This window comes from Taudactylus pleione, unplaced genomic scaffold (genome assembly GCF_031769625.1).
Source record: "Taudactylus pleione unplaced genomic scaffold, aTauple2 ptg000065l, whole genome shotgun sequence".
In the NCBI taxonomy this organism is placed as follows: domain Eukaryota; kingdom Metazoa; phylum Chordata; class Amphibia; order Anura; family Myobatrachidae; genus Taudactylus; species Taudactylus pleione.
In genome coordinates, this window is record NW_028284467.1 from 10,384,578 (window position 1) to 10,456,666 (window position 72,089).

The 72,089-nt window shown below is 46.9% G+C and overlaps 1 protein-coding gene across 2 annotated transcripts; it reads right to left on the reverse strand.

The window, feature by feature from the left end:
• Positions 1 to 11,431: 11,431 nt before the first annotated feature.
• SMAGP (small cell adhesion glycoprotein) lies at positions 11,432 to 58,893 on the reverse strand. Of its 2 annotated transcripts, none has more exons than XM_088466297.1 (4): positions 58,817 to 58,893; positions 25,448 to 25,528; positions 15,035 to 15,112; positions 11,432 to 11,990 (listed from the first exon to the last, which is right to left on the reverse strand). In XM_088466297.1, exons 2-4 carry the CDS (start codon positions 25,470 to 25,472, stop codon positions 11,815 to 11,817), a joined length of 279 nt encoding a protein of 92 aa, XP_088322423.1. In that variant the 5' UTR covers positions 25,473 to 25,528; positions 58,817 to 58,893; the 3' UTR covers positions 11,432 to 11,814. The 2 variants fall into 2 exon arrangements, with proteins under 2 accessions (XP_088322423.1, XP_088322414.1); XM_088466288.1 differs by lacking the exon at positions 58,817 to 58,893 and adding an exon at positions 36,823 to 36,915.
• Positions 58,894 to 72,089: the final 13,196 nt, after the last annotated feature.

Genomic DNA, 72,089 nt, shown 5'->3' on the forward strand with positions numbered 1-72,089 from the left:
GATCCGGACCGAAGAGAACTTCTCCGGTAAACGGCAACGCTTCCAGACCTTTCTTGGATCTGCGTCCGCCTTCCAGGATCGCAGCCACAAGGTGCGACGAGCAGCTACCGCTGCTGAAGAAATTCTAGACACCAGAGTACTAATGTCTAGAGCCGCCTCGTTGATGTAGGTGGCCGAATCACGGAGATTGCCAATCAACTCCGCCTGTTCGGCCGGACAGTCGGATTCAAAAGAAGCCTCTAATGAATCCGCCCAGCGCTCCATCGCTCTGGCAACCCAGCAAATGGCCATAGCCGGCCGTGCTGCCCCCCCTGCAAGGGAATAAGCGGACTTCAGGCAGATTTCTACCTTGCGGTCCGTAGCATCCTTAAGGGAGGACATGGATGGCATCGGCAATGTGGCACTACGGACAAGACGGGTCACGTGAGAATCCACCTGTGGAGGGGATTCCCACTTAGCAAAATAATTATCCGCGAACGGATAAGCCACCGCCAGGCGTCTCTGCGGCTGGTATCTTTTGCCAGGTTGTTTCCACGCCTCCTCTAAATGGTCCACCAACTGACCCGAAAGAGGAAAGACTGTGGCATCGCCCTTCACATCTTTGAAAAAGGCATACTTACATTTAGCCGCTGGGGGAACTTCGTCCTCAATCACCAAGGCTGTGCGGACCGCCCGAATAAGTTCAGGAATATATACTTTGGAATTAGCATCAGCGTCCTTAGTATGGAAAGGTTCCTGATCGTAAGGATCCAGAATCTCCCCATCATCAGACGTCCCTTCGTCATCCTCATAAGGAGCGGACAGAGACGCCACCGGCCTTTTATGAGGCCGCATCACAGACTCCCCTTGCAACACATCCGACAAGTGCTGTACAGAACTCGTCAGGGAGTTAACCCACGCTGGCTCCTGAGAACCCGGGAGCGGGGAAATAGGGAGACTGTGGGGTACCACCAATTGTCGTGGGAACCCCTGCATGGGTGACGACACCACAGACTGCTGGGACAAACCCATCGGAGTAAACGCGGGCTGCGGAGCTAACTGGCCCACTAAAGCTGTTAACGCCTGAGCGAAACAAGCCCAGGGCGGCTCCTGTACCGGTGCTGTAACCGTAATAGGCCGCGCCATGGACAAACACTGCCGGCAAAGGCCCTCCGCGCTACCCTCCCCCTCCGCTAACGGTACTTTGCACGTGGTACACTGTAGCCGGAGGGGAAAATCACTTTCAGACATGATGGCACCACGTATGTGACCTCTCTCACCAATTAAGTATTAAATAGGCGAGAGACCACCCTGCAGCACCGCACCGCAAGGGCTTTAGCAGAAAGAACAGGGACAGTAATAAAGCTGACAGTTTAGAGAAGAAAAGTTACAGGCAGCGCTAGCACAGCCACATACAATGCAGAGAAATAACAATTCCTGCACTAACCGCGCTGATCACTCAACTACACAGACACAGGGCCTGGTAGGACACAGCGCTGCATACACAGACCTGAGCCACAGCGGAGGAGAGGTATGCGGGGGGACCCAGACCACGATGCTTCCTTCCAGACTTCCAGCAGCGTTCACCATGCGTTGCAGAGAAGATGGCCGCCGAGGAGCAGAGAGAAGCTGGCCTGGGGGAGGAGCGCTGACACAGGACCAGTCAGCACAGTGCAGAGAGGGCTGTGTGCAGCGGGGGAGGCGCCGGCTGTGAGACAGGGAAGGCGCGCTCCCCTGGCATGCATTTAACCCCTAGGACGCCGCAGCGCTACCGCTCTGCTGCGGTCCGCTGTCCCAGGGGGTAGTGGAAGCGCAGGTTGGTCGCCTGGCTCCACGCTGCAGCCAGTCCCCAGGGAGCCCCCTGCCTGGGGACTTAGGACCATGTGATCAGCGGGGACCCACCGCGGGACCCCGCTGCTTACCTCTGTCCCCTTTGAATCCGGCCATGGTCCGGAGCATCTGGGGTCACCGCTAGCTGTGACCCCAGACGCCCACCAGCATCCCCGGATCAGTACCGGCGTTCTGGTACCGGCGGGGTGTAGGGAAGACAGCATGGACGTCAGGACTGACTGTCCATGCTGTTCATCCAGATGTGCAGCCACAGCTGCATGAAGAAAAAGCTTCAGGGGCTCTTCTAGCCCCCACTCCAACAGGTGCACCCGACTCCGGCCGGGCACCAAACTAAACTGAGGTGCCTTGGCCCGGGGGCGGGGTATAGGAGGGGGACCTAGTGCATCCTGGGAGGCTGAAAGCTTAACTCTTTGGTGCCCTGCGACTGACGTCACACCTATACCCCAAGGTATCCTGTGGATACCCTATGGACCCTGAAGTAGAAAAAGAGTATATCAAGAGTTAAAAACTTTAGTTATCTTCATATCGGCATTTGTTGGAATGATGGCCTCATTATTAAGTAGCATTTTTAACTTTTGATATACTTCTTTTTTTTCAAGAAGTTTTGTGCTGGTCTCTGGTATCTGCACTGGAATATATATATATATATATATATATATATGTCCAGCAAGACCCGGCAGTCACCAGTCCGTGAAAGTAACTGGGCTCCGGTGCCCTCCTGGAGGATATTGCTTCCCCACAAATAGTCCACAATCCACAGAGGCGGCACTCAAGAGACTTCAGTATATGGTGAACAAAAGACCCACTGCGGGGTAACATTTAATGTAACATACAGGTCAACGTTTCGAGGACCGTATCCCCTTTCTCAAGACAGCATGATGAAGTCTCTGAGTGCCGCCTCTGTGGATTGTGGTATATATATTATATTTTTAAAAAAAAATCACATATGTGGACCATCTCCCAACCTTGCAAATCCTGCATTTGTCCCTGGTTATATACTTAATTTAGCAAGCTAAGGCACATCTGAAGTATAGAAGAAACACTATAACTGTAGTTTCAGCTGCATTTGGACTTCAACCCATACTCAGCATCTTAAAAAAAAAAACGTGGCTAAAACATCAGGTTGGGTATATGGTGCCAACATTCATGTTGACTTTGATAAATTGTCAACATGATTAGAATGTCAACAAAACAGTGTATCCTGGTGCAGCGGTTACCTACATGGTAGTGGATGCCGAGCGGCGTCTTCTAGGTCCAACAGTCATGTGTTTGTGACTTATGGAAGTAATCCAGCGGTTCTGGTGGTGAATAACGCCAACCCCTAACCCTCGCCCTTTTGCCTAAATGTTGTAATTTCAACAATGTTAACATAACTGTTGACATGAGGACTGCATTACTATATGCTGTTATACATGAGATCAGTTGCGGAATGCATTGCATCCAAAATTCGATGCTTGATCCATCCCACCCTGCATTCCAAAACATCTGCTTCTCCTTCTCTGCCCTGCACTACATGGGGAAAATATTGAGTGGGAAGGAACAGTTGATCCAACTATCCCACTACTTAAGCAGAAAATAGAACCCATACAGTCAATTTGTGTGCATAGCTTTCATTTTCCGTGTTCCCAGTATATTCTGTACCTTGTTTACCATTTCTACTAATGGGTCTGAGCAGTCTCTATATTGCTGCCTCTACGCTCTTCCTCCCCAACCCACTTACCTCACTGCCTGCTGCACCACCTCTTCATTCTCCCTTATCCATTTCTTCTTAGTCCCCCCTTTCTACCCCTCATGTACCAATTATCTACATATGTTCTATCCGCCCCCACACTTCACATATGGTCCATATCAACCTGCTCCCCTCCCTGACCCGCATTCTCTTGTCACAATACACCCTTTATCTATAAGTCTTACCTCACTTCTATTGCAGTTTATCACAGATATTTCTTCCAAAGCCTGGGGCCCACTCTATATCTACTTTCCACTCCTAAATGTACCCCCACCTGCATAGCTGCAACATATCAGCCTTATCCACATCTCCCACTCTATCTTGCATTCTCTGGCATGCAATATGTCTGCACCAGACTAGCTGCCATTCACATGCATTGCTCCTCCTCTCACAGCTTCCTTTGCAGCTCTCTTCTATGGAGGACCCTTTTTTTCCTCACATGACCTAGCAGACAAGACGATGGTTGGTCATCCAATTGTCTCCCTGTTGTACCTTCTGGGTCATTTACCATATACCTGCCCAAGTGATCTCAATATCACTATTGATTACTCTGCCAACGTGAGCTTCTTACTATTTTCCTATTTTGGACTCTACTACGTAGTGTAATAGTCATTCCTTTGACTTGGTTTTCTCCTACCTCCTTTTTGTTTCAATTCACCCTTTACAGCCAAAAAACAACCAATTTTTTGAAGCTCTTGACCATGTCCTCTAGTCATTACTCCTATCACTAATGTCAACTTCTAATGACTACACTCTCACTTCAGCCTTAGACATGACAGCTTTGCATCCGCTCACAGCCTCCATTGCTCTAGACAATAGGTTCTCAAACTCAGGGCCTGATTCAGAGCCGGACGCTATTTGCGCTCGCTCGTTCAGAAAAAGGTGCCGGCTATTTAAATTGAGCGCTCGCTCTTTGCGGTCTGTTGACGCCTCTATGTCTGAGCGAGCGAGCGAAGGAAACATGCGCTTGCTATTTTGTAAAGACGCCCCATGGCCGTTCGCATCATACGTCATCTCCGCCATTTATTAGATTAATCGAGTACATCGAAAGGCTTCTGAACTGCTCGCAGTGCTTGTGGTAGGATTTTCCTGCCGCAATCATGCGAACAGTTCAGGCTAAGAGACAACCAAGTGACGTGGCCGATGACGCTGCTTTGTTAATTATGCACACCCTTAAAACGCCCGTTTTGACCGTTTGGCACACACCTGCGTTCGGATCTCCACTCTCCGTTTTCAAGCACCTTTCCCTGTTACCACCCACAAACGCCTCATCCTGTCACTCAAATTAGCAGGCACTCGCTATTTTGCGAACACACGATTTCCGACCGCAATGACTGGTTGGCGCATGCGCATTACAACCCATACGCATATGTGCGAACATCGCTCGGGGCGAACGAGCGGCTCTGAATCAGGCCCTCAGTCCTCAGAACCCCAAACAGTGCAGGTTTTTCAGGTCTCCTAAAAAAAATAAAAAAATCTCAAGTGAAATAATTAGCTCTGCCTATGGATCTTTTAAAATGTATCAGCGAGTTATGACAACACCTGTGCATGTGCTCAGTGACCTGGAAAATGAGGTCCATGAATTGAGGACCACTGCCCTAAACCTCAGCCGGGGTACTGCAAGCTGACCCATTATCTGCACAACTTCTCCCGTACTGAGTGCTACAGGAGGAAATGTCACTGTAGAGTGGAATTCCTACACTTTTGTTTAAATACTTTGGCATGCAGCTCTATACTCTCACCAAACAGATATTAAGTTAGTTATTTTCACTTACTTGTCCAAACCATTGGCTCTGTCGATCTTAACAGCCTTCAACTTTGCCACCCACTTTAGCACAAAAGTAGTCACTATCTGGCAGGACGGATTGAGTATGAGTGTTCGACAATCAAAATGTCGACACACACAGAACTGGGACAGTGTCAGGTTGAAGACATAATGAGCACTTTAACAGTGGCAGCTTTACAACTTCAAGCATGATGCTAAAGCATCAGGTTTGAAGTTGTAAAACACACTTAAAATACACATTTGTAACAGGTCAACATTGTGGGCTCAACATGACACTGTGCCCATACTGAGTGTCAACATTTTGATTGTCAAAATCAGAAGTGCATGTCTGTCAGTCTATCTTCTGCCAGGTCCTGCTTTAATCACATTTCCCCCTCCCTATTTAAGTGGCTTATTTCTAACAGTCACACAAGCTTTGTCTTCTTACTCACTCCCTGACCCAGAACAGGTTTTCATTCCCTTCACTCCAGCAAGACTACCCTCTCCCAAAGTACCCAAAAATCTTCTATTTGCTATATCTATGAGTTACTACTTCTCTCTCTACCCCCAACTTCACCTCCCATGATATACACTGGTTTCTTCTTAGGGATCCACAGGGATACCATGGGGGATATTATAGTTGGAAGACCAGGCACCAAACAGTTAAAGCTTTGGCTCCCAGAATGCCCCGGATCCTCCTCCATATATACCCCGCCCCTAGCCATAGGACTTCAGTTTGTTGTTTGGTGCGGCAGGATTCAGACACACTTTTGTAAGCATTTATTTTAAGTTTTTTTAGTTGGCAGTATCAAGTGCCTGTATTAAGACACATGAACTGCGACTCCATCTACCTCAGCCGGGCCACAACATCAGTATTTGTGCTGGTAATTTTGGCAGGTCGTGGCTGAGTTTAGCTAGCAGCGATGCTGGGACCTGAACTGCACCGGATGCTCGGACATGTCAGGTAAGGCGATTCTTCGCTTACGGGGAATTGCGTACAGCAGGCCTTGCTTCTGGTGTCAGAGACGCACCAGAAGATGCAGCAGTCAGGGCCCGGGATTGTCCGCATCCTTACACCAGCCGGGGCCCTATCGTCTGACGCTGGGGATCGGCAGCAGACGCTACCTGCTGCCACAAGGCCAGTGTACCCGGTTGGTTAAAGCAGCTTAGGGGAGGTAGGCACTCCACCAGCAGCCCCTCTCCTGACCCAATCCCTACGAACGCTTTTACACATCTAAGTTGCTCCACCTACCCTCCACGTGTATGAGACGCTCAGAGTCCACGCAGTGCACCCGGTAGCTGTTGGTCTCAGGAGGATCTGGGTCAGTCTCCCTGTATACCGCTCCCTTGGTTAAGGTATACGGTGCTCTATATCCTACCATTCCTTTGCGTTGCTGTAGTTGATTTAGAGCGGATTGTAATTATATTACAAATGCATTGTATGTGACTGTTTGCTAGCTGCTGTATTGGCATGGTCTTTAATTTCTGTCTGCCAGTTATAACTATCACTCTTTTCTCTCCATCCTCTTGGGGTGGGAGTTTCTTTATAAATACGCCACATTCATGAAGATATTTGTGAGGGTAGTCACTTTGCATTGTTAGCATATATACTGTACGTATAAAGGTAAGTATAAAGGGAAACAGGAGTTCAGGTTTTATTTATCACTGCTATTGCTGCAGTTGACCCTCAACTACCAGGATGGTAGGGGTTAAATTGTACTTCACATTTACTTGTGAAGACTGAGCTGCCGACCCGCTCTCTCCTAATAAGTTGAAGACGCTCAGCTGCAATTGATCATGGAAATGTCTGTTGAGGGGAGATTTGGGCTCTGAGTATACCTTTCTCCTAGGACCAAGGTATATAGCACTGAAATCCTACCAACTTTAGTGTTTGTATAAGGCAGGGTTAGACAATGGTGTCTGCCTGGCCACTTTGAGAGTGCAGGTTTCTGCACGGTCAGTCTGGTAGATTGCTTCATTACCAGATGTCAGAATTTTTTTCCAAGGACTTCTGCGAGTTCAGCCTCCTTTTGTTCCACCGGTAGCACCGTAGGATTTGTCTTTGGTTCTTAAGGGGTTGCAAGCTTCCCCATTTGAACCTTTAGACTCTGTAGATTTGAAGTGATTGACAGGAAAGACATTTTCTTCTTGCTAGCTCTTCTGCTCACAGAGTCTCTGATTCGGTAGTGCTCTTTTGTCGCTCCCCATTTTTGAGTCTTCACCAGGACAAAGCTGTTCTTCGTACAAGGGAGGGTTACCTTTCTAAAGGTAGTGTCCAGTTTTCATATAAATGAAGAAATTGTTGTTCCAGCTTTTCAGGCGCCAGACCTTTCTGTAGGTGAAGCATCCCTGGATGTAGTTCGTGCTCTCCGTATTTATGTGGAGCGTACAAACTGTAAAGGTGCGTACACACGGAGTGCTAAAACTGAACGATAACAATATGGTTCATTTTTATATACTTACCAACCTATCAACGACCAACGATGCGTGTTCCCGCATGGACGATAAAAGATATTTTATCGTTCATGCATGCAGGCCAACTTGGACGAGATCATCAACTTTGCCTGTTCAGAGATGTGGCAGGATGACTTCACTGAAAGAGATCTTTCAAGTTGTTGGTGTTACAGATCGTACTGTGTGTATGCACCATTTGAAAATCAGATTCTTTTTGCATTATATGGTTTTCACAAACAAGGATGGCAAGCTAATAAGCAGACTCTGGTGAGATGGCTACGCATGACTCTCAGGTGTACACACAGCCCGATATTCCCGTCCCATGCACGGTGACAGCACATTCTACTCTGTCTGTAGGGCCATCGTGGGCATTCAGTCGTGGTGCCTCTGCTGAACAATTGTGCAAGGCTGCCATGTGGTCTTCTGTCCACACTTTTCTTAGGTTTTATGCAGATACTTCTACCTCCCAGGATGCTTCCTTTGGGCGACAATTCTCCTTTCTGTTCAATTGCATCCCCCACCCTAGGGGAACTGCTTGAGGACATCCCCGTAAATCCCTCTGGACACCGAAGTAACAGAGTTATGGTAGACTTCCCTAGATAACTCCTTTTCTTCAAGGTCCATAGGGTCCACAGGGTACCTATCCTGACGCACCTGGCTTAATTGGGTGATTTTCTTTTGGTCACAGATTCCCTCATCTTCTGTAAGAGTTTTTCTGGTGTACAATTGCTCTTCCTTCTCCTCCCTTTAGGCCTAGTTAACTAAACTGAAGTCCTATAGCTAGGTGTGGGGTATATATGGAGGAGGACCCAGGGCATACTGGGAGCGAAAGCTTTAACTGTTTGGTGCCTGGTCTTCCAACCATAATATCCCCCATGGTATCCCTGTGGACCTCAAAGAAAAGGAGTTATCTAGGCAAGTCTACCATAATGGTGCGTACACACTACACGATATGCTCCCTGAGCGATATAGTGTAGTGTGTCCCCGGCAGGCTGTGCTCAATGTCGTTCATGACATTGAGCACGGCCGCTGAACGATATCATTAACGATATCGTTCAGCGCCGGGCTCTCTCCCCCATTCCCCAACATGCAGCAACCTGACGAGGTCATCAGATTGTCGGAAACGACCAGCGGGAGTGCGCATCGCTGGTCGTTTCCGACATAAAAGTGCACGATCTGTGCACGATTACTTAGCGATTGCACGATTACGATGTCGTAATCGTGCAGTCGCTCAGTAATATCGCCCAGTGTGTACCCACCATAACTCTGTCTCACAAAGCGTTGTCTTCAGTCATCTGCTTTTCTCATTCTACACCACCTGCTTTAGAGAAAAAAAAATTCTACACCTTCAGTCTCCAGTACCACGAATACACCAACCTCTACACTTCTCTCATGCATTTTGTGTCCAGTCACCTGAGATATTCTTTTGTATGTTCCTGTCACAACACGATCTAAAAGCATGTTATTCTCAACACCAAACTTATCTTTCCTCCTTCTACACTCTCCAGCCCACCCCACATCTCTCATTGAGGACACCACCACTTTGTTCCTCTTGCCTCAACCCTCATTTCCTTCCCATATGCATTGTCTTACAGACTTGCCATTACCACCTTCAAAATAAGTCTCAACTGGACTACTGTAACCTCCTACTGTCTGGCCTCCCTCTCATCAGTCTCTATCCAATTCAATTCACCCTCCATGGTGCAATGAGACTGATATTAATCTCTTGCTGCTCCCTTTCTACCTCTTCCTTCTGTCACTAGATCCTTCGAGAATATAATTCAATTGCCTCAGCCCACCTACATCTCGGACATCATCTCTCTTAGGGCGAGATGCACTAAATGGAACATGCGATAAAAAAAAACTAGTTTCCAGAGTTCTACAGCATTTTTCCATATGCACTAATGCATGGCCGCTGGGAGTTCCAAAAGCTAGCATTACCCTATAGAAGCCTATGGGCTTCTACCGCATGGCACTGGTATGAGGGATCCGATCGGATCACTCCCAGAATGCCCCGCGGCCGTCCGAGTCACTCTGCACAGATGGACTCCCGGGTCATAAACCCGGACGTCCACAGGGCTGCGAGGATTGCAAAGGACAGCACTTATCGGAAGCGCTGTCCTTTGTGCTAATGATCGCATAGGTTAGTGCATATGCGATCAGTAGGGATACGGTATGTGGTGTAAGTACTGCACTATGTTAGTGCATCCTGCCCTTAATGCTATGCATCTCTCTCTCTGCCACGGACCAGACCCTCAACTTCACGGACAATAGCCTCCGCCTCTGCCGCCTCCCCCCCCCTCACTCACCACAAAGAAAATTGACTAGAAATTCCAGTCTCACACACAGGCCCAGAGTGAGATTGTAAACTCACAAGCCCTCTTGTTATCCGCACCAACCTCATGTAATTCTTGATACTATTAGTATCTGTACCTTGCCTATTTTGGCTTATGCATAATTTTTTTTGCATTTATACTTGTAGGTCTAACAAGTCAAATCTAGACCTAGAAGTTTTATGTTTTTTATTATTTTTTTTAAGTCTGTACCAGCTATGAGAATCTGAAGGTGCATACATACTAGAAATGCTTTCAGGCAGGGGGAATGTAGCCTGGTCAGATATTTCTTAGAAATCATGGCTCTTTATGTACAACTCATTATCATTACATGCAGGTGTACACACCTTTATGGGGTTTGAAAGGCTCTCTTTTGTCTGCTGTAATTTTCCAGAGCTACTAGTCTGGCTAAACAATAACATTAGACCTGCCCCTTATTAGGATTAGCAAACAAATAGGCTCAGTATGCACATTAGCTTTTGTAAATCATGCAAGTGCAAGGCTAAGAGGCCTATCAAATAATATTTGCAGGATATTCCCCGAAAACACCCATTTTTTGGGGGGATACCTAACAAATATTAAGTAACTCAAATGTACCATGGAAGGCCCACAGCAGATCTCCATGTCTCCCCTGGCCCCCTCCATTCCCGACAGCAGCCCCATCATAGGTTAGGAGCTGCAAAGCTGTCAGATTTACCAAGCTCCGGAACATGAAGTTGGCATTGTAGCCTATTCACTACATTTTGCAAACCATACCTGAAGAGGGTTCCTCCAGAACTTCCCTAGCAATGGCCACCGCACATGTGCAGGAGCCCCAAAAGAGGAGTAAAGAGAGTCCCTGAATTGTATAGCAATACATTTTGGTGGTATATAATTTCTTATAGCCACAAATAGCGTCGATAACAAATTACAACTATCTGGTCCAAAACCAGATAATTGACAAATATGCCAGTCACCACAGCCTAGATCGCACATATGATCAAAGCCAAGACCATCTCTGGGGCAAATGTTATTTAGTCACATGAGTAACTGCATAAGGGATATGCAATGCATGCTGGATTAGATTTGTGATGCACTCTGGATATACATATGTGCGGGATACATACACAAGTCATCAGTTTGCAACATTATTCTGCAAGATCATTAACATTAGTTCTCAGGAAACTGAGTAAACACCACTAAGTGAAATATTTGCAAGTACAGAGTAATTTAAGGGTATGATTTAGCAAAGAATGCTGCTGCATGGGCAATACCAATTGTGCTTGCACAGATTTTAGGTTTTATAGCATGATGTTTTCATATGAAAACAAAAACCATTAAAAAAACACAACAAAAATAAGTTTATTAGATAGAAAAGGCATTACAAACATGGCATTTTTTACACTAATTGATTTAGCTTGGAGACAGTACTAGATCATAAGTTTAACCATAATATATAAAAAGCCAACATGGAGAATATAAACAGTGAAATTTAACTGGTTAAAAAACAAACAAACAAACAAAAAAAAAAAAAAAAAAACACCTTTTGTTACTGTAGTATACATTCAGTTTTTTTAATATAAGGCAGTCAGAGGTATCCACATTTTCTGAACCACCACAATTCTCCCTGGCTCTTTAACAGGTCTCAAAACACATCATACCAAATAAATAGAAGGTCTTAAGGTACAGTGCACTACTTTGTAACAGTCAGCATCTGGTGCAGGTCACATGAAGTACTCCTGCTTTTCTTCACAGGTCTCACTCTGCATCTGTAAAGACTGCTTCGCCTCCCCCTCGTCTTCCGTCTCATGGGTACGGTAGCTGCCTTTGTGTTTGTACAAGTAAACTGCAACCAGCGCCAACACAATCAGCAGTGTTATGAAAACAGCAGCTATTACACCTATACGGGCGAGGAGGAAGAATAAAACTGTAAGGTTATAATATTTTTTTTTTAGTATTAAGCACACAAGATCCTAGCTGGTTTAATCTATACTGTATTATAGTGCGTTATATTTTCTCTTTTCTTCAGGGTCCATAGGGATACCATGGGGTAATGTGGTTGGAGAGATCCAGGCACCAAACAGTTAAAGCTTTCAGCTCCCAGGATGCACTGGGTCCTCCTCCACAGTGTTCTCCTCAGGCTGTTTTCTGCGGGCGCATTGCCCGGCAGAAACAGCTTGCCGCCCGGCACTTTTCCCCGCCGGCCCCTGCTGTGGAACGTTGGCCTCTGAAGTGACCGGAGGCTAAAGAAGCCTCCAATCGCTTCAGAGGCCAGCGTTTCCAGTAAAGCACTGCGCGGGTGACGTCACCCGCGATGTGAGGAGCCTGTCCCGCACGCCTGCTGGATCTAGTTAGATCCAGTCAGCGCGAGCGGCCAGCAAGTAAAGGTAAGGGCTGGGGCCAGGACCAGCCTGGGGGCACTATTTAAGTCTGGGGGCACTGCATAAGGAACACTATTTAAGCCTGGGGGCACTGCATAAGGGGCCAGTCTGGGGGCACTACTTCAGCCAGGGGGCAATGCATAAAGGCAAAGTTAAACTACAGGGGGCAATGCATAAAGGGGAAAACTACAGGGGACACTGTATAATGGGCACTTTTGACTGAGCCAGTGGAGTAGCAGCCTGAGACCTGTCGGGTTGAATTGGTAAGGGAGATACCCCTTTTACCGGCGCGCGCATAATTGCGAAGGCCCCCACCCAGCTACTTTTGGATGCCACCCGGCTGGAAAAAAAATTCTGGGGAGAACACTGCTCCATATATACTCCGCCCCTAGCCACAGGAATTCCGTTGTAAGTTTGGTGTGGCAGGATCAAGGCGCACCTTTTTGTAACAGGGGACTGCTCATGCAATCCTTAGCTTTTAATTTTATTTCTTATGTTTGAGCCAGCAGTACTTAGCATCTGTATTAATACGCAGATAATGCGACTCCATCTACTTCCGCCGGGCCAAAACATCAGTAATTGTGCTGGTGATTTCGGCAGGTCTTGGCTTAGCTTGTTAGCAGCAACGCTGGGACATGGACTGCAACCGAACGCACGGAGATACCAGGATAGGAGATTCCTCGCTTACGTGGAATCAGACGCGGCAGTCCTTGCTTCTGGTGTCAGACACTCCAGAAGCCGCTGCAGTCAGGGCCTGGGATTGTCCTCGTTCTCGCTAGACCACTGGGGCCTCATCGTCTGATGCCAGGGATCTGCAGCAGACGCATATCTGCTGAATATACAGTCAGGTGCATAAATATTGGGACATTGACAGAATTTTCATATTTTGGCCTCTATTCACCACCACAATGGCTTTGAAATGAAACAAACAAGATGTGCTTTAACTGCAGACTTTCAGATTTAATTTCAGGGTAATTACATCCAAATGAGGTGAACGGTGTAGGAATTACAACGGTTTCTATATGTGCCTCCTACTTTTTAAGGGGCCAAAAGTAATGGGACAAACAAAACAATCCTAAATCTAACTTTCACTTTTTAATACTTTGTTGCAAATCCTTTGCAGGCAATTACAGCCTGAAGTCTGGAACACATAGACATCACCAGACGCTGTGTTTCATCCCTGGTGATGCTCTGCTTGGCCTCTACTGCAAATGTCTTCAGTTCCTGCTTGTTCTTGGGGCATTTTCCCTTCAGTTTTGTCTTCATCAAGTGAAATGCATGCTCAATCAGATTCAGGTCAGGGGATTGACTTGGCCATTGCATAACATTCCACTTTTTAGCCTTAAAAAAACTCTTTGGTTGCTTTTGCAGTATGCTTCGGGTCATTGTCCATCTGCACTGTGAAGCGCTGTCCAATGAGTTCTGAAGCATTTGACTGAATATGAGCATATATTGCCCAAAACACTTCAGAATTCATTCTGCTGCTTTTGTCAGCAGTCACATAATCAATAAATACAAGGGAACCAGTTCCATTGGCAGCCATACATGCCCATGCCATGACACTACCACCACCATGCTTCACTGATGAGGTGGTATGTTTTGGATCATGAGCAGTTCCTTTCCTTCTCCATGCTCTTCTCTTCCCATCACTCTGGTACAAGTTGATCTTTGTCTCATCTGTCCATAGGATGTTGTTCCAGAACTGTAATGGCTTTTTTAGATGTTTGGCAAACTCTAATCTGGCCTGTTTTTGTGGCTCACCAATGGTTTACATCTTGTGGTGAACCCTCTATATTCACTCTTTGTGAAGTCTTCTCTTGATTGTTGACTTTGACACATATACACTTACCTCCTGGAGAGTGTTCTTGATTTGGCCAACTGTTGTGAAGGGGTTTTTCTTCACCAGGGAAATAATTCTTCTGTCATCCACCACAGTTGTTTTCCGTGGTCTTCCGGTGTTGCTGAGCTCTCCAGTGCGTTCTTTCTTTTTAAGAATGTTCCAAACAGTTGATTTGGCCACACCTAATGTTTTTGCTATCTCTCTGATGGGTTTGTTTTGATTTTTCAGCCTAATGATAGCTTGCTTCACTGATAGTGACAGCTCTTTGGATCTCATATTGAGAGTCGACAGCAACTGATTCCAAATGCAAATGTCACACTTAGAATCAACTCCAGACCTTTTACCTGCTTAATTGATAATGAAATAACGAGGGAATAGCCCACACCTGTCCATGAAATAGCTTTTGAGTTGATAGTCCCATTACTTTTGGCCCCTTAAAAAGTGGGAGGCACATATAGAAATCGTAATTCCTACACCGTTCACCTGATTTGGATGTAATTACCCTCAAATTAAAACAAAGTCTGCAGTTAAAGCACATCTTGTTTGTTTCATTTCAAAGCCATTGTGGTGGTGAATAGAGGTCAAAATATGAAAATTCTGTCAATGTCCCAATATTTATGCACCTGACTGTATATCTATCTATATATCAATATGCTAAAGTCTACAAGCATCATTCTATCCTCAAGAATATAATAAATTACCAGGCCCCCTTCAATTGATTACCTGCAATGACAGCTATATCAAAACCTTCCACATCAGAAGAGGAGCTTGTAGTGGGATTCACAGCTGGTGGTGATAATTCTATTAAAAATTAGACAAAGTTTGTTTGTACATTGGAAGAGTAGTCTACACCATCAGCATCAACATGGAACAATTATCACTTTCAAGACTTGTTAGATTGTACTCCAGTGCCAGACCTAGTTTCCTCACTTCAGTGAAGGATTTCTGCACATGACATTAGAGCATGTACCGTATACTTATGCATGAACTTCAGTAGTTGTCCACCTTCATGTAACAGGCTATAGCCAAGGCTAACATGCCCAGATAACACTACCACACATTACATTCACATACTTACTTTTTTCTCTGATACTACAAGGTCTTCACTGTATCCACTGCCTAGCTGCTTACCCAGCATGAGAGCACATCTGCCTATTGGACTTCGCACTGGCCAAGTTAATGCAGAGGTAACAGAATGAATTATCCTAAAGCCGCCCACACTTTCACCATGTTTTAAGCACATTACATCAATAAGCCTCAAGACTGCCATATTAAAATACAGACTCTTCGGTGGCGATTCAATTGTGGAGCACGCCCCCCGCTGGCTGTCTATAGTAATGGATGACTATCCGATCAATTCAATTGCTTCTCCGATAGACGCCCATTAGCCGCGGCAGTGACATTTTTCTCGCAGCCTTCGGAGGTGTCTATAGTCCCGTTTTTGGGGCACAACGGTGGTTTAGGCGCCCTAACCTCCCCTTTAGACTGATTTAGCAGCTTTGCGGGGCTAAACCCGATGCTTGTGGGCACAGTAAGTACTAATGGGTGCCTGAATGAAGAAACAATTGCTATTCGCATAGACGCCCAGAAGAGGGAGCTCGCCACAATTGAATCACCCCATTACAGCCATGTTGTTCTACAGGACTAATCACAAAGGGGGAGATGTACTAAGCCTTGAAGAGATAAAGTACCAACCAATCAGCTCTTAACTGTCATTTTCCAAACTCAGCTTGGAAGAGAAGAGCCGAATGGTTGGTACTTTGGGCAGGATGCATCAAGCGTCGCATTTGGATGCAACGCATCCCACCAATGATTGCATGCGTACTGAAATTTAGTAACACCATATGCATGAAGATTTAAGCAAAGGACAGCTCTCCCAATAAGAGCTGTCCTTCATGGTGTCCTTCTGCGCATACGCGGCGGCAGGCCAGCACATGCGTGAGCCGCAGAGGACCCTGGGAGGGATCTTACTGGATCCCTCTCAGGGAAAACGCTCATAAGAAGCCCATAGTCTAACAGGAAACAAGTTTGTGCATACTGCGATTATGGTCAAATCTCTGAAAACTGCATTTTCATAGGTTTGACCACATTTTTAGCGTGGACGTATTCCAACCTTCTCTCTACAAGGCTTAGTACATCTCTCCGTTTGATGATGCTGCTGCTGCTCAGCCTGAAAGTGGGCACCTCACCGCTCACTGCACAGTGGAGAACAAAGAAAAGGCTGAAATTGGCAAATGCAAGATCATTGGCAGGAATATGCAAGAGCGGCTGCAACCACAGCTGCAGCAACCATCTCTGAATCAGAGTCCCAGTCCTCCTAGCATTGAAATATTTTCCAACATAATCTCTGTCATTTAGATCACAATCCCCTCAATGTACAGGACTAGTTAACAAGAAGATTTTGGTACTTACCGATAAATCCCTTTCTCCGATTCCACAGCAGACACTGGCGTCTCAGTACCGGGAGCTGGCACTTTAATAAATTTGAATAGTAGCTAGCTCCTCCCGCTCTATACCCCCATACAGGTCAGTCTTAAGAAACTGTGCCCGAGGAGAGCTGGAAAATAGAATAGAGAAGGTAGAACATAATTGAACAAACAAGCAAATATGCAAACAAATCAAGCAGACCTTGAGCAAAAATGGATTGTCCAAACCAGGAAGAATAATAAACAACGCCGGTGGAACAGCGCTGGGTGGGCGTCCAGTGTCCCCTGTGGAATCGAAGAAAGGGATTTATCGGTAAGTACCAAAATCCTGTTTTCTCCTTCATCCTCTAGGGGGGACACTGGAGTCTCAGTACAGTGGGGACGTCCCAGAGGTCACATTCCGGGCGGGAGAGCGTAGAGAACCCTGCAAAACAGCACGGCCATACTGTGAAGCAGATGCCGCAAACGGGTCAAAATGGTAAGAAACTGAAAAAACTTTGCAAAAGTATGCCGGCCTGACCAAGTGGCACCCCCGATAAAGCTGGGTCAGGGAAACACCGCGGGCAGCCGCCCATGAGGGACCCACCGAGCGCTTAGAATGCACTGTGACAATCAGACAGGCCTATCTGGATACATCAAAACAACCTCCTACTTCAATTAGACTAATCCATCTAGAAATAGTTGCCTTAGAAGCTGGCCGGCCAGGACATGCCATATCATATCGAACAAACAGCGTATAAGACTTCCGGAGGGATGCAGTTCTATCAACATAAATCCGAAGAACCCGGACAACGTCTAGGGATCTGGAAACCGAAGAATTTTCTTTAAACACCGGAACCACAATCGGTTGGTTGATGTGAAATGCAGACACTACTTTAAGCAAAAAAGATAACTGCGTACGTAGCTCAGCCCTATCCTCATGAAAGATGAGGTAAGGCAGAAGACAAGAAAGTGCCCCTAGCTCCGACACGCCTAGCAGAGGCGAGCGCCAAAAGGAGAACCACTTTCCATGATAAAAAGTTTAATTCCACAGTCTGCAAAGGTTCAAATAGGGAAGACTGGAGACAAGAGGACCAAATCCAAATTCCATGGGGCCGTTGGAGGTACAAACACAGGCCCTGATTCAGAGACCCGGACGCTCTGACAGAGCGCTCGCTCTGAATCAGGGCCGTCCCTCCTAGTTTTAGGAGCGGCCTCCTGGCCGCTCGCATAGCTGTGGGTGACCACCCACAGCTATAGCGAACGGCCAAAATGATGGTCGCGATGGTCAAGACCATCACGACCATCGGGCTTGCGACGAGACCCTTGTGGTAGGGTCTCTCTGCCGCAAGCCCTGGAGTGCTTTTGGCTCTATCAGAGCCAAAAGCACTCCCACTGACATCACTAGTGATGTCAGTGGGGCCGGCCCCAGCCTCCGTCTGGGCAGCTATGCCCCCGGCACGCCCACCATAGGGGGCGTGCTGTAAATCACCATCGACAGCACGCTGCCTTTGGTGCGAGACCCATAACGACGGTTTGGCAGTTATTCGGGTCTCGTGCATGCGCACGACGGAGCCGCCTCCGTCGTGCGCATGCACAGTTGGGCAACATCGACTGAGCGCTCGCAAGCGGGTCTGAATTAGGCCCAGAGGCTGTAACCAGACAACTCCTTGTAGAAATGTTTGGACATCCGGCAATAAAGCTAGTGTCTTCTGAAAGAAAATAGACAGAGCAGATATTTGAACCTTCAAAGATCCCAGACGAAGACCTGCTGATAAACCAGCCTGTAGAAGAAACAGCCTGGCTAAGTTGAATTCTGACGGTGGAGCACCCTTGCGTTCACCAAGAGACATACGCCTTCCATATACGATAGTGCTTTGAGGTAACTTCCTTTCTAGCCCATAACATAGTAGAAATCACCCTGGAAGGGATAATCTTTCAACAGCCACGCCGTCAAACGAAGCTGCTTTAAGTCCTGATAGATAAACGGACTCTGGGCCTGATTCAGAGCCGCTCGTAAGCGGCCGCTCGTTCGCTCCGAGCTATGTTCGCACATCTGCGCATGGGTTTTAGTACGCATGCGCGAACCAGTCAGTGCAGCCGAAAATAGTGTGCTCGCAAAATAGCGAATGCCTGCTAATTTGAGTGACAGGATGAGGCGTTTGTGGGTGGTAACAGGGGAAGGTGCTTGAAAACGGGGAGTGGAGATCCGAACGCAGGCGTGCCAAAACAGGCGTTTTAAGGGTGTGCATAATTAACAAAGCAGCGTCATCGACCACGTCACTTGGTTGTTTCTTAGCCTGAACCACAAGCACTGCAAGCAGTTCACACGCCTTTCGATGTACTCCATTAATCAAAAAATAGCGGAGATGACGTAGGATGCGAGCGGCCAGGGGGCGTTTTTTTACAAAAAAAGTACGCATGTTTTGTTCGCTCGTTCACACATAGAGGCGTCAACAGACTGCAAAGAGCGAACGGTCAATTTAAATAGCCAGCCCCTTTTTCTGGACGAGCGAGCGAAATAGCGTCCGGCTCTGAATCAGGCCCTCTGTTGCAGTAGATCTTCTTGCAGAGGAAGAGGCCACGGGTCGTCTATCAGTAGAAGACGTAGGTTGGAATATCACGCCAGTCTGGAGCCACCAACAGAACCTTTACCCTCTCTCATTTAATTCTTTGAAGCAGACGAGGAAGAAGTGAGAGTGGTGGAAACAGGTAAACAAACTGAAACCGCCAAGGAGTTGTTAGAGCATCCATTGCCACCGCCTGTGGATCTCTTGTCGGTGAGCAGTAAAGAGGCAGTTGATGGTTCAACCTAGACGCCATGAGATCTACCTGAGGGAGACCCAAACGCTGAATCAGTTGTTGAAAGACCTGTGGATTGAGCATCAATTCTCCCGTGAAAGTCTTGTTGACTGAGGTAGTCTGCCTCCCAATTTTCTACCCCTGGGATGAAAATTGCGGATATCGCTACAGCAAATTCCTCTGCCCAGAGAAGAATGCGGCTTACCTCCCTCATGGCGGACCAACTCTTGGTGCCGCCTTGTCCACAGACGTACGCCACAGCCGTGGCATTGTCGGACTGCACTCTGATGCCACAGCCCTTCAGAGGATGTGCTACCTGAAGAGCATAGAACACGGCCCTTAGCTCCAGAATGTTTATGGGCAGTACTGCCTCCAGTCGAGTCCAGCAACCCTGAAAGTGTCTTCCCCAAGTCACTGTCCCCATCCTCTCAGACTGGCGTCTGTGGTGAAGAGAATCCATTCCCACATTGCAAACCGCTTGCCTGCCAATAGGTGAGAGGAATTCAGCCACCAAAGGAGAGATGTTCGAGTCCTGGGTGACAGTTGAACTCGCTGGTGAAGAAAAAGGTGGGACCCTGACCACAGAGAGGAGGTCCAGTTGGAATGGTCGGGCATGGAACCTCCCGTATTGGATGGACTCGAAGGTTGCACCCATCTTCCCCAGAAGGCGAATACACAGGTGTACTGACACCCTGCAATGACGCAGTATCAAGCGCACCATGTGTTGGATGGAGGGGACCTTTTCCTACGGAAGAAATACCTTCTGCTCCACCCTGTCCAAAATCATCCCTAGGAAAGGCAGACGCGGAGTAGGCTGTAGATGAGATTTTTGGTAATTCAGGATCCATCCGTGTTGTAACAGTAGACTGTTACCCGGATGTCCTGCAGTAAATGAGTGACTGACTGAGCCTTGAGAAGCAGGTCGTCCAAGTACGGGATGATAGTAACCCCCTTGAATCCGAAGAAGGGCCATCATTACTGCCATGACCTTGGTGCTGATGAAAGACCGAAAGGTCAGGCCTGAAATTGAAAATGAGAAGCCCGCACTGCGAACCAAAGAAATGCCTGATGAGGCCAAATGGGAATGTGGAGATAGGCAACCTTTATGTCCAAGGATACGAGAAACTCGTCCCTCTTGAGCCCTGCAATGAGACTGCAGGGACTCCATTTTGAACTTGAAGGTCCAAAAGTAAGGATTGAGATGTTTCAAGTTCAGAATGGATCTCACTGAGCCGTCCGGCTTGGGAACTACAAACAAGCTGGAATAAAAGCCTTGACCCGGCTGATGGATAGGGACATGCACTATTACTCGAGAAGACAGTAGCTTTTCTATTGCTTCCTGTATTACAACCCATTTGTCCGCTGATGCCAGCAAACCAGTTGTGAAAAAACAAGGAGGAGGTTGGATCTGAAAATCCAACTTCAACCCCTGAATAATGATGTCCCGGACCAATGCGTCCTGGCAAGACTTGATGCAAACTTCTTTGAAATTGCGAAGGCGAGCTCCCACCCTGGGGTCCCCCAGGAGCGAAGGGAGCGCATCATGCCGGAGGCTTATCCTGCTGGGAAGAGGATGCAGTGGCTCTACCCCTGCCTTTGGAACCACGGAAGATAGCGGGAGCTCCTCTGACACGACCCCTGAGATACGAAAGGACAGTCCAGCAAAGGGTTTCCTAGGAGGAGGAGCAGCAGATGGGAGATAAGTGGACTTATCACTTGTGGCTTGAGATATCCACTTATCCAGTTCCGTTCCAAACAGAGCTTCCCCTGTGAATGGAAGCGCTTCCACGGCTCTCTTTGATTCCGCATCCGCCTGCCATCGTCTCAGCCACAGGGGTCTGCGGGCTGAGACAGCCAAAGCCGAGGATCTAGAGGAAAGACTACAAATATATCTTTTGAAGCCTCTCCAAGAAAAGAAGCAGATTCTGCAATCTGTTCCGCTAGAGGAACCAGATCCTCTGCCGGAACACCAGTCTTAAGGCCCTCAGCAAGCTGCGTAGCCCATGCTTCCACCGCCTTGTTGACCCAACAGCTGACTAATGCGGGTCGAAGGGACACCCCCGCTACAGTGAACATAGACGTTAAAGGAATCTTCTGACAGGAAGTTAGAAACTACCTTAAAGAAACTGCTCCTGGAACAGGAGCACAGTCTTTTTAGACAGACGTGACACTGAAGAGTCCACTGAAGGAGGTGTTTCGCATAATTTTCTGCTCTCTGCAGGAAAGGGATAGTAGGATAAAAGTTTACGTGAGATCTGAATTTTTTTATCTGGGTGTTTCCACGCTGAGGTAAGGATCTCGTCCAATTCCTCAGACACTGGAAAGGAGGCTGCTAGTCTTTGTTTCTTATTAAAGATAGACGACCTAACTTCCACAGGGTCCATGTCCTCAACATGTAACACCTGGAGGATAGTTGCAATCAGCACCTCTACACCCTGAGATACAGGCTCCGCTTCGTCTGGCGGGTCCTGTACCTCCCCTTCCTCTGTAACAGGCATGTCGTCCTCTTCCGGATCATCCCACATAAGGGGATTCGGTATTAGTCTCCTAGCAGGGACACTACAGGAAGATGCCACGGGAGGAACCTGGGATGACATAACCCTTGTGAGCCCTTCTACAGGCCTGGCTAAAGACCGCGCCCAGTTTGGTTCAGAGAAGGCAGACCTCAGATCTTTCAACCTCTCTCCCTGCGAGAAGCTTCCAGCTCTGCAGACATTTGAGACATGACTGATGTAATTTGATCAGCCCAAATAGAGTGTTGTAGGGATGCTGCAGTCTGTTTCTGAAACACACTTCTCACACAACAGGGAACTGGATGATAGTCCCTGTGTAAACTTCTATGCACAATTCTTACAAGAGAAAGCTTTTTGTGCAGCCTTAGACCCCTTTGAAGTCATGTTAACAATTCACTGTTCACACATACACACAGAGAAAAGGTAGTGACACACACAAACACACAGAGAGACTGTTTAGAAAGGAGAGATTAAGGGTATAGAGGGAGATTATGCTATTAACCCAGCCCAACCAGCGCTGACGCAGAGACCAGCTCTGTGTAACACAATATAATGTGCTGTAATTGCTGTGTAAATACAGTCTAACCTTCTCTTCACAAGTCTAACCCCACTGTGCAGTCACAATCTGGGCAGACAGGTCTCTCTACTGCGTTTGTCAGCAGCCTGTGTCCTCTAAAATGGCCAGAAGCTTCCTCCTGGGAGCGCTGAGGCAGCTGAGAGGCAGGAGCAGAACTGTGTTAGGCTCCACCCCCTCCATTCTGGCACCTTTCAGCGCTGTATTAGTTGATGCTTTTTTAATGCCCGCCTGTCATTTTCTCCTGGCCACCCTGCTACTCAGGGTGCCAGGAGTCACTAACCTTCTTGCTGCCAAATGCTGCCAGCGGCGGGCTGAGCTAATGGGGGATTGCGACGAGCGCAGCGCATCTGGGTACCACCCAGAGACAGTTGTCTCTGTAGCTGAAGACCCCAGCGCATGCCGCAAGCAGTGGCGGTGAGGTCTCCCCGGCAGCTCCAACGAAGCAGACAGGCAGGGGCAGTGAGCTGCCTGTCTGATCCTCTTGCTGATTGAGGATACTTGATTTTTAGCAGAGAGCTCTTTGTATGTGACCAGCTCCCTTGTCACAAACTTAAGACTGACCTGTAGGGGGGTGTAGAGGAGGAGGAGCTAGCTACTATTCAGATTTATTAAAGTGCCAGCTCCCGGTTATCCCACATCTATACCCCACTGTACTGAGACTCCAGTGTCCCCTAGTGGATGAAGGAGAAATTTTGGTTATATATACAGGGCCGGATTAAGGGAGGGGCAACAGGGGAGGTCGCCCCGAGGCCCCCACCTCTAGCTCACGCTGATGGAGCAACTTCCTCCCCTGCTGTTATTGTGGCCGAAGTGGAGGCAGAGGCAATACGGTAAGTCCCCGCCCCCATATAACCTGCGAATCGCGAGATTATGGCGCGAGGGGTGGTGCCTAATGAAGGCAACAGCAACTGCATAAAATGTAAGTGTTTATGTACCGTTACACACACACACATATATATATATATATATATATATATGTGTATATATGAGAAAGAACACAGCACCAAGAGATAATAAGCACCCTTACTTGATTCAATAAAGAAAATTCCTTCTCTTTAAAAACTGTATAATCAGACAAACATATTTAAGTCGTATTTGTTAAAAAATATATACCTTTTTAAGTACAAAGAGCATATGTATATAGCACTCCCCTATAGTGTGGGTGTCAGCTCCAACAGAAGATATACAACTGTGGTGATCAGCTGTTATTAAAATTGTGAAAAAAATGTAATCTGTTTGAGAGCGCCTATGTGCTAAACAAAGTGCTGTGCATAAATAAATAGTGCTAATAATAAGCTAATTAAGGTAAGGTTTTTGTGTGGTAGTTAAACCAGAAAGTGCATAGTGCAATTATGGAAAAAGTTTTTGGTAATAAATATAAACCAAAATTACCCCCTAATAAAGTGCAAGTAGTGTAAGAGTAAAAACTGTACTCTGACTAAAACATATACATAAAAAATAGAGTTTATTTTAAAGCAATAAAAATTATATAAAGATAAAATAAATAATGGTGTGCAAAAATCACGTACTATGTACAACAATAACGTATCTTGTATAGACCCATATATTAGAGCATACACAAATAAAAAACAACGCATTTCATCTGCCAATCAGACTTCTTGAAGAAGTCTGATTGGCAGATGAAACGCGTTGGATGCTCCTCTTACCATTCATGAACTTACTGCTGTTATATCAGATAAGCCACATATGTCCTTTTTTTAAACATACTAATTGATGTCTTGTTTATAGTGTTTTATTTATTTGTGTATGCTCTAATATATGGGTCTATACAAGAAACGTTATTGTTGTAAATAGTACGTGATTTTTGCACACCATTATTTATTTTATCTTTATATAATTTTTATTGCTTTAAAATAAACTCTATTTTTTATGTATATGTTTTAGTCAGAGTACAGTTTTTACTCTTACACAACTTGCACTTTATTAGGGGGTAATTTTGGTTTATATTTATTACCAAAAACTTTTTCCATAATTGCACTATGCACTTTCTGGTTTAACTACCACACAAAAACCTTACCTTAATTAGCTTATTATCAGCATTATTTATTTATGCAAAGCACTTTGTTTACCACATAGGCGCTTTCAAACAGATTAAATTTTTTCACATATATATTTTTATGTGTATATATGTTGTGTATATACAGTATGTGCATGTGTCCCCTGTCCTGTTCCCGGATGGGGGCTGAGCTGCTGCTGATCTGTGTTCTGAATGCCACCTGCTGCATAGAGTGCAGAGCGGTTCCCGAGTCCCCTCATCAGCATCACGTGAAACATGTCCGTGACGCAGATCACTGATGTTGCGCTCTATGCGGCAGCGCTGACTGTGCTGCTGTATTCACAACACAGAGCCAGAAGGTAAGTAATCAGGAGGGGTAGGGTCTGTGTGGAAGGGGGGGGAGGATAGGCTTCGTGTGTCTTGGTGGGGGCCCCCGCAACTTCGTTGCCCCAGGGCCCCCACAAGCCTTAATCCAGCCCTGAGAGATGAGATCTATCTATCTATATATAGAGGGATACCAATATTGTAGAGTTCCGAGTATACAGACTTCCTGACATTAGTAAATCCTTTCTAGTCAAAAATAGAATCAATGTATTTCTAATTATCTTAACTGTTGCGGCTTTTAAAAGACATGCCGTTTAAGCAAGAGGTGTAACCTTTAACCAGGTAGTTTAATGATGCAATAAATTTATGATGAATATGGTATTTTACTAACAAATTGTCAGGATAATGATGGCAAGTAATTTAAACATAAGCTGCCAATTAAATGCTATACTGCACAATTGCCAAGTTCTGCCGCAATGGTTTCAATGGAACACTTACCTGTGACAGAGTCTGAAGGGTCCATAATGTAGGTGGAATACTCTCACTCCAGTACTTAATCTACAGTATATCACAGTTTAGCTGAAAGGAGAAAAGGAGCACAGAATCAAATGTGAGCATTGTGCATTTTATTTGTTTTATTTAGGGTGCAATGCTCAAATGTCTCCAAATATGACATTTAACACACTAAGGGCCATATTCAATTTAAGGTATGAAGTCTGGATCCGCGGTAATTTACCGCCGATGAAGTAATTATCGCCTGTTTTGGTTTTACCCCATATTCAATTTGAAAGACTTTCCGCCTAGGCGGAAAGTCAATGCAATGTAATAGGCGGTAAAGCAGCCTTGGGTTGGTGTCTAAAATACGGTGGAACCCTACACATTTTGTTCCCAATATGTTTAGAAACCACCACTGGCTGGCAAGCCTGGGGACCTTATGTCATTGCTTTTGAAAATTTTTACCCCTTTTTTTACAGGTTAAACAAAACAGGAATTTTGGGGAAATATTCTAGGGACCCCCTAAACATGTGTAGACATAGGGGATCGCTATGGGTACCCCCATTTTTAACTCCTGAAGGAAGTCAGGGTTTCAAATAGCCGTAGCAGGTGCATTTTTGCAGAATTTTCAAAATATGCGTTTTGGGACTTAAAAATATGCTAACTACCCATTTTCATGTACCCCAATTTTGATGGTACCACTTTTAAAAACGAAAAAAAAAAAAAAAAAAGCTAAGTGCTCTTCTGCATCACTTCTTCAAAGGCAGGAAAAAAAACCCCACAAACACCAGCAGCGGCTATTTAAAAGCCCGACTTTCTTTTGCAGCCAAAAACGAGGGTACCCATAGTGATCCATGTCTGGACATCTTTATGGGGGGGGGGGGGGGTCCTAGGATTATTTCCCGAAAATTCCTGTTTTGTTTTTTCTATGCCGATCCAAGTATCGCCGGGTCCCGTTTTCACCTACTTTCAAATTGTACACGGGGATACGCGCGCTAATTTAATGCCTACAAAACAGGCGAAGTCGGCATTAAGTCTGGACCGCGTTAAATTATCACGGCTCGGCTCAAATTGAATACGGGCCTAAGGGTCATATTCAATTAGGAGCGAAAAGTCGGGTTTGGCAAAAAGCGTTCGCAGGTGCAAACTTTTTACGCATATGTGCGTATCACGCTATCCAATTGCCGGAGTATTCACTTGTGCGAAAACTCCCTAGGCAGAAACCAGCAAAAAGTTTTCCCCATCTCAGAGCAGGTGATAAGAGATTTTGCACATTTTATATTTGGCCAAAAATGTGGGGACTTTGGGCCTAATTCAGACCCGCTCGCGAGCGCTCGCATGCAGGCCGATGGTGCCCTAGTGCGCATGAAGGAGGGAGCTCCGTCGTGCGCATCCGCGAGACCCGCATAGCGACAGCCAAGCTGTCGCTATGGGTCTCGCGCCAAAGGGGGCGTGCTGTCGATGGTGAGGACAGCACGCCCCCTTTGGTGGGCGTGCCGGGGGCGTTGCTGCCCAGACGGAGGCGTTCCCATGGGAACGCCTACCGTCTGGGGCCGGCCCCACTGACACCACTAGTGATGTCAGTGGGAGTGCTTTTGGCTCTGATAGAGCCAAAATCACTCCTGGGCTTGCGGCAGCGAGACCCTACCGCAGAGTCTCGTCGCAAGCCCGATGGTCACGATGGTCTTGACCATCGCGACCATCTTTTTGGCCGATCGCATAAGCTGTGGGTGGTCACCCACAGCTATGCGAGTGGCCAGGAGGCAGCTCCAATTTTAGGTAGGAGGGCCCTGATTCAGAGCGAGCGCTCTGGTCAGAGCGTCCGGCTCTGAATCAGGCCCTTTGTTCAGAACCCTTTGGACACCCTACCCTAATGACCAATTGGGCCAAAAAATAATAAAAAAATTTAATTGGCTTAATTTCCCCTAATAATGACATGTAATTTATGGGTTGAAAATATTAAGAGTTTGAAAATGGGTTTAAAGTACTGGGTCAGGTATTTTGGGGGGGCTGTATGGATGGGACAGGTGTTTTTTGGATTGTAGGTGGCTGCAGCAGGTGTATTTAACATTAAGTTTTTTTTATTTTAAAACTGCACTTTATAGACAAAATATATTAGCACCCATTTTAATGTACCCCCAATTTAAAAAACTAAAAAAAATTAGCTTTTTATCATGTTTCCACACATCTGCAAATATGCATGTAACAGCCATTTGACTCAATTTAAGAACCCAAAATAAAATTTATTAGGGCTATTAATACACTTCTATATTGATTTCCAGTGTCAGACTTTTTATGGGGTACAGACTGATTTCCCAGAAATGTGCTGTACTTTGCTAGTTTCGCCTTGCGCAATTATCGCACATATGAGTTGTGTTTTGTTAATTGATAGGACGAAAAGCGGGAGCATGCATTGCGAAAATAAGCGAAAAGATTGCAGCAAAACTGGCAAATGGGGCAAAAACTTCACCCTTCGAACGCTTTTCGCCAAACGCAACTTTTCACACCTATTTGAATCTGGCCTTAAAAGCAGATTTCTAAATTCACATTAAACCAGTGGCATTCTGATCTCTGGGCAAGCATAATCATACAGTAAATCAGCAACTGTACATTGGGCACGATTCAATTCAGCGCGATGCTGAATAGCCTAGGGAGGGAGCTCCCGGGGCTATTCAATTCAGCACGCTGTTAAGTCAGAGAATGCCAGTTCTTGCATCTTAACCTGGGTGTTTAGCAAGAACCGGCATTCTCTGACTAAAGTGCCAGTCGCAAAACTTATCGCCGCATTAAGCCAGCAAACAGCCGCGCAGCCATCACTTTTGTCAGATTTCTCCTCACACCCCCAGGGGGTGCGAGAAGAAAACCTTTAGTCAGACCAAACATCACGTTGAAATGCATACCTCCAGGAGCTCCCTCCCGGGGCTGTTCATCATTACTTTGAATTGAATCACGCCTATTGTGACATTTTGCCAGTTTGACCAACCAACACGATACTAGTACTTGGAATATAGGGACATTCCTTGCTACTCTAGTTCCCTTTGTAGGTACTGTTTTGCCCCTCCTAAAATGGCACCAAGTGACTTTGGGCTCGATTAAATTGAACGCGAATTAAATAGCGATGGGAGGGAGCTCCCGAAGCTATTCCATTCTGCGTGCTGTTAGGTCGGGGAATGCCCGTTCTCACACCCCTCACGCCTTAAACAGAGTGTTTAGTTGCGAGAACGGGAATTCTCAGACTAAACTTCCCGGCACGATGCTGTTTCCGCCGCGCTAAGGGCGGAAAACAGTATCGCGTCTGTACTTAAGTTATCAAAGAACACATTACCTCGAACAATGCAAATTGGCTTTCAGTCATTGCTACCTAAAAATAGGTTAGAGACAAAGTCATAAAACTCTGACCAGTCGTTCCTTTGTAAAGCTGCGTACACACGGTACGATTAAACAGGACGATAACGATATTGTCATATAGTGATCGTTCATATTGTCCTGTTTCTGGCCCCCTCAAACGTGCACGCAGGCCAACATGGTTGATATCAACCATTTTAGCCTGTTTATTATAGGGACCCAGTTATGGTAGTGGGGGGGTTGCTGCATGTGCTGGATGTTCGATCATGCAGTGATCACGGAGTGACTTAAGGGTCAAGTAGATCCTTGAATACACCTATAAGCAGTAGCATCAATGACAGCTTAGGCATGCCTACCAGATATGTGCGGTGGGCAGGTACAAAGCAGCTGAAAAAAAAAAAAAAATTAGAGAAAGATGTAATGAGCTGTAGAGAGAGATAGAACCAATTAGCTTGTGCCATTTTTTCAAACACAGCATGTAAAATGACAGTTAGAAGCTGATCGGTTGGCACTTTATCGCTCTCCAAGGATTAATATAGTTTCCCTTAGTCATCTAACAGTGGATGTATTACAGCTTCATGAAGTTCAGTAACAAGGTATCATCTGGACCTATATACAATTTTATTCAAGGTTACAAGACACAGGCAAGCAGCTGTGTATATTGCAGCCATGCACCAAGCATCTTGCTGTTAAGCAGGTTTTTACGGCCACCTGTAATTACTTGTATTGTCACCGCTTTGTAAATGTGCTGCTTTGCGCTATTGGATGCTGATCTCTTTCATGTGCAGTCATGTTAGTTTGCAATTTGTAGAGCTCATGTTTTCCTAAAGTTCGACGCATAGAAATGGTTTTTTGGCCTGCTAGGAATACAATCTCATTTCGCTTAAAATATCCTGCATCCTAAGTTCAGATTACTTCAATTGTTTCTAGCATTCTGTTACTGCCCTGTTTTATGGTTTTCATGAAGCATAAAATCATATACAATGTAATTCTGGAGATATACACACACAGATATTAACAAAACAGTCAACACCATGGTATTAGTCCAACAAGCAGACTAATACTATGGTTTGATGACTGCGCTAAAGAAGCACACACACTGAGTTTCCAAGAACTAGGTCTCATTCTTTCATGATGTTTACCTAAGAAAAACGAAAATAATTTAAAATTAATATACATCCATCATCTCTATAGCTCCAGCTTTACAAAAGATGCATCGATGGTCAGATTACACTTTTTCCTGTGGACTAAAGTCACTCATCTGACTTAACAAGGGTTCATTCTATTAGACAGAAGTAATATACAAGATTATAGAGGTCTAGCTATCAAGGGTGGCTACTGGTTAGCAGTAAATTTAATTCTGTATCACTACAATACAAGGAGCGTTATCACTGCTATTTAACAGGCCAGGACTACTTAGCAAGTCCTAGCAAAAATCCCCCCTTCTAATGCTGCAGCCAAAGGAGGAATGGCTATTGCATATAGGTGACTAACATCCACTCATTGTAATATGACCCAGCAGGAAATCTGACAAAGCTTCTCTAACGGTATTACACTCTACTCCCAATATTAGATTACATTGAAAAGCGGTTAATTGCTCAGTCGCGGCCCTCAGAGGTCTATGTCATCAGCTGTAAGCTCTAGCTATGTGGCAGGATCCGCCTGTCACTGTCACAACAGCATCTAATTACCAGGGCCATAACTACCTGTTGACCAGGATAACACTCATAGGGGCTCCGTCTGGCTCAGCGGTCCACAAGTTTTACCCCTTGAGGAGCCCACGGCCACCCAGCGCCAGGGAAGGCTCCCCGCAAATTACTCCAGCCATGTCTTTTGATCTGAGGTTCCTGGCTATGGGCTCCTACACAGAGCCTCCATGACGTTGCTGCCCAAAAGTACAACGTCATGAGGCAGCTCTGCAAGTTTTTCACTTTGTCAGGGGCATTGGGTCAACTACATAGGCTACTGCTATTTATCACCACAGAATGATGGGCACATGGCCAAGACATTGTGGAGTACTCAGAGTAGTCCTCAGAGTGGATAGACTTATAGTTAGTATTTACAACAAGGGTGGGGAACCTTCTCTGCCAAGGGCCATTTTGATATACATTATATTTGCGGGCCTGATGCAGGCCAGGCCACGCCCCCTCCGTGTGATGCACATAGGGGCAGGGCTACAATTTCCGGTGATTACAGCAATGACCGGAGCATCTTGAGGATGCTCCGAGGAGCTTTAAGGGCAGCTGTGTGAAGTACCAACCAATCAACTCCTAACTCACTTTACAGGCTGTTTGAAAAATTACAGGAGCTGATTGGTTGGTACTTTATCGCTCTCTAAAGCAGAGTACATATTAGGTAAACCTGACGATTGGTAAGTGCATACACACTTACCAATAGTCTTCCCGATGTGCTGGGATTGACGTCACAACTGCGCGGGTATTTAAATTTGCCCACCAGGCTGAGATGTCACTCATCGGCAGGTCCCTGCAGCTTAGTACATAGACCCCCTAGTGTATAAAGTTCGTCCGAGGACAGTAGTGCTTCACTTTCAGAACCTGGGACATATCTGGTAAAATAAAGCAATCCTTGAAAATTGGGGACTCCCGAGGGATGATTCAATGAAGGGTGACGTAAAGATGACCGCAAATACGCGCTATAGGGCGTATTTTTCCCACAATTGAATACCGGGGACTCACTTTTTCAGAGTGGGTGGGTCCCTGGGGACGTGCTCCGCTGCTGTCCAATCCCCTGGCATATGATTGATGCCTCCGGCTGCAGGGAGGAATATTAAAACGAGCCATTACGCAGCACGCCGTTCCTCTGCAGCAGCTCACAGCGCGAGAGTAGTGTGCCTGATCCCCCGGCCCAAAGACTGGTCCTGGCGGCCCCCGGCCTGAAGACTGCGCCCGGTCCTGGAGGCTCACCTGGCCCGAAGACTGCACCCCACCCCGGTGTGAACACTCCGGCCGCCCCCGGGTTGAAGGTACTGTCAAAGCCGGATAATCAGCTGAGACAGAATCTGTTTACAATCGGAATCTGCATGACGCCATCTCATGAATGGCGACAAGACTCCATCTTAGAAATAGATCACACAACACCATTTTGTGAAAACGACAGAGTAACAATCTTCCCCAAACACATACCGACAGTGTTTAACATACATAAAAAAAAATTACTTATTAGCATTAGAACACTTTTTAGTAATCCTTCCAGAAATCATGCCCTGATGTACACAAAGTCCATTCTGGGGACAACCTTGATACCAATACAAACACAGTATCAGTTAGCAACTAGAAGAACAGCTTCCTGAGAAAAGGAATTAGAAAAGAACAATACACCAGAAACTGTAGGGGTTTTTTGCATGTAAATGGAGAGACTCCACATGTGGACAGGTGTAGCTGTGGCAATTGTAATATGGCCCAGACACTTGAATTAAATCTGCTCTTTTTCAGACAGGCTGGCACCAACACTGTTGGGGGTCTCCACCCTGTTTGAAGCTCACTGCCCATAACACATTTGCATTGCAGTTTGAAAATGTTTGTAAGAAATTAGATGGATTTAATATATATATATATATATATATATATATATATATATATATATATATATATATATATATATATATATATTTTAAATCCATCATAAATAGAATCTCATGCATAAAAACCGCACATTACGCACAGTTGCACTGCTAACATGACGCACATTAGCGAATGCACAATATCCTGTATGCGAACGCTGTTTATCAGCTGCATGCGTGCACATCTGCCCTAAATCAGATAAACCTAACTAGCGTCTTTTCACAAACCCCTAATACTTACATAATGCACACTCACATAAAAGGTTCCATAGCTTTAAAGTATAAGATCCAAGTTTTATTCATTTATTACAAATGCTGTGAAATAAAGACTATTTTGGTATCTAAGGTTTAATACGTGATAAGTAAGCAGTGTTTGGTATTATACTGATCTGCACTTTCTCAACAGCTTCCCGGTATCATCGGTGTGAAGATCGCAACATGCATTCTCAACTTATGGACAGTAGAGATATAAAGCACCAATATGTATTTTGTGAAACCAACAGCCTAGATTTGCATGCAAGGGAAATAGAGGAGGCAACAAGCTGTTACAGGCTGTTCTGTGTCCATTTGAACCAACCTGTTAAATGCCCTGTAACAGATGCACCCGCACTGGGAACCAATGGGATTAGCAACAAACCCCTCTTTTGTGTTGTCTGTTTCTGTAAGGGTATAAATGTGTGTGTTGTGACCCCAGTCTGGAGTCTTCTTGCTGATTGACGGAGGTTTCTTGCTGATGCCGGTATCTGGTCCAGAGCAAGTGCGTAATGTATAACTGTATCTTGGGTCTGTATAATTCTTTGCGTTAAATTGTGCTTCGATCACAGCGTGTAACTGACTGTACTTTACTTGAATAATACTTTGTGCTTTGGAAACACATGTTCAAGGTCTAAAGTCTTTATTTTACTGTATGACTGCGTACGCAAATAGCGTCAATTTTAGAGGTTTATTGGCAGGGTTTAGAAGGTATAGGTAGGTGCGTATAGAGGTTGAAATCCAGTATCCTTAGTACTGAAGTCTTGCGCGGTGGGTGGGGGATGGTGCCAGACAGACTGCATCCTAGCAGGAACAGTAGGAGCGGAGGTGCTGTCACACCGCCGCATGCCGCTGGTCTTGGTCGGCAACATGACAGCACCTCCGCTCCTGTTTCAGGGACCTGCTAGGAGCATGAACATCACGCTCTGACAGCGGGTATGTAGGGGAGCCTGGGCTGCTGGGGTCGGTCGCACTTCTCATGTCCCTCCCTAGCTGGATTCACTGCTCCTGCCTCCTCTGAGAAAAAAAAAAAAAGAGCGACAGGGGGTGGTTATTGAAACAGGGAGTAGGTGGAGGGAGGGGTAATGATGCAGGGAGTAGTGGGTGGGAGGGTTGTTAGTAGCGCTGGAAGTAATGGATAGGGGGGTTGTTAGTGATGTTGGGGGGTAGTGGGTGGGTATTATTGATGCAGGGAGTACAGTAGTGGGGGATTGTTAGTGATGCTGAGAGTAGTGGAGGGATTGTTAGTGATGCTGAGAGTAGTGGAGAAGGTGGGGTTTGTTAATGGTGCTGGCAGTAGTGGGGGGGGGGGGGGAGGGAGATGAATTGTCCCAGGAGTTGTCCCTACTGATGTGCAGCCTCTGCCTCCTATAGATGGGCTCTTTGTATGTCATGGGCCAGCATGATAAGCCTGCTGATGGTGAAATCAATATTAATAATGGCGTTAGCTGCAAGGGCCAATATCTGGAATGCATCGCATTCCGGATATTGGTAAATCTGGCAGCATCGCATCCCCCATAGAAACCTATGGGGGATGCGGCTGCCAGTGGGAATGGAGGGATCACAGCAGGTGATTAATACATCCAGGGGAAACTTAATATTTCAGGTAAACAGGTGTTTTCGGGAATTTTACCTCAAATATTCAATGATAAATGGGCCCCTAAAACTTTAGTTGGCTAACACTGGCAGCCCTAATGTTGATTACCAGCACCTGACTATTAAGGAAAAAGGTCTCATTGTGCACTAAAGATTAACAACATTTTGTACTTACTATACTATATTAAAACTAAATAATGTTTTACATAACTGTTTAGCATTAATTATTTTTTCTCAGTTTGTTGTTAGATTTTCAGAAAACTTTCATTCCGATGGGACCCATAAACGGTCAGGTAGGATCCCAATTTAGTAAAGTGAGGGGTACCAGGGACCCACAAATTTTTTGTCTCACCGCGATCACTGGAACATAATCACAATGTTCAGCTTTGCAAATTAGTCATATGTGGTATCAACAGCTAGTTTCTTCACACCACTATGTCTGGCAAAGCAAAGACATACCACCCCTGTTACTTCAATGGATAACCACTTACAGGCTAATGGCAACATCAGAGCGCTGGGTTTTCAAAAGTGACAGAGCAGCTCTAATCAGTTGGCATTTTCACCATTATTGTAGGGGCCACAGAGATACCAACTACTGTCAGATTGTTAACAAGAAAACTAAAGACTGAAGTTTAATTAATAAAATTAAATTATGCATGTGTGGATAGCATTATGCACAAGTCTAAACATTTTGGCAGCTGGGGTTGGGACCCCTGTGCGCACCCAAGTCGTGTGAGTCCGATAAGGGGGCATGTCCACAAGTAACACCCCTGTTTTACATCATGGTGGGGGTGAGCCCAGCACTTCAGCTACTGGGCTGCCCCCAGACCTCTCCCTGCACTAAATGGATGCCGTGCACACGTGTGGCATCCACTCAGCTCCACGGCACCGCTGCTCTCTGCTCAGCAGAGCTGCGACGGTGTCCTTGTGTCCCCAACCTCCCAACCGTCTGCGGGACACTACTGTACATCCAACAAATGATGTATCGTTCAGTGCATCTGCGGGTGTGCATACACTATATATTAGTTTACAACGTTGCTTGCAGATACATCAAGTCAGCCGTGCTGCACAGCAGATGCAATATATCTTGCAGATAAAACATGCACATGTGCCAGTATGTACAGGCGACCAAGCAACCCATTATGCCCAGTTGAGATGTCTGGCCAGTCATATTGAGCAGACGATTGGTAAGTGTATGCTTACCCAAACAGTCGCTGGGTTAGTCAGGTGTGTGCCCCGCATTAGTTTGACAGGGTATTTTTAAAAACAAAATCACAATATAAGTGTGTGCCCTACTAAATACTATGGGGTCAAGCCTATTAGGTGCGAATTGCGAGATGAGAGTTTCACTTCAAATTCGCACAGCGAATTCATTTTGCAATCCAATTAGCAACTCGCACTGATCAGTGAGACTGAATTCGCAACTTTCCACTCGTACCTCCCTGAGGGTGAGAGATGGAAAATCTTTATTTTAAGGTTAAAATGTGGGGACACTGTGCTGAACCCCTTGTACAACCCCCCCCTAATGACCAAATTAGGCAATTGGAAGTTTCTAATTAGCTTATTTAGTCCAATAATTACATGTCATTTTTTGAGGTAAAAAAAAAAACTCCTCAAATTACCCCAAAATCAATTTTTTCATTAGTTTAGGCACCCCACATTTTCATGCATTTCTCATATATTCTCATTTGGCAGGCAATTTGCACCCGTCCACTGCGAGTAGTGCAAATAGGCATTTTTAATTGGATAATTGTCGGGAGCACGCTTCACTGCAAAGTGTGCGAGTTTAAAGAAAAACTGGCTACTTGCAATTCGCACCCAATTGGATCGAGCCCTATGTGATAAGACAGATTCAGAACACAATCATAGTGGGCTGTTCATGTACACAGTCCCAACATACAAATCATAGTTTAGGACCCACACACACTTCCCCAGGGGGCTGTAACATAATACACACACACATATTTATATATATATATATATATATATATATATATATATATATATATATATATATATATATATATATATACACACACACACACACATACATACATATATTAATGTGTAAATAGCAAATTGTAAAACAGCATCTGAACACTCAAACCATTGGAGATATTGGAAACAACCCTCCTTATATATTCCAACAACTGAAGCTTTCCTATACAGTACAGAGATTATGAGCAGTGCAAACATACAGCAACTACATCATCCTAGTGTCACCGGGACATGCGTCCTGTACAAAGCAGCAACAAGTCTTACTACGGCTGGCTCACTGGCTGCTATGGAGCAGCAGGCCTCATTGCGTGCTGGTACTTGTAGTACCACAGCGATGGGAGGTATGGCCCCTGCTGCAGGTACCGGGGATACCACTTATTTCCCGCTGCTATCACCTAGGGCGGCATTTGCATGTAGGATAGCAGATGGCTGCGCTGCACACCCAGCACTGGGCTACAGATCCATATCACACAGGGCCCCCGCTGCTTTGTTCCAAGATAGACTAAAACTATCTCAGCACCCAACTACAGGCATAACATGCATATAATAAGTGAGCTTCTGTGTAATAATGTTCTCGCCGGTGCTTGAATTTCCCGCCAGTACTCACCAAGTAATAATGTCCCCCCTAGCTCCAGCCTGCAGCAGCCTCCGTCCTCACCCAGCTGAGCCTCATATACATACATACAAGATGTCAGGTGCAGGGAGGCGGCGGCGGCCATCCAGCCACACCCATCTGTGTAACCAGCATTAACTCCGTCCTCACACCGTGCTGCTCAGTACTCACACTGACTGGGTTACATCATCTCATATTATCTAATTATACATTACAGCAGCATTTATTCACGTTTAGCACAATACGTTCCTAGCTCGCCTAAAACAGATTCAGTACTGACAAAAAAGTTTCCACACTTGCCAGATTAAAATGTGATATATGTGCAAGATATTGTTATGCGGACGATCAGACCCCCCCAACATGACCCGTTCCATTAGGTGCAAAATGCTCTGCTCCTGGACTTCCCTCTTAATTTATGATTGCAGACACCTGAGCTGAAACACCTGTCTCATTAATTACATAGTTCAACACAGGTGACAGCAATTATACATTAGCATACCCTCCAACATTTCCCAGTAGGAACCTGGTACATGGGGGGCGTGGCCACAAATGAAGGGGCATGGTCACGGGTAAAGAGGCGTGTCCATGGGGGCTGGAGGCATCGGGCTTGCTAGTTCAGAACTTGCAGTAATATAAAGCATGTTCTGTATGTATACTGGCGGTCAGGGCAGAGAAGCATGGAGGTCGGCTGTCACTCAGCAGCGCTGCTGGAGTCCTGTGTCCCAACAGCGCTGCTTAACAAATCTGGTGAGTGTACCAAAACGGTACAGCCCCGTTTGCCGGTACAGACCATTAGAAAACGGTACTGTACCGGCTAAAACGGTATAGTTGGAGGGTATGCATTAGGTTGGAAGTCCAGGAGCAGATCATTTTGTACCTAATGGAACGGGTCATGTTGGAGGATAGGCAATATATATAGAAATAGGCAGGGCCGTAACTAGGGTAGGGCAACCTGTGCCATGGCACAGGGCAGGAGGCTCTGTTTGGGCCTGTCAATTTTCCTGTTTATTATCATTCTCACTTGTAGCTTCCTCTTCTTTTATCCCCACTATCTACTGGCTGCCCCAGGAGTACCCCTATCTCTTCCCTGGCCCTTCCCCATGAAGCCATGGCCCTTTTTCAGGTGTGCTATCTTATGTCCCTATTTAAAAAATGAGGGGGGGTGCCAATGCTCTCTCTGGCACAGGGCACCAAAAAGTCTAGTTACGGCTCTGGAAATAGGCATGGTGGTTCTTCCGATGGGCCTTGCAGATCTCTGATAGCGGAATGGAGTGTTGACTTGCACTAAGGGGCATATTCAGTTAGGCGCGAAAAGTCCCATACTTTTCGCATGCCGGACTTTTCGCCGACTTCGCTGGTTTTCCATACGAAAAAGTATCGCACGCTTCCCCGCTTTTCGCCGTATTACATTCCAAGATGCGAAAACGGGACCCGGCGAAACGCAAACAGGTGAAAAGTGATCAGTTTTGGGGAAATCAGCCTGACACCCCCCAAAAGATGCACTAACATTGCGGATCATGGTAGATGCGCCCGATTAGCCCTGCTGAAGCTATTTGGGGTACTTAAATGCTCTCATTTGCTGCTAATTCGCATCTTTGCACAAGTGGTGAAGAATAGCATTTAGCATTTTTTTTTGGTGGCACTAACTAGTCCCAGCAAATTTGGGGTACACGAAAATGGGTGCAAGCATGGTTAAAAATTGCAAAAGTGAGGTCTTAAAAAGCGTTAAAAACGCACCTTCAGCAAGCACCTGCAATCAAAACAACACTTCCCCCATACTTGAGGACCCCCCCAAAGTCTATTTCGCTAGTTTTTAAGTTTGTACCCCAACTTTGAACTTTTTCGGCCCCCTTTTTCAAAGTCATTTTTTGGGGTGTTCTTTATTTCTTTTTAGGATTTTTTTGACGCAGTTTACCTTTTGGGGACCTGTCCTAAGGGTGCAGGGTGGTTTCCTCACCTTTGCACCCCAAAACCGCAATTCTGCACTTTTTTCCGACAGCTATTCATAGGCAAAACTTTTCCGCCGGGTACATTGTATTGCGTTTTCCAGGGCCGAAACTAGGATATCTGTCTAACATTATTCAACACACCATAATGCCCATTACACATTATGTCACACACTGTAATGCCTATTACCAAAGTGCCACTTACATATTTGCCCCTGACACCATTTTATGCCCCACAGTAAGGCTTCTAATTACTTTAAAATGATCTGCTCGCTCAGGGGATTTATGCTCATTACCAGGGATTCCATGCTTGTTGTCGGGAGTTTCCTGCTCATTTCCAGGAGGTTTCATGCTCGTTACCATGGGCTTTATGCTTGTTGCCAGTGGGTTTCATGCTCGTAGCCAGAAGGTTTCATGCTCGTTGCCATGGGGTTTATGCTCGTTGCCATGGGGTTTATGCTCGTTGCCAGGGGGTTTCATGCTCATTGCTATGGGGTTTCATGGGAGAAGATGCAGCTTTCTGCATCTTCTGCCGGCAGTGCCAGCGTTCCCGACACTTCCGGGAACGCTATGTGCATTGCACTGGCCTAACAGACACTAGGACCTCTAGCATCTGTCTCCTCCTTGGCAGCAGCCATTTTTGGATGGCCGTTTTCAGCAGAGCCCATGCGGATGGCTAGTCTGCACGGAATCTGCAGCCCCCAATCACTGTGCACTACAAGACTACACGGGGTGTGCAGGGGCTGAGTCAGCCCTTTTTCACCCCCTGCATTCCGGCACCCGGTGCACGTGCACCTCTAGCCCCCCACTAGTTGCGGCCCTGCGTTTTCGCACCGGGGAAAAGTCGCAAAAATTGAATACGGGGATAAGTCTCCGCTGGCAAAATGACATCACCGGCGAAACGTTTTCTCTAAAAAACGGCTTTTCGCCTCTAATTGAATACGGCCTTAACTTGTGAAACGGGAAGTTTATGTATATATATATTTTATTCATAGAGCACATTCTATGCAGTGTACAGTATATATCCCCCACAACTAAGTTGATATTTGCCCTAGGTCCCATCTGCGGTAAAAAATAAAAAGAGTCTCTAATTCTTTAATAGTGTTTATGGCTGCATCCATGCTTTCACACTGCAACATTGGGTTGTCCATTGAAGGTTCTGCAGTCGATGGTTTTTAACCATCATCCCAAAACCAATGATGCTTGAACACAATAGTTCACATATGACCAGACATTGGCCTTGTATGCACAGGCCTCCGCCATCAGACCTCCCTCAGAGAAGATAAACCCATCTAGCATCACAGTGAATCATCGATAGTTGCTAACCATCAATGGTCGATAGCCAGTGCTACTGCAACATTTCCGGCAGTGTCCCAGGGATATATCTAGGAGTCAGAGCACCCCTGACAAAGTAAGGGACTGCCCCATCCCTTTTGTAGAATAATCTAATCTAGACAGTTAGTAAATAGACACTGTGGTGGCTCTACAGGCGGCAATCGCCGCCCCTCGCCGTCTAGCACTGATACTTCTGACCATAGGCGTGCGCAGATGCCGGTACAGGTGGTGCCGCCTCGGCCCTTCCCCCTCCGCTGGGTCATGGACAACCCCGTCCACACCTCCCAGTGGGACATAGACTACTCACCTGGAGGGCCAGATGAGTCCAGGTGAGAAGTGTATGTCCTGGAGCGAGGGGGGACTGGGTAGTCCATGACTCGGCAGGGGCACCCCCTGTGCCGGTACCTGCGCACGCCTATGCTTCTGACTGAAAAATTAGCAGCAGCACAGTCTTTTGACAGACAGAACTAGCCGCAGGTGCGCCGGTGCCCCCTTCCCTCGGCCGGCACCCCTGGTGAGTCCCATCCTGGTCAATAGTATTATGATACGATCCTGCAGTGTCCGATCATGTTGCTTCTTTTCACACAAGGGGGAGATGTATAAAACCTTGCTCATAACAACCAATCAGCTTCTAACTCCTACTTTATAGACTATGGGCCGGCCACTGCAATCGGGTATGCGAAGGCAGCAGACACGCAGCAACACAAAGAAATGATTGGCAGGAAGCACCGTTTGGAGGTGGAGAGGGGGGGTGGTCAAAGGAACGCAGGTGTGCTGGTGCGCTGTTTTCGCTGACTTGCAGAGGTATGTATTGGGAAATGGGCGGCTTTATACAATGGTGGGTGTCTTGGTATAGTGCTGCGATTGCACTGCGATTGCATTCCATTGCATATATTTGCAGCATGTGGGTGTATGAGATTGCAGACTTGTGATCCATGCAGAATCAGGCCCTTGGTTCAGAACCCCTTGGACAACCCCTATTGACTAATTAGGAAAAAAATAATCACTTTTAAATTGTTTAATTTGACAAATAATGACATGTCAATGTGAAAAAATATCAAAATAGTGGAAAATGTATTTAAAGTATTGGCTCTGTTATTTTGGGGGGCTGTATGGATGGGACAGGTGTTTTTAGGATTGCAGGTGGCTGCATCAGGTGTATTTTTTATATTTTGTAAAAGTGCACTTTATACACACAAAACATATGCTTGTTCCCATTTTAATGTACCCGCAAATTAACTGCAGAATTTATTTTCTACAAAAAATATTTTTATCAATTTTCCACACTTATGCAAATATGCATATAACAACAATTTCACACAATTTAAGAACCCAAAATACTGTTATTAGGGCTAGTAATACTCATCTGTATTGTTTTCCTATGTCAGTTAGGCTTTTTATGGGGTGCAGACTGATTTCCCCAAAATGTGCTGTACTTTTCGCTAGTTTTCGCCATGCGCAATTATTGCACATATGCGTTTTTGCATGTTTTGTAATAGGATATGGCGTAAAATGGGAGCGCGCCTATCAAAAAGACGTGAAGATATCGCACCAAAACTGGCGAAGAGTGTGAAAACTTCTCCGGCGATAAGTTTTCGTTTTATGGCGGCTAATTGAATCCAACCCTATGCTGGATAAACGATAGCTAGAAGCTGATTGGTTTGCTATGGGCAACTTCTCTACTTTATCTCTCTGGAAGGATTAATAAGTTTCAGGTATTTGGGGGGGGGGGGTCACATGTTAGATACATCTGTTACACAGTTTACTTATTGCTGGTGAAATAAGTCAGTGGGCCTTATTCGTCGGATGCAAGTCTGTTATCCATGCTAATGGACAAATCAGCCTAGTGAGGGGCTGGAGCGAATGCTCTGCAGTACTCCCTATATAAGTACTACTTGTAGAATAAGTGGTCACTGATATTGAATTATCTGTTGTTATTGGATTACATCTTGCACTATGTGATTTAACCAAGTAAAATTATTGAAATCCTGCATTTTTCCCTGAGGAGAGTTAGAAAATGGAAGGAGCAGGGGCCTCATTCAGTAATGTATGCAAACCCGATGATTTCAGTACATCTCAGATGTTAGAAGATCAGCGCATGCGCCGGTTTTCTACTGCAAGGTATAATGCTGCACCTGTACAAAAGATAAATTGTGGGTTTGTAAAAAGGAAAATTGAGAGTGAGCCTGAGAGAAAGATAATGGCCCTCATTCAGAGCCGCTCGTTAGCGGCAGTACGCTCGTTCCGAGCGATGTTTGCACATCTGCGCATGCGTGCGGTTTTTAGTACGCATGCGCGAACCAGTCAGTGCGGCCGAAAATCGTTGGTACGCAATATAGCGAGGGCCTGCTATTTTGAGTGACAGAATGAGGCGTATGTGGGTGGTAACAGGAGAAGGTGTTTGAAAATGGGGAGTGGAGATCCGAACGCAGGCGTGCTTAAAGGTCAAAACGGGCGTTTTATGGGTGTGCATATTTAAAACAGCAGCGTCATTGACCACGTCACTGGGTTATTTTATAGCCAGAACTGCTCGCAAATTTGTGGTAGCAAACACCAACCACAAGAATAGCGAGCAGTTCATACGCTGGTCGATGTACTCGATTAATCTAATAAATAGCGGACATGACGTAGGATGCGAGCGGCCAGGGGGCGTTTTTAACAAATAAACGAGCGTATGTTTTGCTCGCTCGTTCAGACTTAGAGGTGTGAACAGACTGCAATGTGCGTACGGATCATTTGAATAGCCACCCCTTGTTTTTAAACGAGCGACCACAAATAGCGAACGGCTCTGAATCAGGCCCAATGTACGATGTGTGGTTGAGTCTGTAAGTTGGCGAGTCGTATTTAGACCACTCAAGGCCCAGAGTGTGAATGGGGAGGAGGCCAAACCATGCTAAAGTGCATATTACCTAATAGAGGAAGAAATGAGGAGTATAAGGCATTAAGGTGCCATTTAATGCGAACAGTGGGCCTGATTCAGAGCCGGACACTCTGACAGAGCGCTCGCTCTGAATCAGGGCCGGCCTTCTTGTTTTTGACAGCGGCCTCCTGGCTGCTCGCATAGCTGTGGGTGACCACCCACAGCTATAGCGAGCGGCCAGGAAGATGGTCACTATGGTCAAGAGCATCGCGACCATCGAGCTTGCGATGAGACCCTTGTGGTAGGGTCTCGCCCATCGCAAGCCCCAGAGAGCTTTCGGCTCTAACAGAGCCGGAAGCTCTCCACTGACATCACTTGTGATGTCTCACTCAACATCGACAGCTCGCCCCCTTTGGTGCGAGACCCGGAGCGACGGAGTGCTCGTGGCTAGACGGGTCTCGCGCATGTGCACGACGGAGCCGGCTCCGTCGTGCGCATGCGCTGTGGGCCACCATCGACCCGGTTGCGAGAGCTCAGCGCTTGCGGCCTGGTCTGAGTCAGGCCCAGTGTGCCAAACTGACCATGCAGATATTAAAAGAGGGTTATCCAATATTTCTACAGGGATTTCAAATTTGTTAAAGTGTAAAAAACAGACTAGAGGGCCTATTCATCATCGATAATTGGCTCGGTAACCATGTGGAAACATCAGTTTTCGCATATTTTAGTTAACAGACCATTCATCATCAGCGGTCTGCTAGGACCCCCTGATAATCAGCAATCTGCGAAAACTTAAAGTTTTCGGAGTTTGCCCACGAGAATAAGCGCCATCTTCAGACGGCGCTTGCTCTCGTAGCCCCGCTCCTTCCCATGGGAAGGACTTCCGGGGATGCGCAGAGGGATCCAAGCAGATCTCTCCGCTGCCTTCTCACATACTGCCTGGTGGCTGTGTGCATACATGACCTCTGGTCACGCATGCATAGCTGGTCCGACGGGGAGGAGGTAAGTAATGCAGCTACTTCTGTAGCTGCGATACTAACCGTGGTGACAGCTGCTTTTCGGAGCAGCTGTCCACTCACCGGAGCAATGATGAATTACGGTGTAAACTATCCCCCGATGCAAGTTGGATACTTAAGTATCCCTCGCAGCGAGTTCAATACTTAATCATCGAAGGCCATATGGCCCCTAGATCTGAATTGTTCAGGAAGGTCCTCTCTATCGAGTAATTAGAATAGAAGTCTGAGTGTGAGATCCAGTCTTTAATATGTCTGCACACCGCTGCATAGTTATACATTTCCATATTTGGGAAATAAATCCCCCAACAATTGTGAGGCCTCTTGTTTTTACAAATAAATTGTCTAAAGGCAGCATCAATTTGTTTAATATCTGTTTTGGTAACTAAGAAGTACTGGTAGAACCTGCAAGGGGTATAACAACTTTGGAAAGGTAATCATTATGATATTTGCTCTAGAATGAAGAAATGTTAAAATTGCTGCTAAATGGAATGAGCCATGTTGAAGTTAGGCAGGCTAGATCCATTTAACGCAAAATCATAAAGGGATATGCTTATCTTGTATCATACTTGCCAACCCTCCCTCATTGTCAGGGAGACTCCCTGAAATAGCAGCAATCTCCCTGTCTCCCTGAAGAGTCTACCAATCTCCCTCATTTCACCTTACCCCCATTATGATACTGTTCTCTAAAAGAAAAAACAGAGACATATACATTCAAATGGGATCATTAGTATAATTTCCCTGCATTGGTTATATAAGGCACCTTGATCCCTATGGCTATACATGTATTTTCTGAGAAGTATCAGTATATTTTCATCAACAAGTAGATCTTACTAACTGCTTTGGGGCTCATTTACATGTGGATGTAAATCAATTTTATGTCACGCCTCTCAGATATAGCAGTATACGCCCATATCTGAGAGCGCTCGTAGGTGTTGCTTTCACAATCTCCCTGAAGTGCTTTTTCAAAAGTAGGCAAGTATGTCTTGTATCTGTACACTCACTGTTCTGCAGTGTTAGTGGCCCCGATTCACCTCACCATCTTCTAAAGGCTGAAAAGTGTCTGTCCTATCTGCCAGATACTGTATAATATGCTTGTTAGCAGTTCAACGACAACTGTTTTCTAATCCCAATGTGCTAGCAGCTGCATTTCCATTATCAGTGCTACAATGCCAGCTCCTGTGATGAAGTCATCCCTTTCAAAACCAGATTCTGTGACATCCGAGTGTTGCAGTATATGGCCACCATGTTGTGCTGTTTCTCAGTGTGCATCTTTCTAAAGAAACTTTGTAGAATATTGTTTGTTTGTGATTTGGTGGCATCCTGTTAGTAATGTGCTGCTGACATGAGGGTTGTGTCTGATTTATAGGGGAATTCCATAGGAGCCCCATGCAGTGTGGCCACAATGCAAAAGCCTGTTTTAGGTTGCATGATTGGCAGAGATTGGGTTCACTGAATTGCTTCTGGGATTTAACTCACACACAAGCTGCAAGGTTCAGACACAACCTTACTGCTAACTGAGGGCCTAATTCAGACCCGCTCGCGAGCGCTGATCGCTCGCAAGCGGGTCGATGGTGCCCTAGTGCGCATGCGCATGACGGAGGGAGCTCCGTCGTGCGCATGCGAGAGACCCGCATAGCGACAGCCAAACTGTCGCTATGGGTCCATGGGAACACCTACCGTCTGGGGCCGGCCCCAATGACATCACTAGTGATGTCAGTGGGAGTGCTTTTGGGTCTGATAGAGCCAAAAGCACTCCTGGGCTTGCGGCAGCGAGACCCTACCGCAGGGTCTCGTCACAAGCCCGATGGTCGCGATGGTCTTGACCATCGCGACCATCTTTTTGGCCGCTCCAATTTTAGGTAGGAGGACCCTGATTCAGTGCGAGCGCTCTGGTCAGAGCGTCCAGCTCTGAATCAGGTCCTGAATTTGCTCTTAAGAGAAATGTGCAGAAGTGAGAGCTATATTAATACTTATAGCTTTACAGTATTAGCTAGGTTTATGGGTAGAGTGTTATGTCTAGGGCAGAGGTTCCCAAACGTGGTCCTCAATGCACCCCAACAGTCCAAGTTTTAGAGATATCCATGTTTGATGACAGGTGGTTAAGCAAATTGACTGTGGCACTAATTAAGTTACCTGTGTTTAAGTATGATTTTAATTTATAACTGGACTGTTAGGGTGCCATGAAGACCGAGTTTTGGAACCTCTGGTCTAGGGTAAAATGTTTGGGGTAAGGTAATATCAATGTTAGGGAGATGTCAGGGTTTGTATTAAACTACTCATAGCTTAACACTAATGTATAATTTCTCATATTTTATTTGATCCAGGAACCTTGGTGAAGCAATAACTTGAAATTTAATGTATAAGTGCTGTGTTAAAAAAAGGAGTTGCTTGTTTCCCTAAATAGGCAAGCATCGAGAGGATTACAGGTGTCTTTCATCCACCCACTAGACCAGGAGTAGTGTTTAAAATAAAATAAAGGTGTAACTTCTCTGACAATCTTATCATGCAGTTCAGGATCCACCCCAACAGCATTGTAAATGTATTTTGCCACACCCATCAGAAGCCCAGTAGAGAACCTCTATCAATCCTAAAGAGTACAAGTGGATACGTTGTCTATAGAAACAAATCAGCTTTTAACAGTCATTTATCAAAACATTCTATAGAATTATATCTAAAAGCTGATTGTTTGCTATGTTCAACTGCTTCATCTTTCTTCTTTAGAGAGTTTGATGCCAGGGCCAGCTCCAGGGTTCGGAGCACCCTGTGCCGGCCCTCGAGATGGCGCCCTAACATCGCATTTTTTGGGGTGTGGCCTAATTACCATAGGCCACGCCCTATGTGACATTATTTGGAGGCGTGCCCGCATGGCACGCCTCCAAATAACGTCAGGCTGGGAGTAAAGCCCAGCACTCCGTCACTGGCTGGGCTTCCCCCAGCTTCTCCCGTCAGTGAATAGTTGCCGTGCGCATACTCTCCGGTGGTCCGGCACACTCTCCGGGGTCCCCAGCTTCCCGATTTGACCATCCGCGGGCCACTTCGGTCCGCAGGTGGAACAGCGGGACAGTATTGTCCCGCTGAAATCGGGATGCTGGGGAGGGGTGGCGCCCCTGTGCGACCGCACTGGTCGAACACCCCTAGAGCTGGCCCTGTTTGATGCATCTCCCCCTCAGTGTAGAGCTGTGGTATGTCTTGCTGGAGGCAGTAGACTAGACACAACCTGTAAAATGGGAGTAAGGAGCTGAATGGTTGGTACTTTATCTCTCTCCACTTTATCTCTCTTGAGGCTTAATGAATAGAGGGCCTGATTCAGGGCGGGCGCTTGTTTTTTAAGTTGCCACCCACAGCTTATGCGAGCGGCGAGGTGATGGTCGTGATGGTCAAGATTATCGCGGCCATCGGGCTTGCGACGAGACCCTTATGGTAGGGTCTCGTGGCCGCAAGCCCCAGTGGACTTCCTGCTCTAATAGAGCAGAAAGTCCACCTACAGACATCACGAGTGATGTCAGTAGGGCCGCCCACAAACGGCAGGCGTTCCTGCAGGAACGCCTCCGTTTACCCAGCCACCCCCCCTCCCCACCTTCCGAACGGGGCGAGCTGTAGATCAACATCTACAGCCACTGGCCCACCATCGACCCGCTTGCGAACGCTATGCGCTTGCGAGCGGGTCTGAATCAGGCAAAGAGTCCAAAGAGAGTTATAGGCTGAGATCTGGACCCAGTTAGAAACAGATGCAAAGCATGGGGAAGCCTATTCCAGAAGCGCAGCAGTGACTTACTGCATTTACCCTTAATGGGATTTATAGCACTAAAAGAAAACTGAGAATAGCTGTATGACATACTGTAATTGTAGCATCTCATTTCTGAATATATATGCAGGGTCATTACCACTGATACTATATTGTTTTCATATTATTTTATATAATAAATCTTGTTATTATTGGATAAGAAAAGAAAATATATAGCTACTACTGCTTGTTTATTTATGTCTAGAATTGTGGAGTACAGATCTCTTACTGTAAGCAGCTGCTTCCTATCTTATCCTACCTTCTCTCTATTTCACCTTTAAATTAAACAGCGCCATAGGCAAATGTTTTTCAATTTGCACTTATTTACATAGAACCTATATACGTATTATGCAATGCTTTGCAGAGAATATTTAATCATTCATATCTATCCCTGCCCCTAATGGAGTTTATAATCTATATTATCTACCATATGGCCACAGACATGGGTTAATTTCATTCTAAACCAATTAACCTACTGGAATGTCACTGGAGAGTGGGAGGAAACCAGGGCACCCTTAGGAAACCCATGTAAACCCAGGGAAATCATTTTATTTCTTTATTACCAGTTATTTATATAGCACCAGGGCCGGCCGGCCCGTTACGCGAACTACGCAGCTGCGTAGAGCACAAGCCAACAGAGGGCGCTGTGGGCGGCGGCCCTCAGCGCCACAGTCCTTCCCGCACCCTAGCGCTGCCGCCACCACCACACTCCTCCTCCTCTCCCCACCCCCCCATCGCCGCCGCCACCGCCACACTCCCCCCACCCCACCGGCCGTGACAGCCGGGGCTCACTCCTGAACTCTGGCTTCCGGCTCCCCCCCACGGACACTATGGGAGAGACGTCATGAGGAGCGGGCATTTTGGTGTCACTCCCTCCGAGGGTGACACCAGGGTGTGGCCCGCATCCCCCACCCCACACCTCCCTCATGACGCCACTGGCTGGCCGGCTTACGAGGCCAGGAAACTGCACCCATGGACAAAGCCCCTGGCCTTGCCACTCCTGGATAATGGATAATGGGACGTACACGCCCCTGTTTCCGGGAACGCTGGCCATCCCCGCCCCTTAGATGCCATTGCCTGTCAATCAAGCAGAAGCATAGAAGAGGCTGCGTGCGATCATGTAGAACCCATTCTGTACATTTGCAGAACAGGTCCTGCAAACTCACATTTCCCGATAACCGGGAATCTGCGTTCAGCATTGCATTTGCATACAATGTTCAATCAGCCCCTCTGATAGTCTTTAGGCTCAGACAAAATGTACAGTTTGTAAGCATAATATTTCTCATTTTATTCACACCTCTAAGGGAAATGGGAACAGGGGCAGTGTGTGGCATTATGTGAACTGGGTACATTATTTTAAAACTTATTAGGTCATTATTTTTTTACCAAATGTGTAGCTAAACATGCTTTTGTATAAAAATGGAAATGGTGACTATACTGTGTGTTGTGAAAGGTGAAATGTTTAAAAATATAAAATGGTGAATAAAGACAAGATAGTTGTGCTCATGATAATAAAATTTGAATCAACATTTTTTAAATATTTCACCTTTTTTATGATATCGAGGGGATATCTTTTTAATGCATAAATTGCATACCAATATAGAATTTATTCTTTTTAATTCATTTTTGGTCCTTGTGCACACTGACAAGTGCTCTTCTTTTTCTAGTGTTGATTTTTGATAACCCCCTTATTGCAGGGCCGTAACTAGGGTAGTGCGGCCTGTGCCAGGGCGCTATTGGACCTGTAAATTTTCCTGTTTATTATCATTCTCACTTGTATTCCTCTTCTTTTATCCCCAGCATCTCCTGGCCTCCCCTATCTCTTCCCTGGTCCTTACCCATGTGCACTATCTTACGTCCTTATTTAAAAAATGTGTGTGTGTGGGAGGGGGGGGGGGGCACCAATGCTTTCTCTGGCACATGGCACCAAAAAATCTAGTTAAAGGTTCTGCTTTATTGAGCAGTGGTTAACACTTCATATATGTTATTAATCTGGAACATAATCAGACCTGATTTAATATTAATATAAGAGTAGATGATCATGAACGTAATACTACTGATACCATAATACTGGTGCGGGATTGTGTTTTCTTACTTTGGGTGACGGATGCTTACTCTATATCACAGGGTCAAGTTACAATTAGACTACTGAGTATATCATACAAAAATACAGGAGTGCTATGATACATGGACATAAACAAACTGTGTACACAATACCATGCTTTCAGTCATCGCATTTATTACAAGGAAAAGCATTTTACAGTATTGTAAATAGAAAGCGTCTCACATTACAGGACTAGATTTTGCAATGCTGAAATGCTACCACTTTCTATATCCCACAAGTGTTACATAGTTTGTAATAGTTTCTATATTTTTTATAAGTTAATAATCTATTGTCATCAACATATTTTTATGATTGTTTCTATTTAAAAGCACAAGTTTCTAAGTGTGCTATACAGCTTCAGTAACTGCAACGGTACCCAGAAATGTGTGCCCCATAGCGCGGCAGTGGCTATTAGCGGTCGTCCGTCCGCAAGTTTATGCAGATGTCCTACAAACTCCTTGCATATAGGGGCGGATTGGCCATTACTTTCTGCGGGAAGAATCCCAGTGGGCCGATTGGTTGTGGGGCTGCTTTTCAATTGAGGCCCCGCCCCCCCCGATTCGCGTCACCCGGCTCCTGTACAGACTGTGTTTTAGTTTCACACCTGCCTGTTTTGGCCGTCCGGCCAAGAAACAGGCAGAAGCCGGACAGTGTTTTTCAGGCTCTCAGTGCCTTTCACAAGCAGCGGCTTTGAGTCGCTTTTAATATTTTTTTTTCTACTTATCTACTGGGCATGCGCAGCAGCAGCGCTGCACGAGCCGGCCGGTGTGTGTGTAAGGAAACATTGTTTCCTATACACCATCTCTCGTGCATGGCACGGCAGCTGTCCTCAGTAGATATTTCCGGCTGTTACACAGCAACCGTGCCCGGGCCCAGTGGCGTAACTAGGGTATTTGGAGCCCAGGGCAAATTTGAAAAGGGAGCCCCCCCACCCCCCCCATGTGCGCGCGCTGAAGGCGCGTGCGGCAAAAAATGGGCGTGGTCACTTAAAAATGGGGCGTGTCAACATGACACACCCCTTTATTTTCAAACTGAACATTCCTATCCATATGCACCTTAACCCCAGTAGTACCCCCAGTATGCAGTTGTGGTCCCTCTCATGCAGGCCCATAGTAGTGCCCCTTATACAGTATCCCCAGTAGTGGTCCCTCTTATACAGCCCCCAATTAGTTCCCCTTACTCAGTACCCCCAGTAGTGGCCCCCCAAATGCAGTGCCCCACGTAGTGTTCCCCCTTATGCAGTGCCCCCAGTAGCAGTCCCCACAATGCAGTGAGCCCAGTAGCGGTATCCCCTTATGCAGTGCCCTTTTATATAGTGCCCCCAACAGTAGTCCCCCCCATGCAGTTTTCCTAGTAGTGGTCCCCTTATGCAGGCACCCTGTAGTGATCCCCCCTATCTAGTGCCCCCTGTAGTGATCCCCGCAGTGCCCCTAGCAGTAAGCCCCTTATATAGTGCCCCCAGCAGTAGTGTCCCCCCCCTCCCATTCAGTGCCCCCAGTAGTGGTCCCCCTGATGCAGGCTCCCAGTAGTGACCCCCCCCTATCCAGTGGTTCCTGTAGTGGCCCTTCCTATTATTGCCCCCATTAGTGGTCCCCCGAGTGCAGTGCCTCTAGTAATACTAGGCCCCTTTTAGAATGCCCCCAGTGGTAGTCCCCCCCCCCAAGTAGTAGTCCCCAGTAGAGTAGCCCCCCCCCCAGTAGAGGTCCTCCCAATGGCACCCCCAGTAGATGTCCCCCCCAGTAGTAGCCAACCCCTCCCCCATTGTGCAGATAGGTTTAAAAATAAATAAATATATATAAAAATATACTTACCTGATTCCACGCTGCTCCTGTCCGCGATGCCGATGCCGCTCCCGCCCTCCAGTCCGCCCGGGCTGGCGCGCTCAGCATTATGGGACTGACGTCATGACGTCAGTCCCATTACCCACTGCAGGAGCCGGACGGAAGTCCGGCTCTTGCAGTGGGTGCTGCAGTGGGTGCTGCAGCTGGAAGCCTAGCGCCGGTCCTGTGCAAATGTGTAGCGCTGACCGCACTCATTGCACTGGCTATCTAGGGCGGGCGGGCAGGTACCGTGGCCGGCGGCGCCCAGGGCACGAACCCCGCTCGCCCTGCCCTAGTTACGCCACTGCCCGGGCCGTGTGAAAGGTCCCACCTGCTTCCCACACCCGGTAAAAAAACAGACGGCTTTTTGGCGCCCGGTCAAAACCGGCAAGTGTGAAACTGGCCTTACACAGGCAGCCTGGCCGGTGCTGAGCCTCTCTTGCGAGAAGAGAGGCCAGCCTATTAAAGCCCCTCCCACCCAGCCTGCCGTCGGTGTCATCGAGAGACGAGGGGTGAGGAAGTGGCAGTGGTTGGTGTGGCCGCGGGGGTAAGTTGCAGGCAGGGCCGGCGCAACCCACTCAGCAGGCTGGGGAGGCGCTCTCCCTGCAGCTGAGTCTGCTGTTACAGCTGCCCGCTGCTGCTGCGCCTGTCACACTGTATGACAGGCAGCGGCAGCCTACTGCAGAGAAGCGTGGCCGAGCCTGAGCTCTTTACACAGTTCCAACCCCTGCTGATTAATTTGCAGGCATGGCAGGGAGTCCACTGTCCCCGGCCGGTACAATTTCTGTGGTTCAGGGCCGCCGAGGCTACACTGCTCCACTTAAGTGCTGAGCATGCATGTCACAGTCTCTGCCCGCAGCCCGACCTGTCCAATGTGTCACTCACTGTCAGTGGCCATATACTTCCTCCGAGTCTTATGCACTATCTGTGTCTGCACTGCTGGGGATAGAAGTCTCCTCTCCCCGCCCCCTTCCTGAGTCCCCGCACCTCCTGCTGTGCCTGGCATGTACTCATGACACAAGCAAACAGCTTGAGGTCCCATCTCCTTGCCCCCTCCCAGTCCCCACCCCAAGTTTCTGCCCCCTCCTGCTGTGCTGGAATATTCTCAGCACTGTGAGGTTCCATCTCCCCGCCCACTTCCAGTTCCCACCCCCTTCTGCTCTGCAAGGACTGTCCTTCTCCCTTGCACCCAGCTTCCGGTGGGTGAGGGTCCAGGAAGACAGAGCTTCCTACAGTGCAGCAAACACCGGTAAGTACCAAAGGATGGCTATATACTCATGCTATGGGGTAAGGTGGGTTAGGGGGGGTAAATTATCGGGGGAGGTGAGGTGGGTTAGGAGGGGTAAATCATCAGGCGACGTGAGGTGGGTTAGGAGGGGTAAGTTATCAGGGGAGGTGAGGTGGGTTGAGAGTTGTAGTATTGTATCTGGTTTAGTGCAGTAGTATTCTGTGCGGTGGGGTATATTAATAGTACAGGCTGCATACTAAGGGCCTGATTCAGACCAGGGTCGATGGTGGGCCATTGCGCACGCACTGCGTGCGCATTGCATGTGCGCGAGCCCCGGAGTGAGTGAGAAATCACTCGCTCCAGGGCTCGTTACAAGATGGGGCGGCTGTCTAAGTTGATAGACAGCTCATCCCGTTTTGTAGGCGGGTCAGGGGGGTGGCTGCACAAACGGAGGTGTTCCCTTAGGAACGCCTGCCGTGTGTGGTTGGCCCTACTGACATCACACGTGATGTCAGTAGCGAACTTCCTGCTCCATTAGAGCAGGAAGTTCACTGGGGCTTGCGGTGGACGACCCTCGTAGCAAGCCGATGGTTGCGATAATCGTGACCATCGTCAGGCCGCCCGCAAAAGCTGTGGGTGGTCACCCACAGCTTAGCGAGTGGCCTGGAGGCCGGGGTAAAAAAAAAACCGTCCCGTCCTGATTCAGAGCGAGCGCTCGCAAATAGCAAGCGCCTCTGAATCAGGGCCTATGGGGGTCATTCAGACCCGCTCGCGAGCGCAGGATGCTCGCAAGCGGGTCGATGTTGCGCCACTGCGCATGCGCACGATCATCATGGATGCTCGCATAAGCTGTGGGTGGTCACTCACAGCTATGCGAGCATCCAGGAGGACGCTCCATTTTCATGGAGGAGGGCCCTGATTCAGAGCGAGCGCTCTGGTCAGAGTGTCCGGCTCTGAATCAGGCCCTATGTTCTATTAGGATATATTGAATCAATTGGACCTTCTCTATTCTCATCATTAATCATTCCTCCACAGGGCCCCCACCTCAGATATCCCTCTCTCTAAACTCCATCTCTCAGCCCCATTGCCCTTATCTCATCATGAATTTAAAATTTTATTTAAAATAAACAAACTGTCTCTCTCTCTCTCTCTAGAATTTATTTTAAATTGAATTTAAAATTTTAAATTCATGATGAGATGAGGGCAATGGGCCTGAGAGATGGAGTTTAGAGAGAGGAATGTCTGGGGGTGGGGGCCCTGGGGGGGAATGATTAATGATGAGAATAGAGATGATCTGTCTGTGGCGGGAGGGGGGTTCTGCTGAACTAGGGAGAGATGATCTGTCTGTAGGGCAGGGTTATTTTGTGCTAAGGGCCTGCTGGGAACAATGCTGTGAGGGGTTGTGCTCTAAAGGGGCTGTCATATGAGGGGGACTGTGCTGTGAGAGGGTCTGTGCTATGCGGATGATTTTGCTGTGAGGTGCTGTGCTGAGGAGGGCTGTGGTGTGAAGGGCTGTGATGAGGGGGCTGAGCTGTGGAGGGCAGTGCTATGAGGAGGGCTGTGGTGTGAAGGGCTGTGATGAGGGGGCTGAGCTGTGGAGGACTGTGCTATGAGGGGGTCTGTGATGAGGAGGGCTGTGGTGTGAAGGGCTGTGATGAGGGGGCTGAGCTGTGGAGGGCAGTGCTATGAGGGGGGCTGTGGTGTGAAGGGCTGTGATGAGGGGGCCTGTGGTGTGGAGGACTGTGCGATGAAGGGGACTGATGAGGAAGGCTGTGGTGTGAAGGGCTGTGAGGAGTGCTGTGAGGGGAGAGGGTTTTGCTGTGCTGTAGGTGGATGTTGTGATGTGGGGAGAGGGTTGACACTGGGGGCACAGAGGAGATGGTGCTGCGGCAAAAAGGTGATGACCTTGGGCAGGGCCGGCCCGAGCCTAATATTTTTGGTAAGCAAAGATACATTTTGGCGCCCCCTGGCGGAATTTGCACGTGTCGAAGGTGCGTGCACCCGACAAAGGAAAGGAGTGTGGTATAATGGGAAAAGCTATAATCATGAGAGCCGCCCTGTAATTCCAATCATGCTGGGTACATGCCCAGTGCTCTTGGAGCTGTTGGGCATGCTCTGTCACTTTCTCCAGTCAATAGATGCTGCATGCATATGCATGGCATCTATTCAACACCCCCTCCCCCCATTTGGGACACTTTGTTGCTATAATCGGGGTGGTAGGGAGGTATGCTAAAGGCGAGGTCTCAAAAGAAAGGGGTGTGGTCACACAATAGTATCCCCAATGCAAACTACACCACACAGTAGTGTCCCTTATACACAGTGCCAATATTAGTGCCCCTTATACACAATGCCCACAGTAGTAGTGTCCCTAATACAATGCCCACAGTAGTACTGTCCCTTGTACAATGCCTACAGCTATAGTGTCACTTACACATAATGCCCACAGCAGTGGTACCCCTTATGCAGTGCCCCCATTAGTGGCGCCCCTTCTGCAATGCCCCCATTAGTAGTGGTCCCAGTAGTAATGCCCCCAGTGGTAGTGCCCCTGTAATAGTGCCCCCAAACGTAATGCTCCCTGTAAATGTGCCCCCTGTAGTAGTGTCCCCAATAGTAATGCCCCATGTAACAGTTCCCCCATTAGAAATGCCCCTGCAATAATGCCCCCAGTAGTACTGCAGCCAATAGTAAGGCCCCTGTAAAAGTGTCCCCAGTAATAATGCCCCCTGTAAAAGCACCCCCAGTAGTAATGTCCATGTAATAATGCACCAAGTAGTTAGCCCCTAGTAGTAGTGCCCATGTAATAATTACCCCAGTAGAAGTGCCCATGTAAGTGCCCCCAGTAGTAATGCCCCTGTTATAATGCCCCCAGTAGTAGTGCCCATGTAAAAGTGCCCACAGTAGTAATGCCCCTGTTATAATGCCCCCAGTAGTAGTGCCCATGTAAAAGTGCCCACAGTAGTAATGCCCCCTGTATATGTGCCCCAGTAGTAATGCCCCTGTAAAAGCACCCCCAGTAATAATGTCCTATGTAAGAGTGCCCCCAGTAGTAATACCATATGTAAAAGTGCCCCCAGTAGTAATGCCCCCTGTAAATGTGCCCCCAGTAGTAATTCCCCCCTGTATATGTGCCCCCAGTAGTAATTCCCCCCTGTATATGTGCCCCCAGTAGTAATGCCCTATGCAAGAGTGCCCCCAGTAGTAATGCCCCCTGTAAATGTGCCCCCAGTAGTAATGCCCTATGCAAGAGTGCCCCCAGTAGTAATGCCCTATGTAAATGTGCCCCCAGTAGTAATGCCCCCTGTAAATGTGCCCCCAGTAGTAATGCCCTATGCAAGAGTGCCCCCAGTAGTAATGCCCTATGTAAAAGTGCCCCCAGTAGTAATCTCTCTTTAAATGTGCCCCCAGTAGTAATGCCCTATGCAAGAGTGCCCCCAGTAGTAATGCCCTATGTAAATGTGCCCCCAGTAGTAATGCCCTATGTAAATGTGCCCCCAGTAGTAATGCCCCCTTTAAATGTGCCCCCAGTAGTATTGCCCTATGCAAGAGTGCCCCCAGTAGTAATGCCCTATGTAAATGTGCCCCCAGCAGTAATGCCCTATGTAAATGTGCCCCCAGCAGTAATGCCCTATGTAAGAGTTGCGCGCATACTGTACACACAAATAAAAACACAATACTTACCTCAAGCCGCGATCCTGTATCCTCTGCCGTCTGCCACTCCTCGTTACTATGGGAGAGACGTCATGACGTGTCTCCCATAGTGCCTGTGGGGGGAGCCGGAAGCCGGAGCTCAGGAGTGAGCTCCGGCTGCCGGTGTGTGGACCCGGGCGCCCGCTGGTAGAATCACAGCGGGTGCCCGGCAAATGGACCTCCCTGCGGTGGTCGGGGGAGTTTTGTGGGAAGGAGTGTGGCGACGGGAGGGGACGGGACGGGAAGGAGTGTGGCCGCACTATTGAGCTGTGGCCTGGTGACAAATCCAAGCGCCCTCTGCTGGCCGGCGCCGTACGCAGCTGCGTAGTCGGCGTAACGGGCGGGCCGGCCCTGGCCTTGGGGCAAAGAGGACCTGGAGCTGGACAGTGGGATGTATTGGAGAGACCCAGGTGGATGGTATTGGAGAGTGACAGGGGAATGGTGCTGGTTAGATACAGGGGGATGGTACTGACGAGAACCTCTGTTGCATGTTAATGACATTGGCTTTATTCCTACGCTAACAGGCGGTTTCCGGACCATGTAATCTCCTGCATGAATAGTGAAAAACTGCTCAAGACACTGCCTATCTAGGGAGGATAAATTTCTTCAGCGGTTCCTTGTTGCAGAGTAATCATATAGGTAAGAAAATACTTATTCACATGCTGTGTTTATTCACTGGAGAGAGGAGCTGGGGGCATATCCATCAGCTCCCAGGGCAGTGGGCAAAACAAGGGGAGTAGCTTGCGGGCGTCGCATTTCACATGCGACCACGCCCTTTACTGCAAGGCCACACCCACTTTTTCAGGTGCGCGACTTCGGCGCACACATGGGGCCACTTTCAAGATTTTTTCCAGGGTTACTTTAAATTCCCAATCTGCCCCTGCTTGCGTACATCCTTGCAGCCGAATATAGACCGAGACGCCCAACTTTAGCACCTGTGCACTGAGTAATACTGATTGGTGCTTCCTTTTACGTCACCATCGGTTGCACCATCGAAACTTGCACCAGTCCAATGGAAGGTGCAATTTTTCCTATGCTTGCGGCTGTGCTTCCATGGATACAGACACTTACATTGACATGCCCGCGACACTCCCATAAGGCGCCCACGGACCATTTATTTACGTGCACTACTAGCCACCTCCTAGTCACCGCCCAGGAACGCCAATCACTCTTTGTGCGTTAACGAATGCCCTCTAGAGGTTTTCAGAAATGTTTGCGCATGCACACTTGCAAATATCGCTCAACTATGTGAACTTAGGCATTGCATGCGTATTGTGGGCCTGAGTCAGAGCCGCTCGTAAGCGGCCGCTCGTTCGCTCCGAGTGATGTTCGCACATCTGCGCATGCGTATGGGTCGTAATGCGCATGCGCCAACCAGTCAGTGTGGTCAGAAATCGCAAAATTTGAGTGATAGGATGAGGCGTTTGTGGGTGGTAACAGGGGAAGGTGCTTGAAAACGGGGAGTGGAGATCCGAACACAGGCGTGCCAAACGGTCAAAACGGGCGTTTTAAGGGTGTGCATAATTAACAAAGCAGCGTCATCGGCCACGTCACTTGGTTGTCTCTTAGCCTGAACTGTTCGCATGATTGCGGTAGGAAAATCCAACCACAAGCACTGCGAGCAGTTCAGACGCCTTTCGATGTACTCGATTAATCTAATAAATAGCGGAGATGACGTATGATGCGAACGGCCAGGGGGCGTCTTTACAAAATAGCACAGCTCAGACATAGAGGCGTCAACAGACCGCAAAGAGCGAGCGCTCTATTAAAATATCCGGCCCCTTTTTCTGAACGAGCGAGCGCAAATAGCGTCCGGCTCTGAATCAGGCCCTGTGTGCGAATTTAAAAGCATAAAAATATTTAACTTGATTCTGAAACTCTAATATAAACTTTAAAGCACAAAAGGTTCACAAGATTTGATGCATCCTACTGTATCCTTATTTTTTTGCCAGGCAGTCTTTTCTGACACAGCAGAAGGACCAGTGTTACACACTGCATAACCATTTATACTCGTATCAGTAGAACTGCTGTCAATATCATACCAGGAAGTGATTGCTTATTTGTGCCATTGTCAACGTTAACACATTTTATAATGGTCCCACTCCCTAGTATTCCTTGTTCCTAGTATCACTTGTTATTCTCTCTGTCTAACACAGAAGGCTAGCTGACTATAGTAGGTACCAGTGCTAAAGATCTGAATTTACTACGTACCTCACAAGCCGTTCTAGGGCAGTCAGTGTCTGTCTGGTCTGGATTGTTTGTGTGAATTTTAAGTAGTAAAGTTGAAGCTTACATACTGTAGTTTAAGGCGTTCCCTCTCTCTTACCTTTCCAGTTTTACTGCACAGCAGTGTGGACTCTACAATGACTAATGTAGACCATTTAACTCATTGAAATCAAGATCTATAAAAATGAATTAGTATGAGTTTAGAAAACATGCATGTAAACAATGGAAAATAAACAATAAAATATAAACCTGGGAATAAAGAAAAATGGTTGTTATTAGGAGTGTGCACCGGCCACTTTTCGTGTTTTGTGTTTTGGTTTTGGATCTGGATCTTTCTTCGTGTTTTGGATCTGGATTGGTTTTGCCAAAACCACCCTTCCGTGTTTTGGGTTTTGTGTTTTGGATCTGTATTTTTTTTTAAAAAAGCATAAAAACAGCTAAAATCACAGAATTTGTTGGTTTCTCTGCTCCTATGCTATTATTAACCTCAATAACCTTAATTTCCACTCATTTCCAGTCTATTCTGAACACCTCACACCTCACAATAGTGTTTTCATGTCCAAAAGGTTGCACCGAGGTAGCTGGATGACTATGCTAAGCGACACGAGTGGGCGGCACAAACACGTGACCCATCTAGGAGTGACACTGCAGTGGCAGACAGGATGGCAGTTAGAAAAACTAGGCCCCAAACTGTACATAATGCAAAGAAAAAAAAGAAGTGCAAGATGGAATTGTCCTTGGGCCCTCCCACCCACCCTTATGTTGTATAAACAGGACATGCACACTTTAACAAATCAATCATTTCAGCGCCAGGGTCTGCCACACAACTGTGGCTGAAATGATTGGTTCGTTTGGGCCCCCACAAAACAAGCTGGCAATTAATGTGTCCCTGCACAAACTGGCTCTACGGAGGCAAGATGTCATCCTCATCCTCCTCATCCACCGATTCCTCACCCTCTTCAGTGTGTACATCCTCATCCTCACAAAGTATTAACTCGTCCCCACTTGAATCCACCACCACAGGTCCCTCTGTACCTTCTGGAGGCTGGTCTCCCTGGAAGAGCTGATAATTCATTTTGATGAACATCATCTTCTCCACATTCTGTGGAAGCAACCTCCTACGCCTTTCGCTGACAAGGTTCCCGGCTGCACTAAACACTCTTTCGGAGTACACACTGGAGGGGGGGCAACTCAGGTAAAATAGAGCCAGCTTGTACAGGGGCCTCCAAATTGCCTCTTTTTCCTGCCAGTACAGGTATGGACTGTCTGACATGCCTACTTGGATGCTGTCACCGATGTAATCCTCCACCATTCTGTCAATGGTGACAGTATCATATGCAGTGACAGTAGACATGTCAGAAATTGTTGCCAGGTCCTTCAGTCCGGACCAGATGTCCAAACTTGGTCCTGCCTGCCCTGCATCACCGCCAGCGGGTTGCTTAGGATACCTAAGTTTTTTCCTGGCAGCCCCAGTTGCGGGAGAAAATGAAGAAGGAGCCGTTGATGTGTCACGTTCCGCTTCAGCTGACAGTGTGTTCACCAGCAGGTCTTTGCACCTCTGCAGGCTTGTGTCGGCCGGAAAGAGAGACACCACATAGGCTTTAAACCTAGGATCGAGCACGGTGGCCAAAATGTAGTGGTCTGATTTCAACAGATTGACCACCCTGGAATCCTGGCAAAGCGAATGAAGGGCTTCATCCACAAGTCCCACATGCCGTGCGGAATCGCTCCGTCTTAGCTCCTCCTTCACTTTCTCCAGCTGCTTCTGCAAAAGCCTGATGAGGGGAATGACCTGACTCAAGCTGGCTGTGTCTGAACTGACTTCACGTGTGGCAAGTTCGAAGGGCTGGAGAACCTTGCACAACACGGAAATCATTCTCCACTGCGCTTGAGTCAGGTGCATACCCCCTCCTTTGCCTATGTCATAGGTGGATGTATAGGCTTGTATGGCCTTTTGCTGCTCCTCCATCCTCTGAAGCATATAGAGGGTTGAGTTCCACCGCGTCACAACCTCTTGCTTCAGGTGATGGCGGGGCAGGTTCAAGAGTGTTTGCTGGCGCTCCAGTCTTCGGCACGCAGTCGCTGAATGGCGAAAGTGGCCAGAAATTTTTCGGGCCACCCAAAGCGTCTCCTGCACGCCCCTGTCGCTTTTCAGAAAATTCTGCACCACCAAGTTTATTGTGTGAGCAAAACATGGGACGTGCTGGAATTTGCCCAGATGTAATGCCCGCACAATATTGGTGGCATTGTCAGATATCACAAATCCCCAGGAGAGTCTAAGTGGGGTAAGCCACTGGGCGATGATTTCCCTCAGTTTCTCTAAGAGGTTGTCGGCGGTGTGCCTCTTACTGAAACCGGTGATACACAGCGTAGCCTGCCTTGTAACGAGCTGGCGTTTCTGAGATGCTGCTACTGGTGACGCTGCTGCTGTTGCTGCGTAAGGTGATACATCTACCCAGTGGGCTGTCACAGTCATATAGTCCTTAGTCTGCCCTGTTCCACTTGTCCACATGTCCGTGGTTAAGTGGACATTGTGTACAACGGCATTTTTCAGGACACTGAGGACACTTTTTCTGACGTTTCTGTACAGTCTCGGTATCGCCTGCCTAGTGAAGTGGAATCTAGACGGGATTTGGAACCGGGGACACACTACCTCCATCAATTGTCTAAATCCCACTGCACTAATGGCGGATACCGGACGCACGTCTAACACCAACATAGCAGTCAAGGCCTCAGTTATACGTTTTGCTTCAGGATGACTGCTGGCGTACTTCATCCTCCTCGCTAAGGACTGTTGGAGGGTCAATTGTTTAGTAAAAGTAGTGGTGTTCCTACTTCCTCTCTGGGATGATGAACGACTCCCAGCAGCAGCAACAGCAGCAGCGGCAGCAGTAGGCGTAGCAATGCAGGATCCTCCAGAGGAATCCCGGATAGGAGAGTCAGTCATGCCAGTGACATGGCCTGCAGGACTACTTCCGATCCTGACTAAGGAGGAAATTGACGAGGAGGGAGTTGACGGTGTGGTTTGCAGGCGCTTGGATACAACAGGACAACGGGATTTAGGTGTCCCTGGACTGCTTACGGTCTTAGCCAAAGTTTCTGAACTTGACAGTAACTTTTTATGAACGCGCTGCAGGTGCCGTATAAGGGAGGATGTTCCTAGGTGGTTGACGTCCCTACCCCTACTTATTTCACCTTTACATATGGTACATATGGCAAGACAGTTGTTGTCCGGATTTGGATAGAAATATTGCCAGACCAAAGAGGTGGAATGTTTGGTCTTCTGCCCAGGCATGACCGTGATGGGCTTTTTCATCCCACGGACAACAACTGTCTCCCCCGGAGCCTGATTTAAACAAACCACATCACCATCAGAATCCTCCTCGCCAACTTCCTCCTCAGCGCCAGCTACACCAGTATCCTCATCCTGTTGTACTTCAACAGTGACATCTTCAATTTGCATATCAGCAAGTGGACTGTGGGTGCTCCTTTCAGCACTTGCAGGGGGCGTGCAAATGGTGGAAAGAGCCACCTCTTCCCGTCCAGTGCTGGGAAGGTCAGGCATCGCAACCACCACCACACTTGGACTCTCCTTGGGGATTTGTGATATCTTCTTAGAAAGCACAGTTCTTCGCTGTGCTTTTGCCAGCTGAACTCTTTTGATTTTTTTAGTGGGAGGAGGGCTTCCATCGTCATGTGAAGCTGAACCACTAGTCATGAACATACTAGGGATCGACCTTAGCCGTTCCTTGCCACTCCGTGTCGTAAATGGCATATTGGCAAGTTTACGTTTCTCTTCAGCTGATTTAAATGTCTTTTTCAAGGTCATTTTCCTGAACTTTGCCATTTGGGATTGTATGTGCCCTCTACTATGACATTGGGCATCGGCCTTGGCAGACGACGTTGATGGCATGTTATCGTCTATGTCATGACTAGTGGCAGCAGCTTCAGCACTAGGAGGAAGTGGTTCTTGATCTTTCTCTATTTTATTTTTATCGGAGAAAGTTTGGTCCTCCATTTATGTTATATCGATTTGATATATACGTGCGGCTAAACACAGAAAATAATTTTTTTTTTGGTTTGGACTGGAGTGTACTTTCAGGGGTTACAGCACCCTTTAACGGTCAAGCCAGCCGGCCCTTTACTTATGACACAGGCGCACGCTTGGCACTACTTTGTTGATGCACGTGCGGCTACTGCGCACACAATTCACAAACACAGAAAATAATTTTTTTTTGGTTTGGACTGGAGTGTACTTTCGGGGGTTACAGCACCCTTTAACTGTCAAGCCAGCCGGCCCTTTACTTAAGACACAGGCGCACGCTTGGCACTACTTTGTTGATGCACGTGCTGCTACTGCGCACACAATTCACAAACACAGAAAATAATTTTTTTTTTTGTTTGGACTGGAGTGTACTTTCGGGGGTTACAGCACCCTTTAACGGTCAAGCCAGCCGGCCCTTTACTTATGACACAGGCGCACGCTTGGCACTACTTTGTTAATGCACGTGCGGCTACTGCGCACACAATTCACAAACACAGAAAATATTTTTTTTTTTGGTTTGGACTGGAGTGTACTTTCGGGGGTTACAGCACCCTTTAACAGTCAAGCCAGCCGGCCCTTTACTTATGACACAGGCGCACGCTTGGCACTACTTTGTTGATGCACGTGCGGCTACTGCGCACACAATTCACAAACACAGAAAATAATTTTTTTTTTGGTTTGGACTGGAGTGTACTTTCGGGGGTTACAGCACCCTTAACGGTCAAGCCAGCCGGCCCTTTACTTATGACACAGGCGCACGCTTGGCACTACTTTGTTGATGCACGTGTGGCTACTGCGCACACAATTCACAAACACAGAAAATAATTTTTTTTTTGGTTTGGACTGGAGTGTACTCTCGGGGGTTACAGCACCCTTAACGGTCAAGCCAGCCGGCCCTTTACTTATGACACAGGCGCACGCTTGGCACTACTTTGTTGATGCACGTGCGGCTACTGCGCACACAATTCACAAACACAGAAAATAATTTTTTTTTTGGTTTGGACTGGAGTGTACTTTCGGGGGTTACAGCACCCTTTAACGGTCAAGCCAGCCGGCCCTTTACTTATGACACAGGCGCACGCTTGGCACTACTTTGTTGATGCACGTGCGGCTACTGCGCACACAATTCACAAACACAGAAAATTATTTTTTTTTTGGTTTGGACTGGAGTGTACTTTCGGGGGTTACAGCACCCTTTAACGGTCAAGCCAGCCGGCCCTTTACTTATGACACAGGCGCACGCTTGGCACTACTTTGTTGATGCACGTGTGGCTACTGCGCACATAATTCACAAACACAGAAAATAATTTTTTTTTTGGTTTGGACTGGAGTGTACTCTCGGGGGTTACAGCACCCTTAACGGTCAAGCCAGCCGGCCCTTTACTTATGACACAGGCGCACGCTTGGCACTACTTTGTTGATGCACGTGCGGCTACTGCGCACACAATTCACAAACACAGAAAATAATTTTTTTTTGGTTTGGACTGGAGTGTACTTTGGGGGTTACAGCACCCTTTAACGGTCAAGCCAGCCGGCCCTTTACTTATGACACAGGCGCACGCTTGGCACTACTTTGTTGATGCACGTGCGGCTACTGCGCACACAATTCACAAACACAGAAAATAATTTTTTTTTTGGTTTGGACTGGAGTGTACTTTCGGGGGTTACAGCACCCTTAACGGTCAAGCCAGCTGGCCCTTTACTTATGATACAGGCGCACGCTTGGCACTACTTTGTTGATGCACGTGCGGCTACTGCGCACACAATTCACAAACACAGAAAATAATTTTTTTTTTGGTTTGGACTGGAGTGTACTTTCGGGGGTTACAGCACCCTTAACGGTCAAGCCAGCCGGCCCTTTACTTATGACACAGGCGCACGCTTGGCACTACTTTGTTGATGCACGTGCGGCTACTGCGCACACAATTCACAAACACAGAAAATAATTTTTTTTTTGGTTTGGACTGGAGTGTACTTTCGGGGGTTACAGCACCCTTAACTGTCAAGCTAGCCGGCCCTTTACTTATGACACAGGCGCACGCTTGGCACTACTTTGTTGATGCACGTGCGGCTACTGCGCACACAATTCACAAACACAGAAAATAATTTTTTTTTTGGTTTGGACTGGAGTGTACTCTTGGGGGTTACAGCACCCTTAACGGTCAAGCCAGCCGGCCCTTTACTTATGACACAGGCGCACGCTTGGCACTACTTTGTTGATGCACGTGCGGCTACTGCGCACACAATTCACAAACACAGAAAATAATTTTTTTTTGGTTTGGACTGGAGTGTACTTTCGGGGGTTACAGCACCCTTTAACGGTCAAGCCAGCCGGCCCTTTACTTATGACACAGGTGCACGCTTGGCACTACTTTGTTGATGCACGTGCGGCTACTGCGCACACAATTCACAAACACAGAAAATAATTTTTTTTTTGGTTTGGACTGGAGTGTACTTTGGGGGTTACAGCACCCTTTAACGGTCAAGCCAGCCGGCCCTTTACTTATGACACAGGCGCACGCTTGGCACTACTATGTTGATGCACGTGCGGCTACTGCGCACACAATTCACAAACACAGAAAATAATTTTTTTTTTGGTTTGGACTGGAGTGTACTTTCGGGGGTTACAGCACCCTTAACGGTCAAGCCAGCCGGCCCTTTACTTATGACACAGGCGCACGCTTGGCACTACTTTGTTGATGCACGTGCTGCTACTGCGCACACAATTCACAAACACAGAAAATAATTTTTTTGGGGGTTTGGACTGGAGTGTACTTTCGGGGGTTACAGCACCCTTAACGGTCAAGCCAGCCGGCCCTTTACTTATGTCACAGGCGCACACTTGGCACTACTTTGTTGATGCACGTGCGGCTACTGCGCACACAATTCACAAACACAGAAAATAATTTTTTTTTGGTTTGGACTGGAGTGTACTTTCGGGGGTTACAGCACCCTTTAACGGTCAAGCCAGCCGGCCCTTTACTTATGACACAGGCGCACGCTTGGCACTACTTTGTTGATGCACGTGCGACTACTGCGCACACAATTCACAAACACAGAAAATATATTATTTTTTTAGCACTTGGGGGGAGCACCCCTGATGGACAGAGCACCCCCTGGACAACACTACAGCACTCCTTTAGGACTGGGACACTGCACAGGACTTTGGAGTGGACACAGCCCCTATGGAGAACTGACTGCACAACACAGTCCAGCCAGCCCCTATGGACTTTGAAGTAGTGGACACAGCCCCTATTAACAACAGCAGCACAGCACAACACAGCCAGCCCCTATGGACTTTGAAGTAGTGGACAACAGCAGCACTACACTACACTACACTACACAGCCCTAACTCCCACCCTCCCTCTTCACTGTCCACAGCCAAGTGAGAAACTGGCGCCGACGCGGGTACCTTATATAGGATCCAAAACCCGCGAGACTCGGAAGGCGGGATGATGACGTTTTGCCTCGATTTCAGATCCGAGTCAGGCGGGAAAAGTCGAGCCTGATTCGGATCGGACTCGGATCGGGGGGGTTCGGGGGGGTTCGGATTTCAGAAATCCGAACCCGCTCACCCCTAGTTGTTATACATATAGTAAATTCTCCATCCCTTTCTCTTTTTTTTCTGCAGATTTGTTTCACCTGAGAGAACAACAGGTACATTGGAAGGCTGCTGCCTCTTTGTAAGGTAGGGCCCCTTTACAAAGAAGGGGACAGGAGTGTGTCGGGACCAAACACTTTGATTGGAAGTAGGGCTAATCTTGGTGTAGTTTCCATAGAAACCAAGCATCTAATTTCATCCGTGATCCTGCTCTACCAATTTACTGACCCTAGAGGATGGGGTGGGACCCTCAGGCTGTGGGGCCTACCGGGAATTTCCTCTGTACACTTGTGGGCCAGTTTGACCTTACAATCCCCCCCCCCCAATATATAAGTGGCCCAGACTGGCTACTCTACTACTGCACATGCGCTGTCCACTGATCCCGCATGCACAGCAGCCTTTGACAGGGAATGTTTCGGAGTAACCCTCTTGGGTAATTTTTGTGGAATGTAGCCGAGAGGCTACAGCAGCTAAAACCATCTTCAGATAGTGTAAGCTGCCAGGGCCAAATTCCTTACTTCTTCACATTATGGAGCTTGGTAAATCTGACAACTTCACAGCACTCATAGAAACCTATGTGGGTTGCGGCTGTTGTCACAAGTGGAAGGGCCGAGTATCTGATGTGGTTCCCTCCTTGTTACATTTGTGTGATACTTAATATTTGCAAGTATTGCCCAAAAACGGTTGTTTTCGTGGGATATGCTGCAAATATTAAATGATAAATAGGCCCCATAAACTGGACATTGCACATCATTGTTTATTATTCCATGCACAAAGATATTACTTATTGCATTTTTCACTATTTTTCCAGCAAGGTAAAAGTGATGTGAGTGAGGATTTTCATGGCATGCAGTGCACACTGACCACATTTTCTGTGTGGCACACGATGCACAGTGTCTAGTTATCTAGGTGGCACACAATGTCGATGGTGCCCTAGTGCGCATGCGCACGACGGAGGGAGCTCCGTCGTACGCATGTGCGAGACCCGCATAGCGACAGCCAAGCTGTCGCTATGGTCCTCGCACCAAAGGGGGCGTGCTGTCGATGGTGAGGACAGCACGCCCCCTTTGGTGGGAGTGCTGGGGGCGTAGCTGCCCAGACGGAGGCGTCCCCATGGGAACGCCCACCGTCTGGGGCCGGCCCCACTGACATCACAAGTGATGTCAGTCGGAGTGCTTTCGGCTCTGATAGAGCCGAAATCACTCCAGGGCTTGCGGAGACGAGACCCTACCACAAGGGTCTCGTCACAAGCCCGATGGTCGCAATGGTCTTGACCATCGTAACCATCTTTTTGGCCACTCGCTATAGCTGTGGGTGGTCACCCACAGCTATGCGAGCGGCCAGGAGGCCGCTCTAAAATTCAGAGGGACAGCCCTGATTCAGAGCGAGCGATCTGTCAGAGCGTCTGGCTCTGAATCAGGGCCAGTGTCCACATTTTATGTTTGGCACACAATGCACAGTGTCTTATTACCTAGGTGGCATACAATGCACAGTGTCTAGTTTACTGGGTGGCACACAATGCACAGTGTCCACATTTTCTGGCAGTGCATAATGTCAACATTTTTCTGCACTGGCCACATAATAATTAGGTAATATGTATATTTCTAACACAAATATGCTTTGAAAGGATGCACACATTCATGCATTGCATAACATAATACATTGTAACATATTACACCCAGCATTGTCAAACACATTATACTTTTGTAGTATATACTATATTGTGCATATTGGCGCCAGCAATTTGGACTTATCAATGTGTACTTACACATTGGGTCCCAGTGTGTTATACAGTTAATTGCCACATGACAAATAAATAGCTCATTCTGATGTACTGTATAAAAAACTGCTGGTCATTACACAAAAACACCCTTTTTGAGGCTAGTTTTCAAACCAGACTATCTATTGAATACACTACTGTGCAGTCCCCTTTATGTCATTCATTATTATGCAGTATAAGTGGGAACTTTTAGTATGCAAACTTTGTTTTATAGATTGTGCCTAGTATAAAACGTATACCTTCTTGTAGCCAGTATACAAGTTTTTCCTTTTCTGGTGGGTCACAGCAGACCCGGGTCCGGCGTGATCAGACCCTCGACTTTGGTGTAAAAGGGATATTACTGTTGGCTTGGGGGATTGGTCACAGCAGAGCAGCAAGGCTGGCTTAGTCTGGGTGAAGGCACAGGAGCTGCAGGCAAGATGAGCTTGTGATGTCATCAGTCAGCACCGCCTCCCCTTAGGCACCCAGCGAGTCCCAGCCACACAGGAGGCAGAGAGGAGTCGGGGAGAGAAGAGGAGTGGCCTCCCTTCACTTACTCCACCTACACCTCCTCCGGACCACATCCTCGAAACGGTGGCGCAGCGGCATACTGGTATATAGATTAGTCAGTTTGACTCTTTATATTGTCGCCACCAGACCCGCACCGTGTTGCACTGCCACTAGATCCGGGAGGGCTGACAGGCTGAGTAACAGCAAGCAGCCGCTGATGATGCCACTGTCTGCTATCACCAGCATTGGCATCTGTACTGTACTGGCCAGCGGCGCCCCCCTCTGCGGGGCCCGCCACGGCACCCAGGGCATGTGCCCTGCTCACCCAGTCCTAGAAACGCCTCTGATGGTGCCCCACCTGTTCCAGTGGATTGCAGTTATCCTTCACCTATACGACCACCATATAGTACAGACAGAATCAGTGACTTCAAAGTACTACAGACAGTATTATTGACCTACATATACTACAGACTGCATTAGTGGCCTTTTTGCTATATAAATATATAAACCATATGCTCCTCCGGCACTCTGTTATCATCTGGCATATAGCCAAACTGGCTCTGGTGCCCTCCTTATGGTGACAATGCCCCTATTCCATGAACTCCATAATGAAAGGCGGCACTCAGAGACTTGAAAACCTCATACCCTCACCATGGACTGGAGACAGGACAAGGGCTTTTCCTCAAGGCACCTGGCATTTTTTCCGTTACCTTGGAAACATCTCTCATTGCACTCTGTGGATTTTTTTGCACTTACATGCACTTTGTTTGCTATTTTGCACTAGTATTTGATATTATTTTTAAGATTTTTTTGAAATATTTTGTACACTGTGGATCAGAAAAAGTTTTTGAAGAAAGCACGTAGCACTTTATGATGGCGGCCCTAGAAGGTGATATGGATTTGACATATTTTTTATTGGAATGTGTTAACTACGAAACACTAAGTTTCTCAGACGCAGATGCCGAACTTATACTACACAAGGACCCCGCACTCACGGAAGTACCTGTCGACTCGAATATAGAGAGATTTAGAGAATTATTTAAACTAAAAAAGAGAGAGCTGGATTTTCTGTAGCATGTACTGAGTAACATAGCAGAACTTTATCTGATTATTTCCGTGCTAAACAGATACCCAGGGGGTTTCGTGTGCATAATGTTCCGACAATAGGAAGATATAATGTGGCATTCTGTAAGAGGTGGATTTCCATCCTAAATAAGTGTTCTATGGACTTAATATTACTTGTGGTGGAGGAGTCCACTTAAGAAATTAATTTGACAAAAGAAAAGATTAAAAAGTTTGAAACAGAACATTTAGCCACATTACGTTAGGATGAATCCACAGATTGGTTAACTCAATTGTGATCCAGGATACTGCCACTTATATTGAGGAATGTGAACGCCATTTGGGGGATCAGGATACATATGAACTACTGGATCCCACAGAGATATAACAAAAAAGAACTTTACATTACTTGAAGCAGCAGTACAAGAGGGACTGATTTCCATGGTTATTAAGAATAAATTGAGTGTGGCATACCCCATAGTACCTATATTTTATACATTGCCAAAAATACAGAAAGACTCACAGAGGCCCCCGGGTAGACCGATTATCTCGTCCTGGGGGTCTCTATGAGCCAGTAGCTATATTCCTGGATGCTTATTTGCAGCCATGCATTCAGGGTACCTTTACACACCTTAAAGATTCCAGCATGTTACTTAACAAATTAGAAGAGTTGACATGTGTATCCGCTGAGACAATTTTGGCCACTCTGGATGTGGCCAGTCTATATACATGTATTCCACATGAAGCTGGAATAGTGGCAGTGAGGCATTTACTAGTGGGAAATGTGCAACATCACGGACCTGATGTAGAGTTGTTTTTAAATCTTCTCAAGTTTACATTAACACATAATTACTTTCTTTTTAATGGCAAATTTTATAGACAACGCAATGGTTGTGCAATGGGTTCTCCAGTGGCACCATCGTTTGCCAATAGTTTTATGTGGGAAGTGGAGAAGTATTTATTTTTCGAAGACCCAGAGATTATTGAAGCCATCAAGATGTACTTTCGCTACATAGATGATTTATTCATCATGTGGCAGGGCGATATACAAGATCTTATTACCCTGGTAGCACGACAAAATGCATCCGAAAGTCCGATTAAGTTCACCATAAATTTTGATAGAAATCAAATTTGTTTTCTAGGTATTCTCATTAAGTTAAATGAAGGAAAGGTGGGTACCTCGTTGTACGCTAAACAGACTGACCGTAATACGCTGCTTCATTTTTCAAGTTTTTACCCCAATGGGACGATCAGGGGTTTACCTTATTCTCAATTCATTAGAGTTTGTAGCTGTAACAATGACCAGGAGGAATCAGTAAGACAGATCTGATAATGAAAAAATTTCTAGTGAGAGGATATCAAGAACTTATCAAAGCTAAAGATAGGAAACAGTTACTAACTCCAAAAATAATTGATACATCGGAGAAAGTGGTACCATGGATACATGAATATGATACTAAAAGTAAATATATGAACAAAAAAGCAAAAGCATCGTGGCCTATTCTAATGTCAGACCCAGACCTCAAATGTCTACATAATACCAGATTACTGCCTAGTTATAAAAGGAGCAGAAAGATAAAGGACATGGTGGTCAAAACAGATGTGACCGAGTTTAATCAAGTTAGACCACAAAACTTTCGGAGTCGGAAAAATGGGTGCTTCAAGTGCCTAGGGTGTACAACTTGTACATACCTAGACACGGGAGATGCGATTTTAATTCCGAGGTCAGGGAGGCGTTACAAGATTAATTGGCCCGTTACCTGTAGCTCTAGTTTTGTCATTTATGTTATCATGTACCCATGTGGCCTGTACTATATTGGCAATACAGAATGCCAGTTCAAAGTAAGAATGGCGCAACATCGATCAGCTATAAGAGCTGCTCTTTTAGCTGGCACCAGCGAGCAGCCGGTGGCTCGACATTTTGCCACCTTCAAACACAATATGGCCATGCTGCGGTATAAAATCATCGATCATGTGCCTAAAACATTAAGAGGTGGGGATAGAGGTAAAATATTATTACAGCTAGAGACTAAATGGATATTTAGGTTGGAGACAGTGGTTCCTCGAGGCCTCAATGATTCTCTAGGGTTAATTAATTTTGTTTCAAATTTATGTTAGAGTATGTTATATGACTGAGACATATAGGGCCTCATTCAGAGGCGGTCGGAGGATGCAAGCGGTCGCTTAGAAACTGGGCGGCCGCTTGCATCCCATGGGAACGCCTCCATTTGGGCTGCTACCCCCTCAACATCGACAGCTCGCCCCCTTTGGAAAGAGACCC

What these genes read in the sequence shown, in the direction of transcription:
- SMAGP (XM_088466297.1), bottom strand. Translation starts at nt 25,472, where the DNA reads ATGGACCCTTCAGACTCTGTCACAG. An exon ending in CCCTTCAGACTCTGTCACAG is followed by an intron (nt 15,113 to 25,447) that starts GTAAGTGTTCCA and finishes AATTTTTAATAG; the next exon opens with AATTATCACCACCAGCTGTG. An exon ending in TGATATAGCTGTCATTGCAG is followed by an intron (nt 11,991 to 15,034) that starts GTAATCAATTGA and finishes TCGCCCGTATAG; the next exon opens with GTGTAATAGCTGCTGTTTTC.